General features: G+C 40.7%; 1 protein-coding gene across 3 annotated transcripts; it reads right to left on the bottom strand.

The window, feature by feature from the left end:
- Positions 1 to 9834: 9834 nt before the first annotated feature.
- LOC149769228 (uncharacterized) lies at positions 9835 to 61047 on the bottom strand. Of its 3 annotated transcripts, XR_016419333.1 has the most exons (4): positions 58384 to 61047; positions 57404 to 57701; positions 13622 to 13744; positions 9835 to 10150 (listed from the first exon to the last, which is right to left on the bottom strand). XR_016419333.1 is itself a non-coding variant. In XM_089949945.1 (2 exons), exon 1 carries the CDS (start codon positions 16133 to 16135, stop codon positions 15665 to 15667), a length of 471 nt encoding a protein of 156 aa, XP_089806071.1. In that variant the 5' UTR covers positions 16136 to 16925; the 3' UTR covers positions 9835 to 10150; positions 13622 to 15664. The 3 variants fall into 3 exon arrangements, 1 of the variants encoding a protein (XP_089806071.1); XR_016419332.1 differs by having other exon boundaries at positions 57404 to 61033; XM_089949945.1 differs by lacking the exons at positions 57404 to 57701; positions 58384 to 61047 and having other exon boundaries at positions 13622 to 16925.
- Positions 61048 to 66388: the final 5341 nt, after the last annotated feature.

Genomic DNA, 66388 nt, shown 5'->3' with positions numbered 1-66388 from the left:
GTTTTTCATGGGTGTTTCTGAAATTATCTCGCGCATTACTTCACACTGAATTTTATTTGGCTGCAGTCTGATTAATTTTTTTAATTCCTTCAACGTTACATCAAGTGCTCTATGATCATCAGATACTTCTTCGAAGTGGTCAACGAAATTTTTCAGCCATCCATGTGGAGATGGTCCAGCTACGGGTGGTGGTTGACCGTGATCGCCGCACATTATCACAGCAGTATTTCTTGTTAATAGCCAATCAAGAAATATTTTTAGTGTTTCTAGCGGTACAGTGCATATTTCATCCCATATTATAATCCTTGGAATGTATGTCTCGCCCATCCTTAAAGATGTCCATGTATCACCCTTCCATCGGAAGAAGCTGTGATAAGTACATGATTGTACTCCTCGTTGTTTCATTTCTCAAGCGAGTCTGTGTGTAGGTGTTAGCACGATCATATCTGAATTCTGAAATAGTTCGATAGCTCGAGTGGTTTTACCAGAACTGCCAGGTCCGTTTAGATAAATTGTTTTGTGTCTAGTTATTGCATTGTAAACCCATGGTAACAACGAAGTTGTCGACGATAGTCTTAATGTTTGATATTTTTTACAGTAAATATCTTTAACCGCAACATCAGCGGTTTCGGAATAATCGAGCATATATTCCTTTTTTATTCTCCATGAACCCCACGATGCATAAGTGCCTATGCTTAATTTTTCTAACAGTATTGAATGCTTTTACTTATATAAAACGAATCAGTAGCGACTCTGACAGCGAGTGTAGAAACTTTATTTATCATCGATAATAGGTTTATTGAAACGTACGCGAGCATCGATGATCTTAAATGAGTATACTGAGGTGATTCACCGTCCATGTACCTCACAATTATACCTAGTTTAGTTCCATTTGACAAGAAAGCTATTTCTCGACTTATAAACGTATTTCTGTTCGTTGTATCAGCGATTATAAAATCTAACTCAGCATCATCAATAATCAGTCTTGTACAATGTCGTCTGTGTTCATATGCTCCTCCTTGGGTAAACTTGCCGATTATTTTTCTACCAAAATCTTTTGTAATCTTGTTTTCGTAATCAGTTTCATCAGAATACTCCTTTTGTTGTGGTAACCAAACTTCGGTTTGTTTTCGATATGATATAATTGCTTCACTTACAATCAACCGTGTTAACATCGCACAATCAAGCATATACCGTAATAGTACTATTGGTGTCCACATTTTTTCTGAAAAATGTTTTCCAAACCAAACATAACAAATTGGATGAAGTCCTTCAGACATTTCGAATGACTCGATACGAGCGAGTCCAGTCAGGTCAAAATCCGGTAATGGTCCATTTATCGATACTCGAGTCATTTCTTTGCCTCGGATGACCGAATCTTTTAAAGTACACAGAACAATCTCCGCATCCAAGAAAACTTCCGGCATAATACGCGACCATAACAACTGAAATAACATCTCTGTGATTGTATTTAGTATTCCATAGTCCGCCGTGTCCATATTCGACACAGCTCAGTATTATGTCATCAATAAAATCAAACCTAGTTGGTTTCCACGAATTTTTCTTTCTAGCAAAATGATCCGCAACTGACGGAACAGTAAAACAGTTGCTCAATAGTTCGTCAGTGTCATCCGTATATTGCAGTGCAAGATTTTTCATTTTCTCGTGAAGAAGATCTGTTCGATAAATAACGCCATTTGGTTTCACAAACTGATCAAATTTATTTTTTTCTTCCACACAAGACTGAAATAGCCATACTGACACGGGATCGTTTTTACTTATTTCGTTAATAAAATCAAACATACCTCCATCAGAATTATCTATGGAATAACATTTAACAGTTCAATCTCGTGGAAATATTGTTACTGCATTAGTCCACGCGTGTGCGTTATGATCAATAATTTCGATCGAAGCTCCTTTTGATCTATATTTTGATTCATACAAAATCTACCTGTTATCATCGCAACGGTTATTGGAAATTTTAATCTTTTTCCTAACTCAGCGACATCTTTGATAGACGCACCGGTATCTTTAACCATTTCTCCCCACGTGTTTATTATTTTACATCTTTTATCCGTTAGACCGTTTCCACGAGTCGAAACGGTAAAATGTTCTGTTACTCGTTCAGCCACACAATTTATTTTTGAAAATTTCATCGGCGCCAGTTTATCAACGCTGGGTTTTTCATTTATCACATAGATTCCATAAATAACCGCTGTCACAGGATATGTTCGTTCATAATACGGTTTGTCAATACTTGTCAATAGACCTGGTTTGGAATCTCTACTTAGTACGACAGTTTTTTTATTACCGTGGACAGGATCATATTTGTCACGGATAATCCAATCATCTGTTTCTGTCAACACGACAAATTTTATTCTGAAAAGATATTTGCGATTATCAAGATAGTTGATGATAATTGCTGCTCGTTTGTCATTCATCACAGCGTCGATGATATCTTTGTTGCGTATAATCTTGAACGTTGACCAGACATGAGATGCACCATCTGTGTGAAATTCTTTCTTGGCGTCGTGAATTTTATTAATTAAACCTTTGTTTTTCGGATCAACCAGATCTTGCATCGGTAGGTTAGGAGATATTCTGTCGAGATTAAATTTACCTCCGCTCAAGGGCTTTATTCGGGATAATCTATCGAATTCGTTCATATTATATTTCAAACAAATATTTAAATTAAAATATCATGTATACAATGTCTCAATGCAAATGGCTCATGGTGGGTTCATTGACTCGTTGTGATAAATCCTGTAAAAAGGAATTCTGCGGACAACACATGCAGTGCGTTCACCGTGGAAGCTTAGGACCAATACCATGTCTGCGATGTGGTGCTGGAGTGCGAAGAAAAACACAGTTGTGTGCGTGTTGTGGTGGTAAACGATACAGAGAGCTTGAAAGATATTATGACAAAAAAAATAACGTCAATAACAAAGCTATAAAATCAGTGGAGGATTATCTAACTAAATTTTCAGACAAATTATGATTTAAACAAATAATATTATTGTATAATGGAGCAAAGTAAGTTTATTCCACATCCTACAATAACAAACTACGAATCAAATATTGTTGGTATGATAAGACACTGTCGATTGAAAAAACCAGTTGGTTTTGTCATTAATACTGGCTATCTGATGTTTACTGCAGCAAAGAAACTTTATTTCTGTCATCGTTTCATATACGAGTGTCACAAGGGGTTGATCAAAGACGGTCTTGTGATCGATCACATTAACGGCGTGAAAATTGACAATATTTTATCCAATCTTCGAGCTGTTACACAAAGGGGGAACTCACGGGGATGTACTGGTAAATATGACAGAACAATTGTAAGGAGGGCAGTAAAATCCACAAACATAGAGACTGGTGAAGATATTATATTTCAATCAATGTATTCAGCTGCGAAATACTTTGAAATTAACTCGCGTGTGGCAAAATACGTCGTAAAAAATTTGACCAAAATTACTTTTTCCAGTAAATATAAACAGAAAATCACCTTCCAATATTGTCAATGAGATAAACTATCATCATTACCTCGAATTATATTTAATAACCATTTGTTGCAGCTGAAATACAAATAGTCACAGCTACTGGGGCCATCATTGTTACCGCGGATAATATTATTCCAGCTCCAGCAACAACAGCGGATACCGAATAAACAACATCGTCGATGATAACTAATCGTCGTTGATACTTTTTTATTTTTACTGTATATTGTTCGACTCGATCTATCAACGCTGTCTGCCATTCACGCGCTTGATTGTACCTAAATATTTGAACGTCGATTGAGGTACTCATTATATTTTATGCAGTAACCAATTGAGGTGTTTCAGCTACAAATTCAAAACACCACCAGAAAGATGTTGCGGTTAATTTCTTATCAGCTGCTTCCAGAATAAATACTTCCTCGTTTCCGCTATTTAATATAACAGATACAACCCCGGAAAACTTATCAGTTGAATGACGCCATGGATAAGTTGTAAATATTTCAAATTTTGCAGCACTAAACACAGACAGCCTGTACACGCCAGTGACTGTTGCGGTATATTTGATAGTTTTATTTTGTTGCGACCATGTTGCAAATCCCGATGATACCGTGTATAAGATGTTGGTAATATGCCCGGGAGTTATTCCGGCTGGGATTTAAATCAGACTGGTTTTATTAATGATCTCAGGAATCCCCGCTACGATGTTTTGCTGTGTTTGTTTGATCGTGTCGATGTTCGTCTTGATATCAACGAGTTTTACGTCAACGACCAACGGATTACCAAAAAATTCCTCTGCGGTTTCATTAATCTTTCTAAAGTTTCTGCGAAGATTTGTGAACGCGTTTGTGTGAACCTCATACTCGGCCCGCAACGTGGATAATTTATAATCTACGGTGCTGTAGTTGACGTCAACGTATTTTTTTGTTGCTGTGGCTTCGTCGGATGTTGGATCTCTTAAAACTACTATCTTATTCCCGTTCATGCTGGGTTCACCTGTCATTGTGTCACCGGTATTTTTCACGCGATTAGCAACACTTGTTGTAATTTGATCTCTGATGGTTATAAACGATGTACTTGAATTCCTAATTCTGCCGCTGTCAGTAAACACAGGTATATTATCCGTGACCGCACCGAGTACTCGTCGAATTATATCATTCCATTTGATATTGCTCGTTTTTAGTTTTCCGTATCAATCATGAAAAATAACAACCTCATCTGGGTCAACTCCAGCAAGATTCATAATATTAGCGAGTTCATCCCTAGTCGCGTACTTCGACAGATCAATGTCATCGGACTTTTTCTTAGCGCGTGAAGAAGGTCTTCTTCCGTAAATATCAACCATTATAATCCAAGATCTGTTGAAAACGCTTTACGCGCAACGAAGCGGTTGCTTGTATAATCATTCACGACCTTATGTGGCGGTTTGGATGATTTTGATATAGGGTTAAATACATTAATTACTTCACGGCCGCATATTGGCGGATCTGTCATTGTTTGTGTGGGTAGCGTTGAATACCAAATTTGCGCGTGAAGTGGTGCAACATACTTGATAAACTCACTGGGTGGAGCTAACCCGTATGAATCAAAATAAACGATTACGATTCCACGTGGATCAACCGCGTATGATACCCAATGAGTACCAGGTCCTGAATTGGAGTCAAGATTAATAATACCTGTTTCGAGTTTGTTTGGTTGTTTCGGCAATTGATCTCGCATAAAAACACCTCTGAAGTTTTTTATTTTTAATCGCTTAGCAGCATCAAGTAAATCAAAATTTGATGCTGGAGCGTCTAACGACGTGATCCTGGGAGCCTCAGACCTCTTCCCCAACGAGATCCCGGTAATCTTAGGCCGCGTCCCTTTTTCTTATATCCATTTCCTGTTGCTTTCTTTAGAGCCATTGCAGCAGCTGTTCCAACAGCACCTAACGTGGCTGCTTTTGCTACGGCTGGAGCGGTAGCAGCTATTAACGCTGGAATAGCCGCTAGAAGTGGAAAAATACCGCCTGTTTTAACTATGTCTTTAATCGCACCCGCAGAGAGACTAAATTTGACGCCTGTTTTTGATTGTTTAGCGCCGTTGAAATGTTTAAGCTGGCGTTCTGATAATGATAGTTTATTTTGACCACCCGTGATCTAATCTCGCTTTAGTGATATTTTCATTGCGCAGTTTTTTGCTGAATTTGATTGACTTTCATTCGACCACTACCATCTTCAAGCTACATGGCTTTATCAATGAGTATAACCGCGATTACTCTATAATCAACACCACCTGTATTTAACGTTGCTTTAAGATGTATATCAACGACAGATTGTTTTGATAGATCAAGTTGCTCCAGTGAAAAATAATAAATCGGATACAAAGTTCTGAAATCAGGCTGTGATATTTGCAACCCAGTATCTACATTTTCATCACGTCCCATGAATGACATCAAACGATGATATACACGTCCTATATGATTTTGTTCATAATTTAGTTGTATATTCTCTGTTGGTTCTTGTTGTCCGTTCATCCGCAAAGGAAATATTTGTGATACCTAGTTTATCAAATATCATATGAGGGTGAACTTGTGAGCCTAAACGATCATGGTTTTGAAACGCAATAAAAATATGCCGTGGTGCAGAAACACCTTGTTGTGATGCTATATGCCATGTAAACTGACTGTTAACGTCAGTTTGCATACTATCTGTGCTTGTTGTTAACCATGACAACAAGGATTTACCACCTGTGTCCATGAAAGAAATCAATTTCTGTTCTTCTGCGATCGTTGGAGTCATTACCGGCATCCACAGTGAAAGTTTCGATAATACTACTTTACCAGCATCACCAATAGGTCTCCATAGAGCATCGTTATCATCACCCTTTCTTACAAGAACAACCGTGTGTCTAGCTCCAAAAATAACCTTTTTAATATTCCTACAAAATCCAAAAATATGCGATAGTGGAATTTTACATGAAAATCTTCTATTGGCTCCTATCAACATATTTCTACGTGCTGCAAATCCCAAGTTGAATTCTGGGTTAGCACCATGAACTACTGGCGCCATATCAGCATCAGCGTTATTGGTATTGTTTCTTGGTCGTCTTATATCATACTGATCGCTTTCAGGGCTATTATAATTATCTTTCGCAAACATCATTGTGGGACCTTCTGATCTTGAATAATCATCAGAATATCTTGCCAACCCTATTATTGTTGTAGCAACGTCGACATCATTCTGAATCGATTCAATATTTTTTCCATCAATCATATACGTGGCGCTACTAAATAATGCCATGATCCCGTTGTTGACAAAACCAACTTTTACTGCATCTAAGTAATTAGTATCATCCGTTTTTACAATTTTACCTTCTACCTCAATAAAGGCCTCAGCCGGTAGAAAATATCTACTTGTGTCATGAACTTGTAGTTCAATTCTTCCTCCACGTTGATCTGGTGTTCGTGCGTCATAAGAATAAAACTGATAATCACGTACCGATTCATCTTTAAGGACAGGTGCTTCCATGTTGATTGCTGTGTCGGATACGCGCTTGAACATTTTATTGTAATTATTTTCGTCTAACACGTTGATTACCGCGTTCAGAAAATTCCACCTCGGGTAGTTTCACTTCCTGATATCAAACTTGAGAAATTATTTCCCGATTCACCGAGTCCCCGATCTGCTAACGCTGCTAGTTTTTGATTTGCAGCTTGATTTATTATTTTACTGACATCTGCGGGCATAATTTCAGTACTTGGTAATTTTACTGGTTGTTGTTTTCGTCTTATTAATCGTGCTAGTCTATCTTTGATCGCCGAGAACGCTTTACCAGCAACATTGACAGTTGCACCAGGAGCTTTTTCACGAACAATATCAATAGCTTTCATCTATAATTGTTTTGCAATAGGCGCTGCTTTTGGGGCTAACCTTGTAAATAATCCCTGAATAACATCACCAAGTCCATCTCCGTAAATAACGCTATAGATAGGTAATCGTGAGTTTACCACTCTGACCGATACGGATTTACGATGATTATTGTGTACGATCATCTTATTTTATTTACCATTTATCTAATCGCGGTGACTAATCATCAACGAGCTCATCAATAAGTTCTCGGTAAACGCCAATGATACCACCTTGAAATAATTGCCGACAAATATCAGCTGCTTCATTGGTTATTTCTGGTGAGTTATTTCTGGCACGTTTTTCCCCTATGAGAACTTCTAACCGTGACACGTCATTGAGTATATTATTAGGACAAACAAAATTATTTTCTCCTGATGCAGTCGGAAAACCACTTCCTACAGCGCTCGGAGGATCATCATCATCCTCCCCTTCCAACCGTTCTCTTTCTTCTGTTCTTTTCTTAAATAGTCTTAAGGGTAATTTTTTTTCTTTTGATTTTTTAATTAGCTCCTCAGACCTCTCGAGTTCCGACATCAACCTTTGCTGCGGTAAAGGTTCTTGCAGAGGTGGAAGAAGTTGATATGAAGGTTCCTGCTGGGAGAGTTGTTCTTGTTCTAGTTGTTTTATTCTCTCTATATAAAGTCTTTTTACTTCTTCATGAATACTTTTGTATTCTGGACCTCTAGCTTGTTTTTTGTTGTAATATACGCGATATATCCATCTAATAAGATTATCATCATTTACTTTTTCATGACGGGGTTTTAAAATACCAGATTTATTAAATATACCAAATAATATTATTTCGGGTAATTTTTTTCTTTCAGTATTCCTAATATCTTAGACAACCCTTCGTTAAATCTTGTAATCAATTCTACGTCTTCTTCTACTGGTTTGGGTTCAGATGCAAGTTCTTTTCTCACGTCGGCGACTTCAGTACGAAGTTTTTCAATATTTTCAAGTATTTCTTCATCGACAGGTGAAGGTTGAGCTGCAGCTATGTCAGTTGGAAGGTCTCGTAAAAATCGTTTTTGTTTTCTTGGTTCTCGCTTCTATTTTTTCAGTCTGCGCTGCAGTTTGCTCTAATACTGGAAAAATACCCTTTTTCCTTTTCTCATCTTCCTCCGCAATATCTCCCCATATAGTTTTTTCAACAGCCGCTGCAGCTTTTCTTAGTAGCTGTAGTGACGGGTTTAAATAGTTTTTCAGTGTCTTCTTCGTACTCAACTTGTGATTGATGCTGCGGTTGTAGATTTTTTTATGAATGAATCTCTAACAGGAAGAAATTTTTTGATTGCTTCTAATCGTTCTCGAGCTATCCTTGCAGTATGAGATTCCGGATGTACCATTTTATTATAACATAATGATCTAATTATAGCAGCAGAGGGGGCGATGACCTCAAGTTGGTTCGTTTTTTTTTTTTGTAATAGTAATTTTAATTTCACGAGTTTTCAGTTCAGGAAAGCAATTTACGAAAATAAATCGTCTAGTTAACCGGAGAATCCTCAATTTGTTTAGACAATCATTTATTTCAAGCAAATATTCAGCTCGAAATATTTTTAGCTAGAAGCCTTATTTCGGTTTTTGGTCGCTTCAAAAGTCGATATGTTCGCCTCCACTGCTGCTGAAGTAGTTATTAACTCAGCCCCCAACCCCTAACTTGAAAGTATTGTCAACTTCGGAAGTAATCTAAAGTTAATTGACGTTCTGATTATAAATTATTTAAAAAGCATTGTGAGGAAAAATGCTGAGAACCGTATCTTAAGATCTAGCTCATTCCATTTCACGGTCAAAGAAAAAGGCGATGAACAAAATGTTACGTTTTGAGAGACGCTAATATTCCTGATATCACAGGAATATTATTTTCAAATTTTTTATACCTAAAAAGAAATTTTAATGTTCTATGATTGACAAACATATTTTATTATGTTAACAGGATAGGTTATGGATTCCCAAGACAAACTTATAAGCCAATATATTAGTTAACAATACAAAAAATGGATTTATGTGGGTAGCGAGTGAAAAGTATGCATTACGTTTCCGATTTACAATAGATATGCGTTAAAACCCGTATATTCATTAGTTTGAGGTGGTTTGTTTTGGGGTTTGTTTTGTTTTTTAATCCTGATATTCTAAGATTTCCATCACGACAAAAAATGTATAAAGCACATTCTATCTCGCCAGGCCTCACCATTGACAAGGCTGCCTTGCAGGGATGCATGTTGGTATCGCTGTTGTTATGGATTTCGGCGGTAAAAGTAATGGCTCCTCCATGAACATAACCTAGACCAGGGGTGTCCGAACTTTTTGCAAAGAGGGCCAGATTTGAAGTGATGATGCCCGGGGGCCAATAGTTCCTACTGATGTTTTTTTAACCACAAAAGTTATATGCAAATATGCACTGTTATAGAACAATAAATAAATTTAAAAAAAAACAACAAATAAACAATAAATAAATGAAACAATTTTCATTGTCACAATTATCTTTATTTTTCAAATGGCAATGCAACTAAATATAAGCCACTCAGGCAGACATGAACAACTCCAAAAACACAATTCTGCCTTTCATTCATATCTGGGCCATAAATAATACATTTTATGACCGAAGCTGCGGTCCGTATGAAATCTTACCGCGGGCCGTGGTTGGCTCGCGGGCCGGACTTTGGACACCCCTGACCTAGACGATCCGTGGTGATAGTTGCTCTGATAGGTCCAGAAATGCCGAAAAAAATCTTTCACTGTCTTCTCGTCTTCAGCTACACCTTTAATCTGTAATTCAGATAATGAATAACGCGTTAGTAAAACTATAATGGAAACAATCCCTTTGACTAATCTACATTTATGACTGCTTAAACAACAGGCTTGAAGCACACGGCCCGCCAAGCCGTATCATTTGGCCCGCAAAATGTTTTGCGTCACAATGTGTTATGAAAGATAACGTGGTGGCGAGGCCCTCGGGCCATCGAAAATGCCCTGATGCGGCCCTCAGGGTAGATTGAGTTTGAGACCCCTGGCTTAAACGAAGTTACGGTCCATGGTTAGCCGTAAATGTTCGCAAATAAAAATATGCATTTGTACGAATGTCAGGGTCCAATGGCAAAATAAACAAAAAACAAGAATTGCCGCATCATAATTTATGAACAGTCCTAATATAGTATTTTTAACTGTATCTTGATGATCCATAAACTACAGAGCAGAGTGTATTATGATAGCGGGTTTTCAGTGCTCAAGATAGTCTTTTCTTTTTTGAAGTGTCATATATACACATATTGACCTGTCCCCATCAAAATAGCTATCACGTACATAAATACAATGTAATTTGGACCAGCAACAAGATTAGGAGATGTGCTAGAAATGGGAGAAAAGGTTATGCTTGTCTCCTAAATTACAGGACAAGTAGACGAAAACATGATAGAAATTGCCAAAAATCGGCAAGTCTGTTTAGGAGAAAAATTCTTGAGGCATTGTGGATCCCCGATATGGATAAACTTCCCGCTGGCCTAAAAGAATGTTCCGCGGGAAGTTGCAATATATGCTCTTGCGGAAAATGTAACTGTTGTGTAAATTGTTGTAAAACTTGTCAATGCAGTGGGAAGAAGAAAATATTGTTTTTGATTAAAATATAACATTATCCATATGTTATAAGTTATGGTGTAAAATTATAATAGACGTATGTATGTATGTATGTATGTATGTATGTATGTATGTATAAATGCATGCATGCATGTATGTATGTATGTATGTATGTATATATGCATGTATGTATGTATGTATGTATGTATGTATGTATGTATGTATGTATGTATTCATAAATCCATTGTAAATGTTATTAATAATGTTCATCATAATAATCATGTTCTTATAAGTAATGTAAAGTATTAATATGTCGATATGTATGTATGTCAACTTTCCATTTATACCACTGTAAATGTTATTAAATATGATTGAAAATACTACCACTAGTAATAATAATAAATTATTATTATTATTATTATTATTATTATTGTGTAACATATTTTCACATCTGAATACGGTTTGTAGTCTTTTTACAATTTATTTATCATTCACTCTATCTCACATTCCTGACATGACGTCTCTGTCTCTCTCTCTTTCTCTCTCATAAATTTTTGCCGTAACGGCACAGCTCCCACACAAGCATTAGTCAGTTCCCAGTGATATATTGCCTCGCTAGACGGTTTCCACGCGTTACTCTTGCCATGTGGTGATGCTGCTTTACACGCATGCGTGGGTAATTCAAATCTGAGGTCAACAGGAATACACAGGTGTTCTGTTCTGACAGGGATTTATACTAAAAGAAGTCAGTGTTCTAAAGGATTTAACGCAGTGGATCATTAGAAGAGGGATTAAATTTACCGTCTTGATACAAAGGTTAGTCTAAATAAATTTATTAATTCATAGAGTGCGGTCCGATCATCCGCCGACATACCGGCGGACGCTTCAGCACAATTAGTGCATAACACCGTTGGTCTCCGCCGCCAGTCAAACCCCAACAAAAGGTGGAGAACAACTTGTTGGTCTACAAGTACTTATGCTGATACGGTTCTGAAAGTATCGAATGCACGGGGGAATCAAACCAAATATCTAAAGAAACAGCAAAAGTTCAGTAACGTTGTACAGTTATAGAAGTAAAATTAAGGTTGCCGTAGCAATACGTTTAACTTTCATCACGAACTTCAAACCAAATGTGCGAACGTTGTTAGCAGTTAAAAATTTTCTTAAGTGTTTACACTGACAAACGGGAACTAAAAGAAACAGGCTTGACATGAAATTCTCTCTCTCTCTCTCTCGTAAATAGCGCTAAACGTGTTCTCTGTGACCTGGCAACCTCTGTAGACTAACCAAATCGCTTGGTTCCAATGAGATCGTGCTAATATATATATATATATATATATATATATATATATATATATATATATATATATATATATATATATATATATATATATATTTATATATATATATATATATATATATATATATATATATATATATATATATATATATATAGAGCAATACCTTTCAAAGGGACACAACTTAACCACGGCTTAAATGATGTGCTGAAACTTCTAGTACACCAGAAAGCATCCAATTTGTGCACAAAGCATGCGATTGACATATGACATTTAACACCATTTGAAAGTTGTTATTACTATGCCCCAAATGTTATCATTATTTGTGGACTAAATTGCAACACGTGTATTTCAAAATGCGTTGGTTTACTGTTTGTTGCCAACAGCAATTCACCCAATACATTAATCGAGATGATATCTTTAATCAAAGGCAATGGTATTCGAATTTAAAAACATTTCGTCTACCCGTATTGTTGTCAGAAATATGTCTCTATGCGTTACAGTGTATGCTGTCATTGACCTTTAAACTCGATTATCATTTTAAAAACTTGTATGAATTAAGGGAATTGTTTGTGCTCAATATTGCAGAGCTGTCGCAAGCAGAATCTAACTTGTATGTGCATGAAATTCGTATTTCCCACCGTTCATAAGAAGACAAATTCAGATATGAAGGGCTTGCAAAACCTTAATCGAATGTAATTTTAACAATCAACATACACAGGATTCGTATTTTAAAAAGCAAACGATAACCATAATTTGGAAATAGAAGATTAGTCTGAAATCTCATAATGGTTGGTAAACTTAGCAATACAAAAATAGTAGATGCCCCAGAACCTCGAATATACGTTAAAACATCCAATAATTGACTTAAGTCAAAATCCCTATATAATTAGAATAAACCAGAAAAGTGGAAAAAAAAGAAACAGAAACTGACTGGACAGTGGAATACAGCAATACTTACTTCGTATTAAGTGATTTAGTTGCCATTGGGGTTCAGTGTGCCTAAGAGAGAGAGAGAGAGAGAGAGAGAGAGAGAGTGCTGCATAGTACAACTTGTCCCGTTTGTATACACATTTGACATTTCATGATGTTGTGTCTTATGAAATGAACCTCATTTCCTGAATATGGTACAGTTTCTTCGTCGTAAACATCATCAAGTTTAATCTAGCATCGATATTTGTATGCATTAGTTCATTATCAAATAGTATGTGTACTTTAAACTTTAATACGTGGACTGATACAATTGCAAAATATTCGATAAAGTAGAGTACGCAACAGCTTTGGCCATTTGGCTGTTATTCACCGAGAACAAGAGAAAGAGTAATTATATCATGAGGCATTATGGAAGTGGCATGAATTCAATCCTTACCTTTCTCTAGCAACACCATCTTTGTATCAAATTATGGTTCCTTATCAGAGTATGATGTACTGTCATCTCACATACCTTCCGACCAGGATACAATGGCATGACCGAAAAATCGTAAAGTAATCGCTAGAATTAAAAAGAGAAACTAGAATTTGAAAAGAAATCTTCCAAACTTCTTTCATAATAGGAGAATAAACTGTCGCTACTTTAGCAGATTACCTTTGATCTTCATTCATGGATCAAATGAACAATCACAGCAAACAGGACCGTGCAATCCAGAAAACGTGACAAATCAATAGGTGACTCAGTCTAGAACCGTGTAATTCAGAAAACGTAGCAAATTAATAGGTAACGAAGTCTAGGACGACAAAAGTGAGCACTGTTTACAAATAAGTATTGTCAGTAGTAAATGAGGTCACCCTAGGGACAATGGGACTTAGCATTAAAAACACCCCTGGGTCACTCTAGGGACAATGGAAATTTAACATGGAGAAAAATCGTGGGTCACTCTAGGGACAATGGGAATTTAACATAGAGTTTGGGTCTGTCTAGGGACAAGGGAAATTAACATGGGAATAGAGTTTGGGTTTGTCTAGGGACAAGGGGAATTGAATATGGGATTTTTTTAAAAATTTTTTTTTAAATTTAAATTTAAATTTAAAAAGGGTAGGCAATTGAAAGGCTATCTCTTTTCGAGAAATATGGCTGGCCCTGAAAAGGGCCTTTGGGTTTATGTTAATATTAATATTAACATAGATGGCATCTGTCACATCTTCTTCTTCTTCTTCTTAAACTCCTTCTAACTGCCGGACCATACACAAGTACCCTCTTGAGACATCCTTGTCTTTCTATGTAAACTCTCCTCATCCATTGACTAGTATCTGTCCTATCAACAACAGTCCACTTGGACCTGACATACATGAGCATGTCCGTCCTAAACATCATGGAAGACACAAGCGTAGAAGATTGCACATCGGTCCACATCTTGAAGCGACGAGAACAAGTGAATCAATGCACTGAACTGCGCTTATTTATAGGTAGAGGTAGGATTGAAACGGATTGAGTTCATTCACCAATCCAAACACGCGTTACAAAATTCAGTCAGCCTGCATCCAATCCGAAGAGATTAGTCTGTGACGTCAGTTGGTCTATATAGATTCGCTAGCGCTTGTGTGCAGTCAATCTATGCGACAGTGATTCAATATGACGGAAATTCAGAAAACGATCCATTGGGGTGCACCAGCAGGGGAGACCGCCCAAGGGAACCCGGACTTACTTTCAGAAGAGGTACATTGGGATTTTGTGGATTTTCTTACCTCGCAAGAATTTGTTCCGGAACCTTCGTCTCATTCTTCATTACCGCAAGTGGAGAATTTTAGACAGAGACAGAAAGAAGAATTGGAGAAATTTATGCAACGACAAAAGGAAGCGGAACAAGCTTTTCTCCTACAGCAACAGCAACAGCAACAAGAAGAGGTAAGAAAAAAACAACAGCAACAACAGCAAGAAGTAGCAGCAAAGAAACAAGAGGGTGAAAATCAAACGGCTACGGTACTGTTGGACATTTTAGCGGAGTTAAGAAGTTTGAAACAAATGTATCAGACTTCTTTATCACGACCGAAGAAAATACGACCTTCCCGAGCTAAACACGCCAACCCTGTGACTAAGCCTATCGTACCACCCTTAGTGATTTCAACCCAATCATCAGAAGTAGGCCTTGGCCGTGGCAAAGGCTTAAGGCAGTTAAAGTTGATTGGTTAAACTCACTCCTACACCATAAAGAAAAAAGTCCCTTTTCAGGGCCACCCACATTTATCGAAAAGAAATACAATTTCAATTTACCAATAACTCAAAAAAACCCCACCCATTTTACCCTTATAGTACGTGTCTGTGTATGAGTGCGTGAGTGTAGCTTCTTATTTTAAAATCACAACTCAAAGACACTTACCTTGTATCATTAATGTATTCTTTTATCCATAGTTACAATCCAATTCACAATTCACATCACTTTAATTAAAAGTTCATTGACTTCTTCTGTTTCCTTGTTTAGTCTCTCTGTTTTTTGAATTTTTTCACCGTCACACTCTTTTCCTCTTCTTCCTCCTCGCTTTCTTCCCTTCTTCTTTTTTTCTCCTGTTTCTTTTTCTTCACCTGTCTTCTTTCTTCCACAGAAGAATCCCTCTCTTCCTCTGAAGAATCCCTCTCTTCCTCTGAAGAATCCCTCTCTTCTTCTGATTCCTCTTGTTTCTTTTTTGGGCAATCTGGAGACCAATGTCCTTTTTCTTTACAATAATAACAGGTATCTTTATTTTTGTCTTTTTTAGCCCCTGTTTTCTTTCTTTTTTGACGGTCTGGACACTCTGAAGACCAATGCCCTTTCTTCTGACAGATATAGCAAGTATCTTCACTTTTATCTCGAAAGGAAGGAGAGTAGTCCGTCGGCTGGTCTGAAGAAAATTTTCTAATGACCCCTCGCAAAGCTCTGATGAAACGTTCCATCTGGGTAGTCTCTTCCATTGTTGTGCTCGGCTTGAGAGTGAAATGAATAGTGAAAGGACAAGACACGCACCCTTTTATATACGCTGGTCTGCCATGACTATAAATTAGTTTATGCTGTTTACACTTGAGTCATTTGACGTTTTGCACTCAAGATGAAACGATCCCATTCATTCGAGAAGAAAGAAGAAGAAGAAAGTAAGAGGCAGAAACGTGATCTATCGCCTCGTACCAGAGCTGAAATCTTGGCACAAATTCATGCCAGTGATTTTGAAGAGGACATGAATGAACCAGAATTTGAAACCTCTAAACCAAGTTCGTCACCCTTAGTCAACCCTGAAAAATACTATTCCATTCGAGAGAGCGAAAAGCGCTCCTCTAGAAAATTTAGAACCACGGCTTACACCTACACGGTGAAGTTTAAAGATTTCAAGGCCGACGTACCATTGGAGAAAGCAGAAGGGTTTATCACCGAGATGTGGGATTCTTTGCTCACCGCACTCAAGCGACAATGTCAACCCAAAGAAGACGATCGCTTGACACTATCCATAGATCACGACGGTTTGAAATCCCCTGTTTGGATCGAGTTTAGCAGACCCGCAGAACTGACCCGTTCCAAAATCATGGACAAGATTCAACACGTACAACAATCTAATGACCAGTTTGACATCACCGATGGTAAAGCCACACTGAAAATGGCTCACGTCTCTCTTCCTCAAGGGACAGGACGCAAAAAGGTCTTATTGGTGCACGACCTTCGCAACACCAAAACAAGTCTCGTCCGAATTAACAACCCTCATGACCAGATGTGCTTAACCCGTGCCATCGTGGTGGGACGAACCTATGCCAACAAGAACGATTCGGTAGAATGGAAAAGAACCTGGGAGAACATTCGAAAATCGAACCGAACCAAACAACGAAACGAAGCAGAACTCCTGTTGCAACAAGCTGGCCTGTCCAATGACACACCCTGTGGCATTCCTGAGATGCAAAAGTTGCAAGATGCCCTAGCTCCACGCTACACCTTGAAAGTGCACCCTCAAGAAATGCGCGGGCCTCTGTTGTTTCGAGGCCAAGATTTTAAGGACGGAAAATACATTCATGTCTATCATCACGATGAACATTTCGATACCATTACCAGTATCACCGGATTCCTGGGATATGTTTATTATTGTGAGAAATGTGACTATGGTTATAATAATCGAGAACAACACAAACATTGTGGATGGAAATGCTCAGGATGTTTAGCCTCTCCACCCTGTCTGAGCGAAGAACCAGTGCCTTCTTCAACTTGTCTGCGCACGTTTCTCAGTCCTACCTGTTACCAACAACATTTGAAAACAAAAGGTTCACAGAAGAAATGTGCTTGTCAACTGCTGAGAATGTGCCCTACCTGTGGACAAGGCATACCTACCAATAGTACCAAGGCACACGTATGTCGAGGAAAGAAAAAATGTCACATTTGTCACCACATCGTGGACTTGGAACACGAATGCTACGTGCAAAAATACCAACCCCCACCAGAGAAAGAGGACGGTCACAAGAAGAAAGGCAATTTCATCTTTTTCGATTTCGAATGCATGCAAGAGACCGGCATTCACATTCCTAATTTCTGCGTGGCTCATCGTGCGTGCGAGAAGTGCATTCAAGAACCTATCTTCAGTCATTGCCCTCACTGCAGCAAGATTCCTGGAGGACGTGAAAAAATCTTTCGGGGACCGAACACGTTAGCCGGTTTTGCCCAATGGGTCTTAGACCCCATCGACAAGACGTGGAGCCAAGAGGACATCGAACGTTACGGAGATTGTCATCGTCATGCCACGGTGATGGCTCACAATTTCTCCGGATACGATGGACAGTTTCTTTTGAGATACTACACGGAACATGGCACCGAGCGTCCTAAAGTCACTTTGAACGGAGCCAAAATCATTTTCATGCAAGTGGGACAAGTGCAGTTTAAAGATTCGATGAGCTATTTGGCCATGCCTTTGAGTCGAATGCCTAAAACGTTTGGAATGACAGAAATGGCTAAAGGGTACTTTCCACACTTTTTCAATACGGAAGCCAATCAACACGCCGTTCTACCCCATTTGCCTGAGGCTCACTATTACGACCCCGACAACATGCGTACCGAACAACGAGAAGTTTTCTACGCTTGGTACCAGACTCACGCCTCGGACCCTTTCGACTTTCAGGAAGAAATGCTAAAGTATTGTCGTTCCGACGTGGACATTTTACGGCGTTGCTGTGGAAAATTTCGAGAACTGTTCATGGAACACGGAGGGGTCGATCCTTTGAAAGAAGCTTGCACCATTGCCCAAGCGTGTTCCTTAGTGTATCGACAACGATTCATGCCTCAAAACACCGTGGCTGTCATCAGTCCTCAAACGACCCACTATGTCAAACGTCAATACTCGGTCAAAGCCCTACGTTGGTTACATTACTTGTGCGACAAGGAAGACAAATGGATTCAGCATGCCCGCAACGGAGGAGGCGAAAAGACCATCGGAACGTATTCGGTCGATGGCTGAGACTTAGAAAACCCCAAGATCGTGTACGAGTTTAACGGCTGCTTATTTCACGGATGTCCCGTCTGTTACCCTGATCGTAGCACTAAAAATCAGTTTTTACAACGAACCAAGGAAGACTTGTACCAGGGCACTTGTCAGCGACGCCTAAAGTTAGAACAGCAAGGATACCAAGTGGTGGAAATGTGGGAACACGAGTACAATCACCGTATGAAAACCGATCCCGAGTTTAAACGTGCCGTGGAAAGTTACAAGCTGATGGACCCCCTAAACCCGATGGATAGTTTGTACGGAGGAAGGACCAGTGCCACCTGTTTGCTGTACCAAGCCGACGAAGAGAAAGGAGAAGAAATCAAATACTTGGACGTGTGTTCGTTGTATCCCTACGTGTGCAAATATTGTCCCTTTCCTGCAGGGCACCCACAATTGTTTACGGAACACATCGACCTGAAAAACATTCGACAATACGAAGGCTTGATCAAGTGTAAAGTTTTGCCTCCCACGAACCTATACCATCCTGTCTTACCTCACCATTGTCAAGGCAAACTGATGTTTCCATTGTGTCGTACTTGTGCCGAAACGTGCAACCAAGACCAACCTTGTCAGCACACCCAGGAAGAACGGGCCTTGACGGGAACCTGGGTCAGCGTAGAATTGTTCAACGCTCTGGACATGGGATACCAACTGTTAGAAGTGTACGAAATTTGCCACTTTCCCAAGACACAACAATATCACAAGGGTGACCCCAGTCAGAAAGGAATTTTCGCCGACTACGTGGATGCCTTTTTGAAACTGAAGCAAGAAGCCAGCGGCTATCCTTCCTGGTGTCACACTTCCGAAGACGAAAAGACATTCAAAGAGAAATACTACGAACAAGAAGGCATCTCTTTAGACCACATCGAGAAAAACGAAGGCAGGCGGTCGTTTGCCAAAGTGATGTTAAATTGCTTGTGGGGTAAAATGGCAGAACGACCGTGTTTACCCAAGACGGAATATTTGACAGAACCTTCCCGCTACTTTCAGATGATTCACGACAAAACCAAATACATGAAACACGTGGACGTCGTTCGTGAGGATTTGATCTTGGTCAATTACGAAGAAGATCTGGGCTTTGTACAAGACGACCCTTTTGGAAATGTCATCATTGCGGCTTACGTGACAGCTCATGCTCGCTTAAAATTGTACGAAGCTTTAGAACTGTTAAGGGAACGTGTCCTGTACTTTGACACGGACAGTTGCATTTACATCCATCACCCGAGTCAACAGCACCCTGACATCGAAGGAGACCGTTTAGGAGCCTGGACAGACGAACATCCCGACGACAAGATTCTAAGTTTCGTCAGTGGTGGTCCCAAAAATTACGGCTACGAAAACCAGGACCCACAAGGAGAAGTGCACACGACGTGTAAAGTGAAAGGATTGATTCTGAATTATCGTACCAGTCGTGTGGTGAACTTTTGGGTATTGAAAGAAGCCTTGCAATCGGGAGAGGATGCAAACTTTAAAGTGACCACCTATCAACCGAACAAAATTGTACGTTTACCGACTCACCACATCATCAGTCGACCCTTGGAAAAAGTCTATCAAATCGTGTACCAGAAGCGAGTGCGACTTCCCAATCATTTCACCTTACCGTATGGACACGTCGGTATTGGTCTGTATATAAAAAGGAACCCTAGGCAAGATCGATAGTTCATTGTGACTACCAAGACCGAGCGAACAAGATGAATACATTCAGAGAGACACAAAACAAGTTTAGAAAGGCACAATTCAAGTGTGGGGCTTCTGAAGTGGAATGCGATTGTGAGCCTTGCGACTTTTCAACCTGAGTTAGTGACGGTGCCAGAAGAACCCCTCACCCAGGACGGGACTGTCGTGGACAGGCCTGAAAGACCCTTTCCGAAGGAAACTTGTGTGACCTTACCCCCTACTATAGAACTGGTTAGAACATTACCCAAAACATGTTGTTGTACAGACACTTGTGTTTATTCCACGTTGATGGTTATCATGTGCCTTTTATCCTTATACTTAAGCCTTTGACTTTTATGTATTTTTGTCTTTCGTATTCATGTTTGAAACATTCAATAAACGTGTTCTGAAAAAAGTGTATAAACTCTTGTCTTGTTTGTTTTCGTGTCACAAGTGACATTTCTCACACTATGGCTACCTCTGCTGTCTCTGCTCCCTCTTCCTCCACTGTCAAAGTCATCGACGAACACTTAGATCGTGCCAGTTGGGAGGCTTTGTATCTTCGCCATCCCTTTAACATGCTCATTGCTGTACCTAGCGGTTCAGGCAAAACCGAATTTGTCAAACGTTTGATCGAACATAAACATCATTTGATCGATCGACCACCTCAGCGGATCGTGTGGTGTTACAAAGAGTGGCAATCGGCGTACAGCCTCTTGCGAGAAAGTCAAGGCGATTCCATCGTGTTTGTGGAAGGCATTCCTAAAGAAGACGACGGCATCGTCTCTGATTCCGGTCAAACCCATTTGGTCATTTTTGACGACAAGTTAGGAGAAGACGAAGAAGAAATTAAACTGTGGTTTACGCGCAAAGGGCATCACCGTAATGCCAGTGTCGTTTACATCACCCAAAATTTGTTTCAACAAAGTAAAGCCCATCGCACCATCAGTCTCAATGCGCATTACGTGGTCTTGTTTAAAAGCCCTCGAGATAAATCGCAAGTGCAAGTCTTAGCCAAACAGTTAGGAACGCCTTGGCTGACTCAGGCGTACGACGATGCCACTCAAACTCCACACGCCTATTTACTCGTCGATTTGAAACCTACGACCCCCGATGATTTGCGATTTCGTACCCAATTGTTTCACCACTGGTGCCAAGACGGAGGGCCTGTCCTGTACACGTCTCCGTCCTCGACTTCATTTCACTCCACATAAAAAAATCTATAAAAACCTCAGACTCTTTTTCGTCTGTCTCACTCACAGTGCGAAAATGACGTCCCTTCAGTCGCATCTTCCCGTCAAATTGATTCGTGCCTTGTATGGCATCAGTCGAGAAAAAAATCCACAAATACGAGCTCGTGTCTTAGAAGCTAGTCTCAAAGAAGTCTTACGATGGTTCACGGTGACGGCACGTCAAATACTCCAAGGAATCATTCAGATTCCTCATCAAACCAAACGCTTTTTCGATCGAAACAAAGTCGCTTTGGTCCAACTGGCCGATCCCCGCATCGACACTCAAACCAAAAAACAAATCATTTTGAAACCTGGAGGGAGTGGTACTCTAGGAGAGGTCATCATTCGCTCACTCTTAAGATGGGATCCTAATGCCCCCAAAGTTATCCCCAAGAAAAAAGTCCAACGAAGCCCCAAGAAGAAAAAGAAAAAGACCAGGTCCCCAAGAAGAACTTCTCTAGTGGCGGGACCCTCCTCTTACCAGACACCACCCAGGGAAAAGAAAAGAAGCCCTCAGAAAAAGAAAAGTCCACAGAAGAAAACTAGTCGCAAGAGAGGCACTTCGGCCAGGACGCAACCTTACACCCGCAAACCACGACCTGCCACGGCAGTGACCGCATCTCCGGCAGCCTCACGTTCATCCACTTCTCCGTTGATAACACCAAGAACTGAAGAGTACTTGGAGACGTTGATCACACCAAGAACTTCTCCGTTGATGACCCCGAAAAGAACTTCCCCAGTGGCAGGACCCTCCAATTTAGTGGCAGTGGCTGCTGCTTACAAAGTACCTTCTCCCAAAATCAAAGTCCATGAAAGATCGGGTATGTTACAAAGTTTACTGGATTTGTCCAAGCAATAACTGCCTCGATTTAGTCCGTTGCGGACCCCTCCACGACGTGTCATGCCTGTCCCCAAACTGATACGCCGTAAAGACAATCAGTGGAGACGCGTTCCAGTATAAAAAAGACCTGTGACCAAGTCGGGGGTATCAGAGTTTTTTTGGTGCTCCTGAAGACTCAAAGATGTCACCCTCCAGAAAACCCCAAGGAAAGACAAGAAAAGGACTACCACCACGTTTAGTCAAACATGGGGACATGTTATCTGTCCTGTCCAAAGCTTCTTCACCTCTACGAAAAAAACTCATTCAATCGGCCTCCAAAGAGGTCATCGATACCGTGTGCGAATGTTGTTTGAACGTCTTGAAAGGCACGATCCCTTTGTCCAAACACCAGAGACAATGCTTAAGGAAACATCGTCACGTTCTTCGCCAAATGGTCCGAAAGAAAATTCCCATTCGTCAAAAGAAGAAGATGTTGGTCCAACGTGGAGGCATTTTGCCTCTCTTGTTAGGCCCCATACTGAAAGGAGTCTTGGGAACCATGTTGGGAGGACTGGTGGGAGCAAGATAAAAAGGCCCTCGGAAGTCCCAAGATCTCAGAATTGACCCCTGACAACCCTATGGAAGGACGAAAACTAGATTTAGTGCCTTACAAACGATGGATGGAATACCATCGGTGGCAAGAACAACGCACCCCGCATTTACCTCCCAATCCCCATTTGAGCGAGATGTCCCAGTTACAACACGAATTGCAGTCCTTAATGGATCGCCAAGATTTGTCCGAAACAGAAAAATCGCAAAAGTACGGTCAACTCTTGCAACGACTGCAACTCATTCACCAGAAAGCTTTAGACGCAACAGCTCTACCGACTCTGAAAGATTTTAAGACCTTGATGAAAAGACCAGCACCATCACCAGTACCAGTACCAGTACCACCACTACCAGTGACCAAGACAGAAAAAGGAGAAGAAGAAGAAGAAGAAGAAGAAGGCTTTCAAACTCCACCAGAAAAAGTACGCAAGTTAACAACACCACCTACCTCCAGAATTGGATGGATTAAAAAGATGATGGCCACCCCTTCTTCATCACAAGAGAAAAAGAAAGTGAAGACAGAAGTGAAGACAGAAGTGAAACAAGAACCGATATCCCCCGCTCAGACATCCTCCTCTTCAACACCTATTGCTGGTCGCACACGCAAAGCATTGCAATCCAAGAAAGTACCCCAAGAGAAAAAGAGTAGCATCTGCCAAGAGTGGGTGCCTTATTAACACACCAACCAACACAAAAAATGGAAAAAGTCTTAGCCAGCATTTACTACGATCCCTCGCATCCTGCAGGTTACGCAGGAGTTCAAAAATTGTATCGTGCTACCAAAACGCGACTGAAAAGTCTCTGTTTACCTCAAGTGCAACGATGGTTACAAGAACAAGCTACCTACACTTTACACAAACCCATTCGACGCAAGTTTGCCAGAAGTCGCACCCGAGTGGAAGGCATCGATCATCAATGGCAAGCCGATTTAGCCGATGTCTCTCATTTGGCCAGCTACAATCGTGGCTACAAATATTTGTTTTGTGTCATCGACGTCTTTTCCAAATTTGCCTGGGTCGTGCCCTTGACTTCCAAATCGAGCAGCGAGTTAGTGCGAGCCCTGCAACGGGTGTTGAAACAAAGCGGTCGTCACCCTCTTCGATGGGAAACGGACAAAGGCACCTAATTTCTGAACCAAGCTTTCCAAAAAGAATTAAAGAAACGTGACATTCATTTTTTTACCACCGAGAATCCCGAAACCAAAGCCAGCATCGTGGAACGTTTTCAACGCACTTTGAAAGAACGCATGTGGAAATATTTTACGAATCACCACACTCTGAAGTACATCGACATCTTACCGCACCTGGTGCAAGCGTACAACCAATCTTACCATCGAAGCATCGGACGTGCCCCGCAAGACGTGACTCCCGACATCGAAGTGCTGGTGTTTGAGCGCCTCTTTGGTACGTCCCCGACGAGGGCTGTCCCCAAGAAAAGTGGAGAGTTGACCGTAGGAGATTGGGTGCGCATTGGCAAAACCAAACGCACTTTCGACAAAGGTTACTTACCTAACTGGACGACCGAATTGTTTCGCGTCACTGGACGAGTGCATGGCCGTCATCCTGCCGTCTATAAATTGGAAGACATGAACGGAGAAGTGCTCAAAGGAACGTTTTATTTGCCCGAGTTACAACGTGTCACCAAAAAAGAAGACGACGTGTACGACATCGAAAGCATTCTCGAACGCAGAACCCGTAAAGTGGGCAAACGACGTGTCAAAGAAGTCAAAGTACGTTGGAAAGGATATCCGCACAGTTTTGATTCTTGGATCGACGCTTCGCAAGTCATCGACTATAAAAAGAAGTGACCATCACGCCCTTTCACACAGACGCAGCTACGTCGACCACTCCTCCTTCACCTAGTTCTTCTGTGCAAGATTTACAAAAACAACCCTTGTGGGTGTGGTGTGGAGAACGTGTGCCTAAAACGCAAATCGTCTTTTTCTGCCAAATCTTCGTGGTGTATTGTGTCATCGGGGCAGCCATTGCCAATTTGCGTTTGCAACAAGGAGACAAACAATTGTGGACCATTTTATTGAGCAGTTGCATCGGTTACCTGCTTCCCAATCCCTCCCTGAAATTCTCCTCGAACGGGAACCACGGGAACCTTGTATCCAGTGCCAGTGCCAGTCACCACTCCAACAACAACCACAACCAGAACCCCATTTTGGGCGGAGACACGCCTCTGACATCCACTAACCCCTCGGACAGCCACAGAACTCTGGAATTATGTGTCACGAAAACCAATTTTACTTAACCTCACCCAGTGACAGTTCCATGGAGGTGTTTCCCCACAACACGTTGTCCTGTTACACGGCTAAATTACTTCAAGCCATCCAGTTAGATCACGAAGCCCATTGGGAAGTGGCTTTAGTAGAAATGATTCACCCTACACAAATCCAAAACATCACCTAAAAGCAAAACACTTTTGAGGTCGAAATCATGAACCAACACTTACAAGAAGAAATGAATGACATCGGGTTTTCAGGGGACACAAGACCATCCAACAATTCACCCTTCAATATCTACACCTTGAAAATTCCGGCAGGGTTTTATTTTAGTGGCCAACATTTGGTGGACACCATTACTTCCACGTTCGAGTTCGCCTTTGGCAAAGCCCTGAACAGAGTAAAAAAAAGTGTCACCCTGGAGTACCATAAAGTGGCTCGTCGCTTACTGATGAAATTTCAGGATACCCAAACGTTGTCCATCAGTTTTAATCGTGACTTGTTTGATATTTTAGGTGGAGACACAAAAATGCCTCCAAATTTTAAACCGAAGGTCAACAGCAATACGGAATTGTACAAGTTTTTTCGATTCCCTGTAGAACTGAACCAAGGACTGAATTTGATGTTCGTGTACTCTGAGGTGGTGGAGTATAACGTGGTGGGACACACCTCCGTTCCGTTACTGCGTGTCATTCCTTTCAAAGTGGATAGTACCACGACCAGTGACCAGGAAGGTGGAAACACCTATCACGTCCACCGGGAATTTGTGCATCCTCATTATTTGCCTGTCAGTAAGTCGTATTTGGACACGGTCAACATTGCTATAAAAGGAGATTTGGGACAAAATATTCCATTCACCAAAGGAAAAGTCACGGTGAAACTCCATTTTCGAAAACGGTTCTCTCACGACTCGTAAGTCATGTATCCAGTGTATCGAGGGGTTGCACGACAGCGAGGACACGGTTTAGGAGATATGTTAAAATCGGCCTTTCGTTCGGTGGCCCCGGTGTTGAAACCGATGGTGACACGCGGATTGCACGCCTTGAAAGCTGCGCCACTGACACAAGGCAAAGAATTTCTCCAAAATGTCATCATCGACAAACAAAACCCTAAAGAAGCCTTCATGAGGGCAGGCAAAAATGTCTTGCTGCAAACGGGTAAAGACCTTTTGGGCCGACAAGACACACCTATAAATGCCCTGCACGCTACCGAGTCAAGTATTCAGCAAGGACAAGGCAGAAAGAGACGACGAAGAAAACACCCTTTCACCAGACTTCAAGCTAGAAAGGCCAAGAAAAGAAGAACCGTTCGAGACTTCGACGTTTTCGATTATTGAGACACTGCAACAAAAAAATGATGCACCGAGAGTCTTGCGCCTGTTCCAAGACGGAACTGGATCTATTTGCCATGCCACCCACCATGATGACCATGCAAGAATCCCAATGGGTGGAATTTCATCCCGTCTCCTCATTGACCGATTCCACTCCCATCGAGTTTGAAATCAAGGGACAGCCCGAAGATTACATCGATCTGAATAGCAGTTACTTGTACCTGAAAGTCAAAGTTCTAGATAAGGATGGAAATGCTATAGACACTGAGCCAGTAGCTCCCGTCAACAATTTCATGCATTCCTTGTTCAGCTCAGTGGACTTGTACTTGAACAACAAACTGGTTAGCAGCAGCATGGATACTTACCCTTACCTTGCCTACCTGGAAAATCTCTTGACGTACGGAATAGACGCTAAGAACACTCATCTCAATGCCTGCGTGCTATGGGAACCTGACGAAGCGGGCGAATTTGATAAAACAGGTCTTGAAGCTGACCCCAAATCAAAAATAACCACCAATGAGGAATTTGTAGAACGAAGAAAGAGAATCATAGGACCCAACCAAAGTTTAGAACTGATGGATCGTTTGCATTTGGACATGTGGTTGCAAGAAAAATATTTGCTGAACGGGGTGGATGTCCGTCTGAGACTGAATCGGAGCAGTACCGCTTTCCATTTATTGGCTGATGCTGGCGAGTACAAAACCAAAATCCAAGAAGCCAGACTCTACGTACGTCGTGTGGAAGTGTTACCTAAAGTAGGTAACGACATCAGTCAGACGTTGAGCAGAACGACCGTCAAGTATCCGATCCGACGCGTAGAAGTGAAAACTTTCACCATTCCTAGGGGACAGCGATCCATGATCGAAGATCATCTGTTCCAAGGACAGCTACCCAAACGTTTGATCCTTGGTATGGTCTCGAATGAAGCCTTCAACGGAGCTATCACTAAAAATCCTTTCAACTTTCATCACTTCAACGTGTCCAAGATTGAAGTCAGTCGCGATGGCAAGACCTTGTGTACCCGACCTTTCGAACCTGACTTTGAGAAGAAGAATTACTTGAGATCGTACTTGTCCTTGTACGAAGCCACGGGACAGTTAGGAACCAACACCAGTCACGGCATTACGTACGACGATTATGACGGAGGCTATGCTTTGTGGGCTTTTGATTTCACTCCAGACCAAGGCAGCGACGAGGGACATTTCCACCCTATAAAATCCGGCCAGATTCGTGTGGAAATTCAGTTCGGAAACAGAATCGGTGATGATGATGTAACGTTGAACGTCATCCTGTATGCAGAATTCGATAATACCATAGAAATCAACAGTTTGAGAGAAGTCATTCTAGATTACTAGAAGCCATGGAAGACTGTTATCCCTCTTTACCTTGTGGAGAAGCTTTGAAGATGGAATGTGCGGAGACCGTGGAAGGAGAATCCCAACACAAAGACGAAAAGGACATCGTGATCAAGTCGAGATGGCCAGAACAAGAACAGCAATTGGTCTCCTACTGTGCTACATACCTAGCAGACATAATTACGACATGGATGAAGCATGATTACTATGGATGTCAAAACATCAGTCAAGAAGAAAAATTCAACGAATATCTGGACGAAGCTTGGAGTCTGTTTAAAAAAGACGTGTTACGTTGGTGGTATAAAGACTTGCGTGAACATTTCTGTCCTCCATTAACGACTCGAGACATCCATTACATCAAAACCCTCTTTGACAAATTCAAAGAGAAAGTCGAGATCGAAATTGATCACTTATTATCAGCAAAAGAACATTTAGTGACTTATTTTGATCGTGATTTTTCTAGAAACGATGAGAAAATCGTTGATTTTTTGACTAGTATGCTTATTTTGTTGTCTTAAGCTAGGAAACGTAGTGTCCATCCATGACTCAATGACTTGCAACAATGGAAATCACAATTTCATTAACAACTTTGCCAACCCTGTTTAAAGTAGAGTGTAAATTGAAAAAAATGTTTGATGTTATATTGTTGGATTATTGTTAAAAAATGTTAGAGTTGTTGGTTAGTGTTAAGTGATTTTTAAATAAAAAATGATGTGTTTTAAAAAAAATGCCTTTGTGATTTGTTTGGCTATAAGAATGTTTGATTCATGCTCTTTGACTTCTTACTATCCCTCTCATGACACTCATTGAACATTGCGGCTCGAAAACCGTGGAGGGATGTTTTCCTTCACGTCCGCGCTTTGACTTTAAGAACCGGGGAAGTTTCCAGTCTAACCATCCATTGTCGACTCATCCTCCTACGAAGATGTGCTCCAAACTAGCTAAGCTAAACGAAGCCTACGTGAATTTGCATAGGGTCAGACACAGTCTGATACCGAAGCCAGAAGAGATAGAGAATGTGAGAATGCTAAAAGTCACTGAAGACTTGATAGAAGAACTCTTCAGAGAAGAAGTGAACAGGGAGAAAGAAGAATGGACAGAGAAGTACAGACTTCAGAGACAGCAGCAACAACAACAACAGCAGCAGCAACAGTAGCAGGAACCTGAACCTGAGAGAGGCTTTGTCGATTGTCGTATCGACACCAAAGAGTTATTGTTCTCTTTCCGAAGAAGCAGACCTATCGCCAGAAAGTCTATCCTCAGAGGACATCGCATTCTTAGAAACTAAACGATTGCCATAGCAAACAAAAAAAAAACACAGCCCTTTTCAGGGCTACCCCAATACTCTAGAAAAGAAATAACAATCAATTTGCCAATGTGTGTAGGTAGAGTAGTATGAATATAAACACTAACTCTTTTTTATAGTGTGAGGGTATGTGTTTGTGTGTTTGTGTTTGTAACATCTCACGTACGTTGGTGTGGATAGTAGATTAAGATCATGTTTTTTTTGGCTGTTTGAGGTGTGGGGAGAGTAGATTTGGGGGTTTGATTGAATTGCTTTGCGTATGTGAATAGTATATTGGAGTGATTAATGAAAAAGTTTTTTAGAATAGGAATGGGTAGTATAAAAAAGTGAGAGAGTGTTTCTTTTAGGTCCGCGCGTTGTTTTTTGGTCATGATCTAGGTAAGATCAATTTTATGTTTTTTAGGGGGATGTTTTCCTTCACGTCCGCAGTTTTAGTATAAATTGAAACTCGTTCGGCAGTCCAGCTACCCTTGTTGATTGATCAACACCAGAATGAACACGAGACTGGCGAAACTGTTGGAACTTCATGTTCATCTGGAATATGCCAGGCGCCTGTTGAACGAACTGGCCGCGGAGGCCATTGTGGAAGAAGGAAGGATGAGAGAGGAGGAGGAAAGAAGAAATAAAGAAGAGGAGGAGAGAAGATACAAAGAAGAGGAGGAAAGAAGATACAAAGAAGAGGAGAGAAGATACAAAGAACAGGAGGAGGAAAATGAGAAAAGAAGAAGAAATTTCAGAATCCCAGAAACCGAAAATTGGGATTCTGAAGCCACATATCCTGCCTCTGCTCTCTCCCCCAAAAAAGTAAAAAGCAACTGGGGAACAAGATGTGTATGTGGCGCCTGGCCTGGAAGGTGCCACCATTAACCAGGTGTCCATGAAGTTAAAAAAAAAAAACAGCCCTTTTCAGGGCTACCCAATACTCTAGAAAAGAAATAACCATCAATTTGCCAATGTGTGTGTGTGTGTAGGTAGAGTAGTGTGAATATAAACACTAACTCTTTTTTCATCGTGCGAGGGTATGTTTTTGTGTGCTTGTGTTTGTAACTGCTCACGTAAGTTTGTGTGAATGGTAGATTATGGGTTTCTTTATTGTTTCTTAGCGTATGTGAAGAGTATAGTTTGGGTTTTGTAACCGCTCACGTACGATTGTGTGGATAGTAGATTATGGATTTTGTTTATTGTTTCTTAGCGTATGTGGAGAGTATAGTTTGGGTTTTGTAACCGCTCACGTACGATTGTGTGGATAGCAGATTATGGATTTTGTTTATTGTTTCTTAGCGTATGTGGAGAGTATAGTTTGGGTTTTGTAACCGCTCACGTACGATTGTGTGGATAGTAGATTATGGATTTTGTTTTAATGATTTGCGTGTGTAAATAGTAGATTTGGGGTTTGTTTATTGTTGCTTCACTTATGTGGATAGTATATTATATGAAATGAGAAAAGTAGGGGATGTTTTCTTTCACGTCCGCACGATGTTAGGTCATGATCTAGGTAATATCAATTTTATGTTTTAGGGGGATGTTTTCCTTCACGTCCACGCTTTTCGTATAAGAACCCACAGTATTCGTCGTTCAAACCATTCTACAGAGAAGATGGCTTCGAACCACCTCGATAAATTTCAAACATTGCAAGACGTCCTTGACAATTTGGGCATGATAGAACAAATGTTAGTACGACTCAATGAAGACCACTATTCTTATAGTCCGCATAGAGTAAAAATGGAGATTAACAACTTAAGAAAAGCAAAGGACATGATAAGTGGTGTGATGAAGGAAATAAAGGAGGAGAAGGAGGATGAAGAGGAAAGGATAAGAATACGAAAATGGAATGAAAAAATTGAAAAAGAAGAAGAAAATGAGAAGAGGAAGAAAGAAGAGGAGGAGGAAGAGAAGAAAGAAGAGGAGGAGAAAAAAAAAGAAGAAAAAGAGTGTAGGTGAGAAAATAAGAAGTTGGTGGAGAAAAAGAAGAAATTAGAAGCAGAAGAAGAAGAAGAAGAAGAAGAAGAAACCAAAGGCCCTTTTCAGGGCCAGCCATATTTCTCGAAAAGAGAATGACTTTTCAATTGCCTACCCCTTTATAAAATTTTTTTAAAAAAAAAAAATCCCATGTTCAATTCCCCTTGTCCCTAAAGTAGTTTTTTTTTTCTTCTAACATGTTCAATTCCCCTTTGTCCCTAGATAAACCCACACTTTATTCCCATGTTCAATTCCCCTTGTCCCTAGACAGACCCAAACTCTATTCCCCATGTTCAATTGCCTTTGTCCCTAGAATCGATATTTTTTTTTCCATTGTTCGAATGCCTTTGACGCTAATCTCAATATTTCCTTTTTTTTCCTTTCTCCAGTGTTAAATTCCATTGACGCTAATCTTACCCAGGGTTTTTTGCCCATGTTAAATTTCCATTGACGCTAATCTCGCCCAGGGTGGTTAATGTTAAATTTCCATTGACGCTAATCTCGCCCAGGGGGTGTTTGTAATGCTAATTCCCATTGACGCTAATCTCACCCCTTTCACTACTTATATATATATATATATATATATATATATATATATATATATATATATATATATATATATATATATATATATATATATATATATATAGTAAATGTAATTGTTAATTACCTTATAACCTGGATTCTGCTTCAGCGATACCGATACCTCAATGCAATTAACACGTTCGAGTCATAAACATAGTTCTGCAAAGCTTCATCATGGCTAAATATTATTTAGGAATGTATTAATAAAGCTAGTATCACTGTATCGCTTATAATTAGTGGCACCTCACATTGACTCTGTCCCCTTGACACAGTCGCAGCAGCAACAACATTGCACGAGAAACTGGACCGAGGCTGTTACAAAATAAAACGACTTGGAGTTAAACTTTTTTGTCGTTTTATCTTTGTCACATCTCTGATGTAACTTGGCTTTCCCATTTTGTGACTTTGACATGCAGGAGTTGTTTTTTTTCGGGGGGTGGGTGGTAAAAAGAGAGATAACTATACTATCATGCTATTATGGTCTAATCCAAAATTGGATAATGAATATTCATATTTTGTCGTTCTTTACAGGTATAAAAGCATTAATCCACATGCAACGTGGGGTATTTGAAAATGCACCACTTCTACTAAATTATTATTATTATTATTATTATTATTATTATTAGTCGTCGTAGTAGTAGTAGTAAGAGTAGTAGTAGTAGTTTTTTAATGGCGCATTATACGACTGCCCCGTATTTCACAGGTACGTACAAAAATGCGCATGCTAGTTGAAGCTGTTTATTGGCCAACTGGTCTAACATCAATGTGCAGAAACCATTATTATCTTATAACCAAGAATCTAATTATTCTTTTAAAAAGTTAGTTTACAAAATCCATTCAACAACCCTCAAGAAAAAATGAGTTTTTGCCAGGGCCATCGTGGTGGGACGAACGTATGCTGACAAGAACGACATGGTAGAATGGAAAAGAATCTGGGAGAACATTCGAAAATTGAACCGAGCCAAACAACAAAAAAGATATGCAGAACTCATGTTATAGCAAGCGGGGATGTCCAAAGCCACATCCTGTGGTATTTCTAAAATGCACAAATTGCAAGACGTCCTAGATCCACGCTACACCTTGAAAATGTACCATCAAAGAAGTGCGCTGACCTCTATTGTTTCCAAGTAAAGATTTCAAAGTCGGAAATTAAATTCACATCTATTATCACGATGAACATATGTATGGCATCACCAGTATCACTGCATTCTTGGAATACAGTTATTACTGTGAGAAATGTAACTATGGCTATAACAATCGACAGCAACACAAACATTGTGGATTGAAAAGTGATGGATGTTTCGCCTCTCAACCCTCTCTGGACGAAAGTAAAGAACGAGTGCATTGCCCTGCTTGAAAACGCACTTTTGTCAGTCCAACCTGTTACCAACAACATCTAAAGACACAAAGTTCACAGCAGACAAGTGCTTGTCAACTGCTGTGATGGTGACCTACTTGTAGGCATGGCATAAGTATCAATAGTGCCAAGTTATACGTTTGCCGAGGAAAGAAATGATGTCACATTTGTCGGCAAATCGTGTACTTAGAACATGACTGCTACATTCAGAAATACCATTCCAAACAAGAGGAGGACGATGAACAGAAGAAAGGCAATTTCATCTTTTCCGATTTCAAATGCATGCAGGAGACCGGCATTCACATTCCAGATGTATGCGTGGTTCATCGAGCATGCGAGTAGTGCATCCAAGAAGATATCTTTAGTCATTACCCTCACTGCAGCAAGATTCATGGAGGACGTGAACAAATATTTCGGGTACCGAACACTCTACCCAATTACACCCATTGGATCTTAGACCCCATCGACGAAACGTGGAGCCAAGAGGACATCGAACGTTACGGAGATTGTCATCGCCATGCCACGGTTATGGCTCACAATTTCTCGGGATACGATGGAGAGTTTCTTTAAAGATAATATACGGAACAAGGCATCGAAAGTCCTAAAGTGACGTTAAACGGAGCCAAAATCATTCCCTTGCAAGTGGGTCGAATGCCCACAACGTTTGGAATGACCGAAATGGCCAACAGTTATTTGCCGCACTTTTTCAATATCGAAGCCTATCAACACGCCTTTCAACCAGATTTGCCTGAGGTCCACGAATACGACCCCGACAACATGCGTAACGAACAACGAGAAGCTTTCTACGCTTGGTATCAGGCTCAAGCCTCGGACCCCTTTGACTTTCAGGAAAAAATGTTAACGTATTGTCGTTCCGACGTGGACATTCTACTGCGTTGCTGTGAAAAATTTCGAGAACTGTTCATGGAACACGGAGGGATCGATCATTTTAAAGAAGCCTGCACCATTGCCTAAAGCGTGTTCCTTAGTGTACCGCCAACTATGCATGCCCTAACACACTCTGGCTGTCATCAGCCCTCAAACGACCAACTTTGTCAAACGTCAATTCTCGGTCAAAGCCCTACGCTGGCTACATTACTTGTGCGACAAGGAAGACTAATGAATCCAACATGCACGCAATGGAGGAGGCGAAAGGAGCATCGGAAAGTATTCAGTGGATGGCTGGGATTTAGAAAACCCCAAGATCGTGTACGAGTTTACCGGCTGCTTATTTCACGGATGTCCCCTCTGCTATCCTGAACGTGACACTAAAAATCAGGTGTACAACGGATCATTGGAAGACTTGTACGAGGCCACCTTCAGCTGCGCTTGAAGTTCGAACAGCAAGGTACCAAGTGGTTGAAATGTGGAAACATGAGTACGAGTACGATCACCATGATGTTTTCCTTGTGCAGTAATTGTGCCGAAACGTGTAACCAAAACAAACCTTGTCAGCACACCTAGGAAGAACGCACCTTGACGGGAACATGGATTAGCTTGGAATTATTCAAAGCTTTGAACATGTGATACCAGCTGTTAGAAGTGTATGCAATTTACCACATTCCCAATACAGAACAGTACTACAAGGTCGACGAGACTCGGACAGGAATTTTCGCACCTTTTAAGTTGTTTAGACTACATTATGTTTTTTTAATGGCGATATATAAACATATGTATTAATGTAAGATGTGTATGCTTTTCGGTTATATCATTAAATGTTATTGTTTTAGCCTTTGCCTTTTTATACATACTTGAATTCAAATTGGAAAGATTAAAGTAGTTATTATACCTTATTTTGACTAAAATTACCCTGATATGCGAAACACATGTCGTCATATAATGACAAGTATCACAGATAAAATTTGATTGACTAAGTGAAGTTGAAACAATTAACAATCAAAGACATGATTATTCAATGTACTTCACTGTACTGGTCGCTGGTTAAAACTTCAAGATAAGCATAATACATGATAAACTCCAGCATTATCTAAAAGTAAACACATGTTAATTTATCATAAATACCCAAATAGATTTGCCGGCTACACGATATGACCTTTGGCAGGATACATTACTTCTGTCGGCAAAAGTATGATCTTGCTGTGTCATAAACATCCCGAAAACCAAACTAAACCATATAGTCAAATTTATATTCATTTTGTGTCGCCTGAAAATCAAAACGAACTGAGCCATCCACAATCTATCTTCTGATAGTCATTTCCATGACAAGTTATTTAAGTCTTTTCCACTGCAACATCATATTTGCATGCATATTCCAAAAACAATACTCAGTATCTAATAATAGAGTAATGAAGCCAAAGTGCATACAAGAGCGAGTTATCAATTATCTGTTACAAGCTATCTGCATCCTCGCCAGACAGCGAACACTGTATCCCAATAGTCCACTATCCTAGTCACCTAACAGCCAAACCCAATCCTTTAGCATTCTGATAGTCACCAAACATTATATCCCAGTCATCCACCATTTTCCCCAGTCATTCACCATACCATCTAAGCCATCGAATAACCCACATTCTTATCTCACTTACCCCAGATCCTATACCAGTTGACAGATCACTCAGTTAACCCTCATGTCAGTAAAGTGTATCAGATTACAACTAAGGATGGCCGACTGACTAACGATATTTCCAGCTAGTTGAGAGTATTATTCGGACATCTGCATGAGTGTTACCTTCTAACATACACAAATTCAAATTAAAATAATTGATGTCATGAAATATTCTCTCAAGATCATCCAGCTATCTAGCCAGATCTATCAATAGTATGCAACATCCAATCCAAATTATATAGCATTTTAACCCAGTCTGTCAATGTCACCCTATTTCGAACATCCAACTCTGTATCATATTCGAACAATGTAATTCCGTATTTTACCCCATTCATACGGGACTATATTTCATTATATTCGTCTTATGTATTCTCCTATCAAAATCATTCAGCACCCTTCAAAAAGGCAGAGACGTTAATCGCCCAATGTTGCTGGGGAATTTAATAAACGCACGCAAGGTTCTCAAATTGAACAAGGAAATCGTCAATGGACTCTTCTTTGTTGTTGAATCGCGGCATAATTATGTGTACTATTCGGTGGTCGATAATCGGTTGTAAGCTCCCTCCAGAACTCGTACTGAAGTCGTCCCTATCGATGGTCCTAGCTTCTACCCTTAATTTCTCCATTTCGAGAGCGTGAGCGAGTTCTCTTTCTTTTGCGGTCGCTGCTATCCTGGCCAGCTCTTTATGTGTCTCTCGGTCCGCTGCTATCCTGGCAAGCCCCTTCGGCGTCTCTTTTTCGGCTGCTTTTTCGGCCCTCCATTCTTCAATCCTCCCCTCATTGAATGATGTAAGGTAATCTCCCTCGTACCATAGATCATCTGTGACCATGGCGCGAAACTCATTCAACATTTGTGCTTCTGTAGCCATTTTATGATGATACTAATAATAAGTGATACATTGTCGCGACCTACTAAACAATTGACAGATGGTGCAAGTTCCAAACCCAATACGTACCTGTTGACAATAACTAACTTCGCCCATGTAAAATGTTTTGCTCGATATTTGCTTCACAATTACTACAAGTAACTGAAATCTAACAAGCATGCAAATATCAAAATATAAGATAGACAAGTTGGAAACCATAAAATTCAAAATAAACAGGATGGAAAATATCTCACAACTGTTGACTAATACTTCCTAATAACTAATACTTTAGGTCGTAAAGATCATATTTATGTCTAATTCGGATCCCGGACTATGCCGCCACTGTGATGATCTATATGGTTGAGGTGGGGTGATCCCAATAGTTTATTTAAACTGTTATAGAAGTCAGTAGTGAATGGGGATACCCTAGGGACATTGGGACTTACCACTAAAAACATGAGAGTTGTACCCTGGGGACTATGGAAAATTTAACATTAGAGAAAAAAGTTTGTACCCTAGGGACAATAGGAATTTAACATGGGGAATAGTTCGTGGAACTGTCTAGGGACAAGGGGAAATTTAACATGGGGAATAAATTCTGGGACTGTCTAGGGACAAGGGAAATTAACATGGGAAATTGAAACAGAGAGGGTTTCTATTTTTTTATTTTAAAAAACATTTTTAAAAATGGGCTAGGCAATTGAAAGTCAAGATCTTTTCGAGACCTATGAGTGGCTCTGAAAAGGGCCTTTGGGTTTATGTTAATATGCCCTTAATATAAAGGGCATCTGCGACATTTTCTTCTTCTTAAACTTCGTCTAACTGTAGGTCCATAGACTAAAACTCTTTTGAGGCATCCTTGCCTCTCCACGTAAATCCTACGTATCCATAGGCTCGTGTCGGTCCTATGGACAACTGTCCACTCGGATCGGACATACATCGGTATGTCCGCCCTGAACATCATCGTTGACACAAGCGTAGAAGATTGAACGTCGGTCCACATGTTGAGGCGCCGAGAACAAGTGAAGGAATGCAGTGAACGGCACTTATTTATAGGGAGAGGAAGGATTGAAACGGATTGAGTTCGTTGACCAATCCAAACACGCGTTACATAATTCAGTCAGCCCGCATCCAATCCGAAGAGAGCAGTCTGTGACGTCACGTGGTCTACATAGATTCGCTAGCGCCTGTGCGCAGTCAATCCATGCGACAGTTTTTCAACATGACGGAAACTCAGAAAACGATCAATTGGGGTGCACCAGCAGTGGAGACCACCCAAGGGAACCCGGACTTACTTTCAGAAGAGGTGAATTGGGATTTTGTGGATTTTCTTACCTCGCAAGAATTTGTTCCGGTACCTTCGCCACCTTCTCCTTCATTACCACACGTGGAGAATTTTAGACAGAGACAGAAAGAAGAATTGGAGAAATTTATACAACAGCAAAATGAAGCGGAACATGTTTTTCTCTTACAGCAACAGCAGCAAGAAGAAGAGGTATAAAAAAAACAGCATTAAGAAGAAGCAGCAGCAAAGAAACAAGGGTGTGAAAATCAAACGGTCACGGTACTGTTGGACATTTTAGCGGAGTTAAGAAGTCAGAAACAAATGTATCAGACTTCTTTATTACGACCGAAGTCAATACGACCTTCCCGAGCTAAACACTCCAACCCTGTGACTAAGCCCACCGTACCACCCTTAGTGATTTCAACCAAATCATCATCATCATCAACAGTACGCAGTCCAGAAGTAGGCCTTGGCCGTGGCAAAGGCTTAAGACAGTAAAGTTGATTGTTTAAACTCACCCCTACACCAAAAAAGGCCCTTTTCAGGGCCACCCACGTCTCTCGAAAAGAGATAGACTTTCAATTGCCAACATCCATTAAACTCAAAAAAAAAACATTTTACCCTTATAGTACGTGTGTATGAGTGTGTGAGTGGAGGTTCTTATTTTAAAATCAAAACTCAAAGACACTTACCTTTTTACAGACTTTCTATTCTGGTATAAATTTTACAATTCAATTCACAATTCACAACATAACAACATTAAAAAGTTCATACACTTCTATCTCATTGTTCACTCTCTCTCTCTGTTTTTTTTTTAATTTCTTCACCGTCATAGTCTTTTTCTCCTCTTCCTCCTCACTTTCTTCCCTTCTTCTTTTTTTCTCCTCTTTCTTTTTCTTCACCTGTCTGCTTTCTTCCTCTGAAGAATACCTCGCTTCTTCTGACTCCTCTTCAGAATCCCTCTCTTCTTCTGACTCCGCTTGTTTCCTTTTTGGGCAATCTGGAGACCAATGTCCTTTTTCTTTACAATAATAACAGGTATCTTGACTTTTGTCTTTTCTAGCCCCTTTTTTTTCTTTTTTGACGGTCTGGACACTCTGAAGACCAATGCCCTTTCTTCTGACAGATATAGCAAGTATCTTCACTTTTATCTCGAAAGGAAGGAGAGTAGTCCGTCGGCTGGTCTGAAGAAAATTTTCTAATGACCCCTCGCAAAGCTCTGATGAAACGTTCGATTTGTGTAGTCTCTTCCATCGTTCTGCTCGGTTTGAGAGTGAAATGAATAGTGGAATTACAAGACACACATCCTTTATATACGCTTGTCTGCCAGGACTATAAATTAGTCCAAGGTGTTTAAACTTCAGTCATTTGAATTTTTGCTATTAAGATGAAACGATCCAATTCATTTGAGAAAAAAGAAGAAAAAAGTAAGAGGCAGAAACGTGATCTATCGCCTCGTACCAGAGCTGAAGTCTTGGCACAAATTCATGCCAGTGATTTTGAAGAGGACATGAGTGAACCAGAATCCAAACCCTCTAAACAAAGTTCACCACCCTTAGTCAACCCTGAAAAGTACTATGACATTCGAGAGACGGAAAAGCGTCCCTCTAGAACATTTAGAACCACGGCTTACAAATACACGGTGAAGTTTAAAGATTTCAAGTCCGAAGTACCGTTAGAGAAAGCAGAAGGGTTCATCACCGACATGTGGGATTCTTTCCTCACCACACTCAAGCGACAATGTCAACCCAAAGAAGACGATCGCTTGAGACTTTCCATACAACACGACGGTCTGAAATCCTCTGTTTGGATCGAGTTTAGCAGCCCTGCAGAATTGACCGCTTCCAAAGTCAGGGACAAAATTCAACACGTGCAACAATTCAATGACCAGTTTGACATCACCGATGGAAAAGCCACACTGGACATGACCCACGTCTCTCCTCCTCAAGGGACTGGACGCAAAAAGATGTTATTGGTGGACGAGCTTCGCAGCACCAAAACAAGTCTCGTCCGAATTAACAACCCTCAAAACCAGATGTGTTTAGCCAGGGCTATCGTGGTGGGACGAACCTATGTCGACAAAAACGACACGGTAGAATGGAAAAGAGCCTGGGAGAACATTCGAAAATCGGACCGAGCCAAACAACGAAACGAAGCAGAACACCTGTTGCAACAAGTCGACTTGCCCAAAGACAAACCCTGTGGTATTCCTGAGATGCAAAAATTGCAAGATATCCTAGCTCCAAGCTACACCTTGAAAGTGTACCCTCAAGAAGTGCGCGGGCCTCTGTTGTTTCGAGGCCAAGACCTTAAAGATGGAAAATACATTCGCCTCTATCATCACGATGACCATTTCGATACCATTACCAGTATCACCTCATTCCTGGGATACGGTTATTACTGTGAGAAATGTGACCGTTGTTATAATAATCGAGAGCAACACAAACATTGCGGATCGAAATGCTCAGGATGTTTGGCCTCTCCACCCTGTCTGAGCGAAGGGCAAGAACCAGTGCATTGTCCAGCTTGTCAGCCCTGCTGTTACCAACAACATCTGAAGACACAAGGTTCACAGAAGAAATGTGCTTGTCTACTGCTGAGATTGTGCCCCGCGTGTGGACAGGGCATACGTACCAACAGTACCAAGGCACACGTATATTCAGGAAAGAAAAAAATGTCACATTTGTCACCACATCGTGGACTTTGAACACCAACGCTACGTGCAAAAATATCAATCCCAACCAGAGAAAGAGGATGGTCACAAGAAGAAGAAAGGCAATTTCATCTTTTTCGATTTCGAATGCATGCAAGAGACCGGTATTCACATTCCTAATTTCTGCGTGGCTCATCGAGCGTGCGAGAAGTGCATTCAAGAACCTCTCGTGAGTCATTGCCCTCACTGCAGCAAGATTCCTGGAGGGCGTGAAAAAATCTTTCGGGGACCGAACACGTTAGCCGATTTTGCCCGATGGGTCTTAGACCCCGTCGACAAGACGTGGAGCCAAGAGGACATCGAACATTACGGATATTGTCATCGTCATGCCACGGTGATGGCTCACAATGTCTCCGGATACGATGGACAGTTTCTTTTGAGCTACTATACGGAACATGGCACCGAACGTCCTAAAGTCACTTTGAATGGAGCCAAAATCATTTTCATGCAAGTGGGACAAGTGCAGTTTAAAGATTCGATAAGTTACTTGGCCATGCCTTTGAGTCGAATGCCTAAAACGTTTGGAATGACAGAAATGGCTAAAGGGTACTTTCCACACTTTTTCAATACGGAAGCCAATCAACACGCCGTTCTACCCCATTTACCTGAGGCTCACTATTACGACCCTGACAACATGCGTACCGAACAACGAGAAGCTTTCTACGCTTGGTACCAGGCTCACGCCTCGGACCCTTTCGACTTTCAGGAAGAAATGCTAAATTATTGTCTTTCCGACGTGGACATTTTACGGCGATGCTGTGGAAAATTTCGAGAACTGTTCATGGAACACGGAGGGGTCGATCCTTTGAAAGAAGTTTGCACCATTTGCCAAAGCGTGTTCCTTAGTGTACCGGCAACGATTCATGCCTAAAAACACCGTGGCTGTCATCAGTTCTCAAACGACCAACGATGTCTAACGTCAATACTCGGTCAAAGCCCTACGCTGGTTACAATACTTGTGCTACAAGGAAGACAAATGGATTCAGCATGCCCGCAACGGAGGAGGCGAAAAGACGATCGGAACGCATTCGGTCGATGGCTGGGACTTAGAAAACCCCAAGATCGTGCACGAGTTTAACGGTTGCTTATTTCACGGATATCCCGTCTGTTACCCTGACCGTGGCACTAAAAATCAGTTTTTACAACGAACCAAGGAAGACTTGTACCAGGCCACTTGTCAGCGACGCCTAAAGTTAGAACAGGAAGGATAACAAGTGGTGGCAATGTGGGAACACGGATACGATCACCGTTTGAAAACCAATCCCGAATTTAAACGTGCCGTGGAAAGTTACAAGCTGATGGACCCCCTGAACCCAAGGGATAGTTTGTACGGAGGAAGGACCAATGCCACCTGTTTGCTGTACCAAGCTGACGAAGATAAAGGATAAGAAATCAAACACTTGGACGTGTGTTAGCTGTATCCCTACGTGTGCAAATAGTGTCGCTTTCCTGCAGGGCACCCACAATTGTTCACGGAACACATCGACCCGAAAAACATTCGACAATACCAAGGCTTGATCAAGTGCAACGTTTTGCCTCCCACGAACCTATACCATCCCCTCTTACCTCACCATTGCCAAGGCAAACTGATGTTTCCTTTGTGCCGTACTTGTGCCGAAAAGTGCAACCAAGATCAACCATGCCAGCACACCCAGGAAGATCGGGCCTTGACGGGGACATGGGTCAGCGTAGAATTGTTCAAAGCTCTGGACATGGGATACCAACTGTTAGAAGTGTACGAAATTTGCCACTTTCCCAAGACACAACAATACCACAAGGGTGACCCCACTCAGAAAGGCATTTTCGCCGACTACGTGGACGCCTTTTTGAAACTGAAGCAAGAAGCCAGTGGCTATCCTTCCTGGTGTCACACTCCCGAAGACCAAAAGACATTCAAAGAGAAATACCGGGCACAAGAAGGCATCTCTTTAGATCACATCGAGAAAACGAAGGCAGGCGATCGTTTGCCAAAGTGATGTTAAATTGCTTGTGGGGTAAAATGGCACAACAACCGTGTTTACCCAAGACGGAATATTTCACCGAACATTCCCGCTGTTTCCAGATGATTCACGACAAAACCAAATTCATGAAACACGTGGCGAGAATTTGATCTTAGTCAATTACGAAGAAGATCTGGACTTTGTACAAGACGACCCTTTTGGAAATGTCATCATTGCGGCTTACGTGACAGCTCATGCTCGCTTAAAATTGTACGAAGCTTTAGAAATGTTAGGGGAACGCGTCCTGTACTTTGACACGGACAGTTGCATTTACATCCATCACCCGAGTCAACAGCACCCTGACATCGAGGGAGACCGTTTAGTATCCTGGGCAGACGAGCATCCCGACGACAAGATTCTAAGTTTCGTCAGTGGCGGTCCCAAAAATTACGGCTACGAATACCGGGACAAACAAGGAGAAATGCACACGAAGTGTAAAGTGAAAAGATTGACTCTGAATTATCGTACCAGTCGAGTGGTGAACTTTGGGGTATTGAAAGAAGCTTGCAGTCTAGAGAGGATGAACACTTGAAAGTGACCACTCACCAAACGAAAAAGATTGTACGTTTACCCACTCACCACATCGTCAGTCGACCTTTGGAAAAAGTCTATCAAATCGTGTACCAGAAGCGAGTGCGACTTCCCAATCATTTCACCTTACCGTATGGACACGTCGGTATTGGTCTGTATATAAAATGGAACCCTAGGCAAGATCGATAGTTCATTGTGACTACCAAGACCAAGCGAACAAGATGAATACTTTCAGAGAAACACAAAACAAGTTCAGACAGGCACAATTCAAGTTTGGGGCTTCTGAAGTGGAATGCGATTGTGAGCCTTGCGATGGGAACGATGCTGTACGTTGTGACCTTAGCGATGCCGTAAAGCATCATTGGAACTTTGTTCTCACTACCCCTATCATGGAAAGTGATGCTGTGCATGTCAAACCTGAGGGATGCGAAAGCGATGCCGCTCGTCCTCTTGGACACTTTACTGGGTTTCGTTTTAAAGGTGTATGTCCAACTTCACGTCTACCTCCCTACGGATGTCATCCAGCCCTGAGCAAACTCCTGTCCATGTCACCCAACCCTCATCAAAACGAACCTGTGAAAGACGAATATTCGTTTCCTGTGCGTTTGTCGGAATACTGCGACTTTGAAAATCGTCTTCAATCGTTCAAAGGAAAATGGCCTAAGTATCTGGGAGGACCGACCCCCGAAGAATTAGCCAGAGCCGGATTTTTCTACTTGGGCGAAGGGGAAAAAGTCAAGTGCTTCAGTTGCGGTGTGTCACTTCACCACTGGGAACCACAAGATTCGGCCTACGTAGAACATGCTCGTTGGCTACCGAATTGTCATTACTTACCCTTAGTGGGACCGAGACATTGAAGTAACTTACCATGTCATTGAAGAAGAAACCAAACTGGTTAGGAGTCAAATGTTGGACATCAGTAAGACCAGTATTTAAACTTCATTTCAAAAACGATATTGAATCATTACCTAAAGAACTGCAAGAGAAGATTTACAAGGAAGTTTGGTAGGGGCTTGCCAGAGTGAAATCTCAATGGGTGACTGTAGAACTTTTGTGCCGAGAAATTCACAAGAGGAAAGTGAAAAAAATTAATCAATGTGTTAGATTTCTCTGGGTTAAGGGTGCATTCATCCTATTATATTGCTCTAAACCGTTTACATCAAAAGAGTTCAATGAGATTCTTGGACGTTACCCGGAGTGGCAGTGGTCAGAAATTACTCATTATGTGGATTATTTTTGCTCTAGGAGAAGATTGTGAATTGTACGGACTGACCTATTCATGGATGCTTTGCTAGAGAACATTCGTGCTTTGCCTGTGGAGTTGAGAGAACGCATTTACCGAGAACTGGTCAAAATACAAGTGAAACGTAAAGAACAATTGCATCCGTTACGTCACCGGTGTTTGAACCACTGGTATCTGAATGCTATACAAGGACTGATTCAGTTGAAAGTGTTCCATTGGACAGACATTGATCAACGACCCCCTGGTTTTAAAAAGGATTGGTTTGCTATTGATGATTCTATCTAATACATTGTAAAGTTACTGCATCGAATTCCAGAGGAAGAGTTAACCAATTGCCAATATCTTTTACGCAATGTCAACTTAGTGAAAGAGGAAACTTCTGAACGAATTCTAATGTGTAAATTAGTGATTAAACGATTTAAATTCTACACTGAAGTAAAACCATGTCTGTGCAAACGGTACATTTCTTGTGTCAGAAAGAGGATTTAGTGTGACCTATTCATGGATACTTTACAAGAGAACATTCGTGCTTTGCCTGTGGAGTTGAGAGAACGCGTTTACCCAGCTCTGGTCAAAATACAAGTCAAACGTGAAGAACAGTTGCATCCGTTACGTCACCAGATTTTTAACCACTGGTACCTGAATGGTATAAGAGAACTGATTCGTCAGAAATTGTTTCAATGGTCAGACCTTGTTCAATACTTCCAAGCCATCGATGATCCACGTGTTGATAATTTTGGTTACTTCAAGATTCACCTAGTGCAAGGCATTGAGGAAGACAAGTTAAAGGATTACCAACATATTTTACGTGGAATCTACTTAGTGGAAGAGGAAACTTCTAATCGAAGTTTGAAGTTTAGGTTACAGGTTGGAGCATTTAGATTCCCCACTGGAGAACGAAGATCTCTGGCTAGAAAGTACGTGTATTGTTTCCGACAGAAAGAGAGCATAAAAACAGGCTGCCATGACACTACTTTTATCACATGTGATTGAACAGATTCCGTGGAAGGAACTCAATGACACTATTCAAACCTTCGAGGATTACCATCAATTATTACAAGAACTGTATCCATTCAATTTGGGACGACGCATAGTGTGTGTCTTAGTGACTTGTTTTCTGGGATTTCGTTTACCAGCCGATTCCTTGTGGACTCTTTACGAACAGTACTTACCACCCAAATGGCCTTAAATGGCCACGAAAGACTCCTTTTGCTCAAAGCCTTGCGTTTTCATCTGGATACTTCTCGACCTCTACGGGAAAAAAATATTCGTCAACTTTTAGCCACCCAAGACGTGTATGACGATGTGTATGTAGCTTGTGACTTATACCCCCATTGGACAGATGTCCGTGCCTGGAGAAAATGGGGTTTTGAGGCTTGGACCCAAGAAGTGGCCCAGTATGCACGAGAGTTGTTCAAGGAAAAAAGTCACTTTTCAACCTGTGTTAGTGACCGTGCCAGAAGAAGAACCCGTCACCGAGGACAGGACTGTCGTGGACATCCCTGAAAGACCCTTTCGGGAGGACACTTGTGTGACCTTACCCCCTACAGAACTGGTCAGAACATTACCCAAAACATGTTGTACAGACACTTGTTTCTATTCCACGTTGATGGTTTTCATATGCATTTTATCATTGTACTTAAGCCTCTGGCTTTTATGTATTTTTGTCTTTCGTGTTCATGTTTAAAACATTCAATAAACGTGTCCTGAAAAAAGTATATAAACTCTTGTCTTGTTTGTTTTCGCGTAATAAGTGACATTCCTGACACTATTGCTACCTCTGCTGTCTCTGCTCCCTCCTCCACTGTCAAAGTCATCGACGAACACTTAGATCGTGGCAGTTGGGAGGCTTTGTATCTTCGCCATCCCTTTAACATGCTCATTGCTGGACCTAGCGGTTCAGGCAAAACCAAATTCGTCAAACGTTCGATCGAACATAAACATCATTTGATCCATCGTCCATCGCAACGCATCGTGTAGTGTTACAAAGAGTGGCAATTGGCGTACAGCCTCTTGCGAGAAAGTCAAGGCGATTCCATCGTGTTTGTGGAAGGCATTCCTAAAGAAGACGACGGCATCGTCTCTGACTCCCGTAAAACCCATTTGGTCATTTTCGACGACATGTTAGGAGAAGACGAAGAAGAAATTAAAATATGGTTTACGCGCAAAGGGCATCATCGTAATGCCAGTGTCGTTTACATCACTCCAAATTTTTATTCAACAAAGTAAAGCAAATCGCACGATCAGTCTCAATGCGCATTACGTTTTCTTGATTAAAAGCCCTCGAGATAAATCGCAAGTGCAAGTCTTAGCCAAACAGTTAGGAACGCCTTGGCTGACTCAGGCGTACGACGATGCCACTCAAACTCCACACGCCTATTTACTCGTCGATTTGAAACCTACGACCCCCGATGATTTGCGATTTCGTACCCAATTGTTTCACCACTGGTGCCAAGACGGAGGGCCTGTCCTGTACACGTCTCCGTCCTCGACTTAACTTAACTCAACAAAAAAAATCTATAAAATCCTCAGACACTTTTCGTCTGTCTCACACAGTTTGAACATGACGTCCCTTCAGTCGCATCTTCCCGTCAAATTGATTCGTGCCTTGTATGGCATCAGTCGAGAAAAAAAATCCACAAATACGGGCTCATATCTTAGAAACTAGTCTCAAAGAAGTCTTACGATGGTTCACGGTGACAGCACGTCAATTACTGCAAGGGATCATTCAGATTCCTCATCAAACCAAACGCTTTTTTGACCGAAACAAAGTCGCTTTGACCCAATTGGCCGATACCCGCATCGACACTCAAACCAAAAAACAAATCATTTTGAAACCTGGAGGAAGCGGTACTCTAGGAGGGGTCATCATTCGCTCTCTCGTAAGATGGAATCCTAATGCTCCCAAACTTCTCCCCAAGAAAAAAGTCAAACGAAGCTCCAAGAAGAAAAAGAGTCACTGTGTCAAGACCAAGTCCCCAAGGAGACCCGTGTCTCCAAGAACGTCTCCAGTGGCAGGACCCTCCTCTTACCAGTCACCACCCGGGAAAAAGAAAAGCCCCCAGAAAAAGAAACAGAGAAAAAGTCCCCAGAAAAAGAAAATTTCACAGAAGAAAACTAGTCGCAAGAGAGGCACTTCGGCCAGGACGCAACCTTACACTCGCAAACCACGACCTGCAACGGCGGTGATCGCGTCTCCGGTAGCCTCAGGTTCATTCACTTCTCCGTTGATGACACCAAGAACTAAAAAGTACTTGGGGCCGTTGATCACACCAAGAACTTCTCCGTTGATGACCCCAAGAACTTCCCCAGTGGCAGGACCGTCTAATTTAGTGGCAGTGGCTGCTGCTCACAAAGTACCTACTCCCAAAATCAAAGTCCAAGTGCGATCGGGCATGTTACAAAGTTTACTGGATTTGTCCAAGCAATAACTGGCTCGATTTAGTCCGTTACGTACCCCTGCACGACGTGTCATGCCTGTCCTGAAGTTGATACGACGTAAAGACAATCAGTGGCGACGCGTTCCAGTATAAAAAAGATCTGTGACCAAGTAGGGGTATCAGTGTTTTTGGTGCTCCTGAAGACTCAAAGATGTCACCCTCCAAAAAACATCCCTCTTCTAAAACCCAAGGAAAGAAAAGGAACGGACTGCCTCCTCGTTTAGTCAAACATGGGGACATCTTATCTATCCTGTCCAAAGCTTCTCCACCCCTACGAAAAATCCTCATTCAATCGGCCTCCAAAGAGGTCATCGATACCGTGTGCGAATGTTGTTTGAACGTGATGAAAGGCACGATCCCTTTGTCCAAACACCAGAAACAATGCTTAGGCAAACATCGTCACGTTCCTCGCCAAATGGTTCAAAAAAAATCCCCCTTCGACAAAAGAAGAAGATGTTGGTCCAACGTGGAGGAATTTTACCCCTCTTGTTAGGCCCATTGCTGAAAGGAGTCTTGGGAACCATGTTGGGAGGACTGGTGGGAGCAAGATAAAAAGGCTCTCGGAAGTCCCAAGATCTCAGAATCGACCACTGACATCCCATGGAAGGACGAAAACTAGCTTTAGTGCCTTACACACGATGGATGGAATACCATCGTTGCCAAGAACAACGCACCCCGCATTTACCTCCCAATCCCCATTTGAGCGAGATGTCCCAGTTACAACACGAATTACAGTCCTTGATGGATCGCCAAGATTTGTCCGAATCAGAAAAATCGCAAAAGTACGGTCAACTCTTGCAACGACTGCAACTCTTTCAACAGAAATCTTTAAACGAAACAGCTCTACCCACTCTTAAAGATTTTAAGACCTTGATGAAAAGTCCAGCACCATCATCACTACCACCACCACCACTACTACCATCCCCAGGGGTCACCAGATATGCTACCACACGAAGACCTGAGGAAGAAGAGATACGAGAAGTGTTTCAAACGCCGTCAGCAGCTCCCATTTCAAGTAAGATTTCAGCATCCTTGTTGACCCCGTCCCCCACACCCCAACGAGAAGAAATGAAAGCTTGGGTTAAAAAGATGATGTCCACTCCTCCTTCGACAGAAGTGAAAAAGAAAGAAGGGAAACCAGAAGTGAAAGAAGAAAAGAAGACCAAAGCCATTCCATTGCCACCTCCACCACCACTACCTTCGACTTCTACTCGCGTAGCCCATCGGACATGTAAATCCGTTTCCAAACCACCCTTTCGTCCCACCCAAAGTAGCATCCTCGAAGAGTGGGTGCCTTATTAAGAAACAAAAAAATGGAGAAGGTGTTAGCCAGCATTTACTACGATCCCTCCCATCCTGCAGGTTACGCAACGATGATTACAAGAACAAGCTACCTACACTTTACACAAACCCATTCGACGCAAGTTTGCCAGAAGTCGCACCCGAGTGGAAGGCATCGATCATCAATGGTAAGCCGATTTAGCCGATGTCTCTCATTTGGCCAGCTACAATCGCGGCTACAAATATTTGTTTTGTGTCATCGACGCCTTCTCCAAATTTGCATGGGTCATACCCTTGACTTCCAAATCGAGCAGTGAGTTAGTGCGAGCCCTGTAACGAGTGTTGAAACAAAGCGGTCGTCACCCTCTTCGATGGCAAACGGACAAAGGTACCGAATTTCTGAACCAAGCTTTCCAAAAAGAATTAAAGAAACGTGACATTCATTTTTTTTACCACCGAGAATCCTGAAACCAAAGCCAGCATCGTGGAACGTTTTCAACGCACTTTGAAAGAATGCATGTGGAAATATTTTACGCATCACCACACTCTCAAGTACATCGACATCTTACCGCACCTGGTGCAAGCGTACAACCAATCTTACCATCGAAGCATTGGACGTGCCCCGCAAGAGGTGACTCCCGACAACGAAGTGCTGGTGTTTGAGAGCCTGTTTGGTACGTCCCCGACGAGGGCTGTCCCCAAGAAAAGCGGAGTGTTGGCCGTAGGAGATTGAGTACGCATTGGCAAAACCAAACGCACTTTCGACAAAGGTTACTTACCTAACTGGACGACCGAATTGTTTCGTGTCACTGGACGAGTGCATGGCCGTCATCCTGCCGTCTATAAATTGGAAGACATGAACGGAGAAGTGCTCAAAGGAACGTTTTATTTGCCCGAGTTACAACGTGTCGCCAAAAAAGAAGACGACGTGTACGACATCGAAAGCATTCTCGAACGCAGAACCCGTAAAGTGGGCAAACGACGTGTCAAAGAAGTCAAAGTACGTTGGAAAGGATATCCACCCAGTTTTGATTCTTGGATCGATGCCTCGCAAGTCATCGACTATAAAAAGAAGTGACCATCATGCCCTTTCACACAGACGCAGCTACTACTGCTACCACTCCTTCACCCAGTTCTTCTCTGCAAGATTTGCAAAAACAACCCTTGTGGGTGTGGTGTGGAGAACGTGTGCCTAAAACGCAAATCGTCTTTTTCTGCCAAATCTTCGTGGTGTATTGTGTCATCGGGGCAGCCATTGCCAATCTGAGTTTGCAACAAGGAGACAAACAATTGTGGACCATTTTATTGAGCAGTTGCATCGGTTACCTGCTTCCCAATCCCTCACTGAAATTCTCGGGAACAACGGGAACCTTGTGTCCAGTGCCAGTGTCAATCACCCCTACAATAACAACCACAACAACAACCCAATTTTGAGCGGAGACACGCCTCTGACGTCCAGTAACCCTTCGGGCAGCCACAGAACTCTGGAATTATGAGTCACACTAACCAATTTTACTTAACCTTACCCAGTGACAGTTCCATGGAGGTGTTTTCCAACAACACTTTGTGCTGTTACACGGCCAAATTACCTCAGGCCATCCAATTAGATCACGAAGCCCATTGGGAAGTGGGTTTGGTAGAAATGATTTACCCAACACAAATCAAAAACATCACTGAAACTCAAAACACTTTTGACGTCGAAATTCTGGACCAAACAGTGCAGCAAACCATGATTACCACTAATCAACATTGATCACTTCCGATGACCCCAGTACCCCGTAGCATCAGTGACACTTCTCCTCCTTTTTACATTTATCACTTTAAAATTAACTCAGGCCATTATTTTAGCGGTCAACATCTGGTGGAGGCAATCGCTGACAAATTCCATGCAACATTTGACAAAGTTCTGATCACACTAAAAAAAATGTGTCACCACTGAGTACCATAAACTGTCTCATCGTCTACTAATCAAATTTGAAAGTGAGGAAAAAAGCATACGTATTAAACTTTGCCCTGAATTGTACGACATTTTGGGTGGAGACCTCAATATGCTCACGGATAAGTACACCAAAAAGATTGACATCCCAGACATTGACATCAACGGGCATTTTGCCAGGTATTTTCGTTTCCCGGTAGAACTGAACCAGGGACTGAATTTGATCTTTGTGTACTCCGATGTGGTGGAGTACAACGTGGTGGGACACACCTCCGTTCCGTTACTGCGTGTCATTCCTTTCAAAGTGAATTCTGCCACGAACGCTGACGAGGAAGGTGGAAACGCTTATCACGTACACCGCGAATTTGTACATCCTCATTATTTGCCTGTCAGCAAGTCGTATTTGGACACGGTCAACATTGCTATAAAAGGAGATTTGGGACAAAATATTCCATTCACCAAAGGAAAAGTCACGGTGAAACTCCATTTTCGAAAACGGTTCTCTAGCGACTCGTAAGTCATGTATCCAGTGTACCGAGGGGTTGCACGACAGCGAGGACACGGTTTAGGAGATATGTTGAAATCAGCCTTTCGTTCGGTGGCTTCGGTGTTGAAACCGATGGTGACACGAGGATTGCATGCCTTGAAAGATGCCGCACTGACGCAAGGCAAAGAATTTCTCCAAAATGTCACCATCGACAAACAAAACCCCAAAGAAGCTTTCATGAGGGCAGGTAAAAATGTCTTGTTGCAAACGGGTAAAGACATTTTGGGCCGACAAGAAACACATATAAATGCCCTGCACGCTACCGAGTCAAGCATTCCCGCTTCCCTGAAGCCACAGCAAGGACAAGGCAGAAAGAGACGACGAAGAAAACACCCTTTTACCAGACTTCACACGTCTAAAGTTAGAAAGACTAAGAAAAGAAGAACCGTTCGAGACTTAGACGTTTTTGATTATTAAAATATTGAGAAACAGCAAAAAATGATCCATCGAGAGTCAGGCGCCTGTTCCAAGTCGGAACTGGATCTGTTTGCCATGCCACCCACCATGATGACGATGCAAGAATCCCAATGGGTGGAATTTCACCCTGTCTCCTCATTGACAGATTCCGCTCCCATCGAGTTTGAAATCAAGGGACAGCCCGAAGATTACATCGATCTGAATAACAGTTACTTGTACTTGAAAGTCAAAATTCTAGATAAGGGAGGAGATACTATAGTAGACGAGAAAGTAGCTCCCGTCAACAATTTCATGCATTCCTTGTTCAGCTCAGTGGACTTGTACTTGAATAACAAACTGGTTAGCAGCAGCATGGATACTTACCCTTACCGTGCCTACCTGCAAAATCTCTTGACGTACGGAATAGACGCCAAGAATACTCATCTCAATGCCTTCGTACTATGGGAACCTGACGATGCGGGCGAGTTTGACATAACCGAACCGGATGCAAGCAAAACACCACACAATGAGGGATTTGTAGAACGAAGAAACAAAATATTAAATGGAAAGAGTTTAGAACTGATGGATCGTTTGCATTTGGACATGTGGTTGCAAGAGAAATATTTGCTGAACGGTGTAAATGTCCGCTTGAAACTGAATCGTAGCAGTACCGCTTTCCATTTGTTGGCTGATAGTGCTGCCGTCAATCCCAAAAGCAAAATCGAGGAGGCCAAACTCTACGTACGACGCGTGGAAGTGTTACCTAAAGTGGGAAACGACATCAGTAACACTTGGAGCAGAACGACCGCCAAGTATCCAATACGACGCGTGGAAGTGAAAACCTTCACCATTCCCGCTAACCATCATTCCATGATCGAAGATCATCTGTTTCAAGGACAGTTACCCAAATGTTTAATCCTTGGTATGGTCAAGAATTCAGCCTTCAACGGAGACTTCACTAAAAATTCTTTTAAGTTTAAACACTTTAAGGTGAAGAAAATCGAAGTCAGTCGCGATGGCAAGACCTTGTGCACCCGACCTTTCTAACGTGACTTTAGTGACACGAAGATGAATTACTTGAGATCGTACTTGTCCCTGTACGAAGCCACCGGCCAGTTAGGAACCAACACCAGTCACGGTATTACGTACGAAGATTACGCAGGAGGCTATGCGTTGTGGGCTTTCAATTTCACTCCAGACCAAGGCAGCGAGAGGGACATTTCATCCCTATAAAATCCGGCCAGATTCGTGTGGAACTTCAGTTTGCAGAAGAACTGAAAGTGACGGTGAACGTCATCCTGTATGCAGAATTCGATAATACCATAGAAATCAACAGTTTAAGAGAAGTCATTCTAGATTATTAGAAGTCATGGAAGACTGTTATCCCTCTTTACCTAGTGGAGAAACTTTGGACATGGAATGTGAGGAGACCGTGGAAGAAGAATATCAAGACAAAGACAACGAAGTTATGGTGAAGTCGAGATGGCCAGAACAAGAAGCCCATTTAGTCTCCTGTTTTGCCAAACACTTGGTCGAAAATATTACGGAATTGATCAAGAAAGATTGCTATGGATGTCAAAACGATCATCCCAGTCAAATTCAACACGATAAATGCCAGATCCTGCGTCAAGAAGAAAAATTGGACGAGTATCTGGACGAAGCTTGGACTCTCATCTCGGACGAAGTCGTGTTGCATCTGTGGTATAACGACTTGCGTGAACATTCTTGTCCATCATTAACCACTCAAGAAATTCATCGTATCGATGCTCTCCTGAATCATAGTGGGGAGACGAAGCGAAGAAACGGTTATTTGTCAGACATTTTCAAGCAAAAGGTCAGGATCGAATTGATCACTTATTATTACCTGTGAAGAAGAAGAAGAAAACCACACAAATCAATGGATACCTGGGAACTTTATTACCTTTTAAACCACAGCTCGTACAGTGCTTCTTGGAATCCTGTCGTCTGTGCAAAAGATGAACTCCCTCATCGCAAACCTCAAGACCATCTAGCTTATGTGATCAACACGAACGACAGTCATCTCCCAGGAACCCACTGGGTAACCGTCTACTTTCCTCAAGAAGGATGTATGGAATATTTCGATTCGTATGGATTGCCTCCTTTGGAAGACGATATCATTAACTTTATGAGAAGAAATGCTCAGACCACCCGATTCAATAATGTGAAATTACAAGGCACAGATTCCTTGGTGTGTAGACAATATTGTGTGTATTTTCTGCATCATCGTAGTCGGGGTTATTCCTGAGAACATTTAGTGACTCAATTTGATCCTCGTTCTTCTTCTAGAAACGATGTGAAAGTAGATCGATGGTTTTGTGACCATTATACTGGTCTTTTGTCTCAAGCTAGGAAACGTAGTGTCCATCAATGGCCTAATGACTTCCAACAGTGGAAATCACAATTTCATTCACAACATTGTCAGCCTTGTCCAAAATAATCTGTTAGTTAAAAAGAAAATGTTTGTGATTTGAAAAAAATGTTTGATGTTATATTGTTGGGTTATTGTTAAATATGTTATAGTTGTTTGTTAGTGTTAAGTGATTTTGAATAAAAATGTTGTGTTTGAAAAAAATGCCTTTGTGGTTTGTTTGGCTATTGGAATCTTGATTCATGCTCTTTGATTTCCTACTATCCCTCTCATGACACTCATTGAACGTTTCGGCTCGAAAACCGTGGAGGGATGTTTTCCTTCACGTCCGCGCTTTGACTTTAAAGCCGGGGTAGCCTCCAGTCTAACCATCCATTGTCGACTCATCCTCCTACGAAGATGTGCTCCAAACTAGCTAAGCTAAACGAAGCCTACGTGAATTTGCATAGGGTCAGACACAGTCTGATACCGAAGCCAGAAGAGATAGAGAATGTGAAAATGTTAAAAGTCACTGAAGACCTGATAGAAGAGCTCTTCAGAGAAGAAATGAAAAGGGAGAAAGAAGAATGGACAGAGAAGTACAGACTTCAGAAACAACAGAGAGAGCAGCAACAGCAACAACAACATCAGCAGCAGCAACCTGGACCTGACAGAGGCTTTGTCGATTGTCGTATTGACACCAAAGAGTTCCTCTTCTCTTTCCGAAGAAGCAGACCTATCGTCAGAAAGTCTATCGTCAGAGGACGTCGCAGTCTTAGAATATAAAAGATCGCCCAAGCTTCAACTTCGCACACAAAACACAGCCCTTTTCAGGGCTACCCCAATCTCTAGAAAAGAAATAACAATCGATTGCCTATAATAGGTTAAAAAATAGAAGTGCGTTTGTAAGCACATGAATTATTTATCTTCCTTAGAAAGTGTGTGTGTGTGTGTGTGTGTGTGTGTGTGTGCCATTGTAAACGCTCACGTACGTTTGTGTGGATAGTAGGTTATGAAAATGTTTTTTGCTGTTTGAAGTGTGGGAATAGTAAATTTGGGTTTGATTTAACTGATTTATGTATGTGGATAGTATATTATTTTTTTAAAATGAAAATTTTTTAATTAGTAATGGGTAGTACAAAGTGAGTGAGTGTTTCTTTATGGTCCGCGCGTTGTTTGGTCATGATCTAGGTAATATAAGTTTTGTTTTAGGGGATGTTTTCCTTCACGTCCGCGCTTCTCGTATAAATTGAAAATCGCTAGGCGGTCTAGCTACCCTTGTTGATTGATCAACACCAAAATGAACACCAGACTAGCCTAACTTCTAGAACTCCAGATGCACCTGGAATATGCCAGGCGCATACTAAATGAACTGGCCGCGGAGGCCATCGTCGAAGAGGGAAGGATGAAAGAGGAGGAAAGAAGAAAAAAGAAGAGGAGGAAAAGGAGAGAGGAAATTTCAGAATCCCAGAGATAGAAAATTGGGATTCTGAAGCCACTCATCCCGCCTCTGCACTCCCAACAAAAAAAGTAAAAAGAGACTGGAATAGAAGATGTGTGTGTGGTGCCATGCCTGTAAGGTGCCATCATTAACCAGGTGCCCTGGAGTTCAAAACAAACAGCCCTTTTCAGGGCTACCCAAACCTTTAGAAAAGAGATAGTAATCCATTTGCCAATGTGTGTTTGTAGAGTAGTGTGAATATAAACACTGACTCTTTTTCCTAGTGTGAGTGTATGAGTTTATGTATATGATTGTGTGTTTATAAGCGCTAGCATAGGTTAGTGTGGATAGTAGATTATTGGGATTTGATTTTAATGCTTTGCGTGTGTGGATGGTATATTTTGGGTTAGTTTATTGCTGGTTCGCGTATGTGGATAGTAGATAATATGAAATGAGAAGAGTAGGAATGTTTTCCTTCACGTCCGCGCGTTTTAAGTGATGATCTAGGTAATATAAGTTTTGGGTCTTAGGGGGATGTTTTCCTTCACGTCCGCGCTTTTCGTATAAGAGCCCACAGTGTTCGTCGTTCACACCATTCTACGGAATAACTGAAACAAAATGACTCAAGTATCAGTTTTATTTAATCTATTGAGAGACATCTAATTTTGGATAATGGATGTAGAATATGTGGTGGAAAGAATAGAAAAGGAATGGAGGCATGGAGATATGAAAGACTTGGTAACCAGTCAAGTTCAAGGTATAAAGGCAGCCAGAGATATCACAACAGAGATGATAGAAGAAGAAGTCAATAAGTCAAGAGGCTTCATTGACCCACCTTATGTCAGAGTGGGAAGTTTGAAGGAAGCACTGGATCATGTCATCCAAGTCCGATGCTTCCTAGAAAAGATACTGTACTGGACAGAGTGGAGGAATGTAAAATGGGGGTTGGAAAAGATGAAGAAACGGGAAGATCTGATGAGAAAAGTAATGGAGAAAGAAGTAGAGAAGATTAAAGAGACATGGAGTAAAGAAAGAAAAGATCAGGAAAACAAAAAGAAACAGATAGAGTTTGAGAGGCTAAATCAGAATTGGATGAAGATACAGACCAAGTTCAGAGAGCTGGGCCATCCTGACTGGTTACCAGAGTCAGAAATAAAGAAGAAGAAGAAAGGAGTATTAGGAAAGATAAGGGGATGGATGAAGAAGTGGAGGAAATAGAAGAAGGGCCACTCCAATCTCTCGAAAGACTTTCATTGCCTACCCCATTTGTTTAATATTTTTTATTTTTTTTTAAAAAAATCCCATGTTAAATTCCCCTTGTCCCTAGACAGTCCCACAATTTATTCCCCATGTTAAATTTCCCCTTGTCCCTAGACAGTCCCACGAACTATTCCCCATGTTAAATTCCTATTGTCCCTAGGGTACAAACTTTTATCTCTAATGTTAAATTTTCCATAGTCCCCAGGGTACAACTCTCATGTTTTTAATGGTAAGTCCCATTGTCCTTAGGGTATTCCCATTCACTACTGAAGTCCCACCCTGGCTCGATTTTATTGGAAGTTACATTTAGTGAAAGATAGATGTAACGCTCTGAGCCCCCGGTTAGCAATGGCGCCAAAAGAATCAAATTTCAAATTACAATCCTTCCAGTCGACCCTTAAATAAGCCTATTGCATCACCTGATTAGCGGTTTGACACTGTTTTCCACATGTCCATGTATTTCTACTGATCTGTTGAATCATTTCTCTCTCTTATTTCTCCTAGTTCCTTCTCTTCCTCCCCGACCTTTCTCCAAACTCCTTCTCATCCTCCTCCTCCTCCACTTTTTCTAGACTCCATCTCCTCCTCCACTTCCTCTCCCAGGACTACACTTCTCTCGACTTCGACTGTCTCAGCTACAGTCTCAATTCCTGTCTTCAACTCTTGAAGACTTAGGCCCCAAATGAACCGGAAGTTCTCTGTCGCCTAAAAAGCTTCCTGTGAAAACACAAGGACGGTACAATCGTTTTCTTTAGCCCTCTTATCTCATACTACACACACCCTATCATCAGATAACATATTAAATTTATTCGATCGTGCGTTAGTTCACATCGAGATACCTATACGTTCTTGTACGTTAAATCAACGTCATAATACAGCACGGTATCAATTACTTCTTATACATATGTCACAAAATTTCGTCACATAAGTACATGTTCCTAATCCCGTTATACTAAACAATATCACAATAATCAGACACATTTCTCTGCCTTACAACTCATACAAGGTACGCAAACATTCAAATAGCTATGCTCTGATATATGCATACGTCCATAGTAACTAATCTTACATACTTCAACCATGTTTCCAAATTCACAATTCAAGCATGTGTATATTCTAATATAACGCATTAATAAACGCACTGGTTTACTACGAAGTAACCTAATAGCGAATTACTAAATTAATTCTGACCACAAGCTAACAATCTACATAATTCTGCCTCGCATCTAATACTTCTCTACGTAAGGCTCAAGCCCATTTCTCAAATACGCATGTAAATGAAACACTAAAATGTAGTTATACACGCTAAACGATCCTAGTAACTAAGTATACATACTACAAATAATTACATTTACGATGCAGTAATATTCTGCAAAAATCGAAAACATAACTTACTGACCTTTTCGAAGATTTGTCTTTCCTTAGAATGTGCACCTCTAGGTTCTGCCGACAGATTGCGAGTGACTTCTTTTTCTTAGTAAATCATACTCATCTGTAATCCTTCCAGGAGTATAGTAAATTACCCTTTAAGACTTCAGAAGGTATCATTCTGGTCTGAATAGTAATCACGCCCTCTATCTCAATTTGAATTGGATATCGCTGTGGACCGATCCAATCACCTTAGCGAACAATGTTTCCCTCTCTGTCTTTCAACGTGGGGACGGAAGAGACCACACCCCGTTCACCCTGTGGCCATCATTTTGATCCTTGAACTAACCTTTAACATGTAGCCTTTGCCAACTCAAGTTTATGGTCTCTGGCTGGTCATGGTGACCTTGTGTAACCTTGAGTTCAACACTAAGCCCGCGGATATCTTCAGTGATCAAACACAAAGCCACGGTAATATTCCCGAGACAGGTAGGTTATAGCTTATACATTACTTTATAGCTTTGGCTTAAAAAACTGGAATTGTGAAACTTTTTGTCAGTATAATGGAATTGTGAAACATTTTGACAGTTATGACAGCTAAAATAATTATTTTATCTTTTCTTTAACCAATTCAAAATTATGTATAGTCAAATGTGTCAAAAAAGATGCCATGAGAATTCCATAACTTAATTCACAATACATGTTGTATGTTTCAAACCTTGCATGCATCAAAACATAATTTATGTTATCATTCTCCAAGATGTAACTAATGACAGGCTGTTTACCGTTTTACATTCAACGAAATATGAACAGAAGAAATTGCTGTGCAAACTGTATGATTCTTGAAGCTCGGATTGTAACAATGATCGGCCATGTTGATCGACATTCGGGTTAGTGTGTTGAAGTCATAATCTTGTCCGTGCGTATCGGATTGTTCGCATCAAATCGCGAGGCTGTTTCCATATAGATTGCATTGATATTCAAATGACCATGTGTATTAATCCAGTAAACGAATGTACGTCTTGTCTTCCCTGATCAGGTGAAATGTCTAACAAAAATAGTTGACCGAAAGTAGTATATCGCATTCAGGTATACCTTTGAAAGGGTCTATTCAACGTGTGCATTACGGGAGAGGAAGAAAGCCAGAAGTTTTAAAATTCAGAAATATAATAAAATCTTACTGGCTATAATAGATCTCTCAACGCGAGTATCTTTCATGGATTTTACTTACGGTAACAGCTTGCAGAAGCTACAAAGCATTTCGTCAAGTACAACATAAGCACACAGATATTACGAAGTCAAGCTTTGCATTTGTGTTAAGTACAACATAAGCACACATATATTACCAAGTCAAGCGTTGCATTTGTGTCAGGTACAACATAAGCACAGCTATTACCAAGTCAAGTCTTGAATTTGTGTCAAGTACAACATAAGCACACAGATATTGCCAAGTCAAGCGTTGCATTTGTGTCAAGGACGACATAAGCATATAGATAATACTGAGTCAAGTGTTGCACTTGTGTCAAGTACAACATAAGCACACATATATTACTAAGTCAAGTGTTTCATTTGTGTCAAGTACAACATAAGCACATATATATTACCAAGTCAAGTGTTGCATTTGTGTCAAGTAGAACATAAGCACGCAGATAGTAACAAGTCAAGTGCTGCATTTGTGTCAAGTACCACATAAGCATATAGATAATACTGAGTCAAGTGTTGCACTTGTGTCAAGTACAACATAAGCACACATATATTACTAAGTCAAGTGTTTCATTTGTGTCAAGTACAACATAAGCACATATATATTACCAAGTCAAGTGTTGCATTTGTGTCAAGTAGAACATAAGCACGCAGATAGTAACAAGTCAAGTGCTGCATTTGTGTCAAGTACCACATAAGCATATAGATAATACTGAGTCAAGTGTTGCACTTGTGTCAAGTACAACATAAGCACACATATATTACTAAGTCAAGTGTTTCATTTGTGTCAAGTACAACATAAGCACATATATATTACCAAGTCAAGTGTTGCATTTGTGTCAAGTAGAACATAAGCACGCAGATATTACTAAGTCAAGTGTTGCAAACTTTAATACAGCTATAAATGGGTGGAGTGATCTGACAAGTGCACATAGTAAAACACGGCATGTTAGTGGGTTTATCTTAGAAAATAACAGACGGCAACGTGATATCCACCTCATATAAATAGAAAAGAATAATGATACCAACAATATGTATTAATTATTCGCTGTGCCTGATGCTTAGATGAGTATTCGAAACATTTACCTACAATAAATGATGTTTAGGATATGTTTACTTAGCCATCGTGTTTCATACTAAATAAAGCGTGTAGCTTTACTAATGAATATAAATGTTTCAAAGAACCTCATAACATTCAAGTTACTAAATTTGAAAGGCTATATTTACAAAAAATACATTAGTCAATGAAAAAAGAGCTCCTTCGCCTTTGGTTAGGGTTAGGGTTAGGGTCTTAATCTTTGCCTGCGATCTCCTTAGATTTTGTATCTTTTTGTATTACTTCTCTATATGCTAAGATGTTGGTTCTACTCAACGTAATGCATATATGTGTGTGTGTGTGTGTGTGTATATATATATATATATATATATATATATATATATATATATATATATATATATATATATATATATATATATATATATATATATATATATATATATATATATATATATATAAGAAGAAGTCTTTCCTAGTGGTTACCGCAAATAGATGTTAGTCTGGCTTCTGAATCCGTTTTCATTATCTCTCTGTCGCTTTACACACATGTCACAGGGTGAGCCCACGGGGCTGTATTTACGTAGCGAACACGTCTAATGGTACTTTTCTCCACGACATAACATGTTTATCGCTTAAAGTTCCTCTTCATGGATAGATTGTTAATAGGATGTATGTGAGATTCTCCGGTGTTGCCAGTAATTACAGGTTACTGCATTTGTATGGGAAAATATGAATGAGTTTTTCGAATCAAAATAGTGCACGACCTTGGGAGTGAAGTATATCCATCCGACCAAATGAGTTCATATTTTCCCATGCAAATGCAGTAACCATTTTATTATCGGCTCATGTTTTTGTTCCACCTAATGCTTAATTATATTAACAAAATACTCTACAAAAAACAAAGTAACTGAATGTATGCAAATTCATCATTACACAACAACTGCGCACATAACTCCGCCCAGATAAATTTGAACTTAGTTGCGTGCTCGACATAACTTTCGAAACAAAATGGCGTGTCTGGTTAAAATTGAAATTTTGGGGTCATATTGTGAATGAATGCGCATTGCAACAACTTTTCCATTTGATCTGGAGTGGATAGATTTTGGTATTTTTTTCGATTCTACGAAATTTCGTGATTATGGACTGGATTTATATTTGACAATTCCACATGAAATACATCGGACTGAAGAAGCCAGGAAGAAGCGTGTTGACATCTGCAAATGTGTTTCTGTTTCTGTCATTGAATGTTTGAAATCAAAATGTGGGGAAAATATGAAGTCTTTTAATTCCAATTATTAAAAAAACGCTATGGAATTTAATGCGTATTTCATTTTGAGTGCAGTAAGGAGTATGTAATTGCACTTATTTTCGAAATTACAGTACAATTTCGAAATGTATAATCAATATTGAGAACCTGTGACGTGACTCATATTATCAGGATTTTCAGAACTAAGAAAATATATTTTGAGGAAATTCAGGATGTAAAAATGTAAGTACATTTGTTTGCTATTCTTATCACCTGCTAAAGAAGACAGTATATGCCTTGTCACTTTTATGTTATTTGTAAGGACCTTTTCTGGCGTCTATTGTATAGCTAGCCTAAATCCGAAACATTGTATCAAAAAGATTGACGCGGAATGTGCCAAATCAGCTGGTATGTGGCAGCCAACAAAACATGTGCTTTACTTCATTCAGAAACAAATTTAAACAACCACAACGTAAAGCGCCTACTACGCCAGTGTACATGATTTGCTTACACATCAAAGTGCTGGCGTCTACGTCCATTGTTTTTTACAATAGAAAATAGTTCCTTTATGTACATGAATGCAATATGTGCATTTGCACGCGAGTTCAGTATCGCGTAATATTGCACGATTCTGACAATGTAAACTAAAAGGAGAAAAAATGTGCATATAATAAAGTTTAGCATGAAACCTATAGTGACTCACACTGATGGACAATGATGTGAAACCTATATAGATTCACACTGATAGGCAATGATGTGAAACCTATAGTGATTCACACTGACGGACAGTGATGTGAAACCTATAGTGATTCACACTGATCGACAATGATGTGACACCTATAGTGATTCACACTGATGGACAATGACGTGAAACCTATAGTGATTCACACTGATTGACAATGATGTAAAACCTATAGTTATTCACACCGATTGACAATGATGTGAAAAATATAGCGAATCACACTGATGGAAAATGATGCAAGAAGAAAAATAGTAGAAACTACATTTTTGTCTTCTAACATTTAACATCATAGAATCAAAGTGGAGCTATCTTCACGGTGATTTTAGCAGACTTAATTGTTTTACTTTCAGAAGCAATATATATATATATATATATATATATATATATATATATATATATATATATATATATATATATATATATATATTGTCTCCAACCATTCTCTCTCTCTCTCACACACACACACACACACACACACACACACACACACAAACACATACATCGTACTGGGCAAATCTCTGACTTGTTAATTTGGATCCATTCAAATCAGAGTTGGAATACATGCCATATATTTCCGTGTATAAAGATTCGTTTCGTTACAACACATCAGCATCTGGGAATTATTTTATCACTCAATGGCTCTTGGAGGAACCATAGTGAGTATTTAATTGGTCATGTCTCTACGTGTATAGACGACCGTGGAGGTTTAAATATGAATTATCAAAACATAACCTGAATAAAAAATCCATTTAAACTAGATGCACACAGTTATAGAATATACACCCAAATTTCAGTCCGCCTGTAGTAACTGAGATTCCAAACACCTTGAAAAATTACAGCCTGTGGCAGTGAGAATAGTTTCTGGACTACCAAACTTTGCTAGAAGAGAAGAACTTTACACTGAAATAGGATGGCGTACACATTTAAATAGGATGGTGTACACATTTAAATAGGATGGTGTACACATTTAATAAGGATGGCAGCAGCAGAGGGGGCGAACAGACCGACTTTGGAAGCGTCCAAAAACCGAAATAAGCCTTCCTAAAAAAAAGAATTAATAACTTTAAAAATCAAAATAACTAACTGCAGAGGCTCTCTCAAAGAGTTTTTCTCCAAGAGTCCCTCTTGGGGTTAGTCCACGTTATTTCTCCAACTAAAAACTTGTCGATGGCGAGTATATTACAAAAAACGAACCAACCTGAGGTCCCGCCCCCTCTGCTGTTATTAATTTATCCAAATATTTTATCAAGTCCAATACGATATCTTGTTCTAGGATCGTGCAAATTTATTGTTATAAATCCATGCGGAGTAGCTTGCGCTTGTGAAAAGAAGCTTTTAAATTTAATTATATCCATGTCACCGCTGCACCAAGTTTGATGAATATTTCACAACGTATGTGTATCAACTCCATTAAACACAACTAAAATATTACAGTTATCTCTGATCACTTTTGGTATTTGTGTGTATCGTTGAGTAACATAAATGACATCGGTGTTTTTACGTCTACCTCGAGAAAAAATCCTAGGTGGATTTGATTGTTTGTCCAGCATCACATCATCGTATACAACTAAATTATTAATAAATCCGTCTATGGAATCTACTGATGGTGCTTCATCAATATCGGTTACAAACTCGATAACATCGTTATCTTTATCTATTCGCACGTTTTCATTAAAATCCTTGAGCACATCATAACATCGTTGATCATCAACTGACGGGGCTACCAAATACAATTTATCCCACTTTAACCATCTCATTATAAGATTAAGTAATAACTGTGTCTTCCCACTTCCAGATGGTCCTATTATTATCATTCTGATGGAATTTGGTAATGCAGGATGGTGCTTGACAGGTTCTCGTTTTCTTGTCGCTGAAAAATCATTTATATCCATGCTGTATAAAATATCCATGGATTTATACTGTGTGAAGTGCAGGACGCGTATCCCGACGGATACACTAACAACTATTACCACAAAAAATAACAGATCAGCGGTTACGGGTAAGTGTACGCGGTGTGGTACAAAGAAATTTAAATTTATTCCCGGTGATAAGTCAGGGACAAAGTCAGCGTTAAAAAAAAAAAACAAACAAAAAAAAAAAAAAAAAAAAAAACGAGGAGGTGATATTGCAGCAAAATTAACAAAATTACCCGGGATTCCGTGGGCTAAATACCCAGGAGAAAAACACCTACCAGGATATAATTATTGCGGTCCTGGTACTCGACTCGATATCAGGCTTGATAAATAGGATCAAACAAAACCAGGCGAGGAACCAATGAACGCTATTGATAAAGCATGTAATGCTCATGATGTTGCGTAAAAAGCAATGATCTACAACATAGGCATATTACAGATGTGAAATTAATTCATGCTCAAAATTCTATAAAAAATAAAAGTATCAAAGAATCACTAGCTAATTGGTTAGTAAGATCCGCGATGAAACGTAAATTAGCGCTAGGGGCTGGTAATGTATAAACGGAATCGATTTATTATTCACCAATTGCATACTGGAAAGGTAACACAGCGATTAGTAAACTCGCCGAGGCAACAAAAGTTACACGTGTTACTGCTAAAGCGTGTTTATCCAAACAGGCAATATGGCAAATTCACCTATCACCACAGAAACAAATTCAGTACGCGTGTTTCGATGTCAGTGTCCCTAATGAAGTTCATCAAGCTGATATTCTGTTTTTACCGCATGATACTGTACGTAGAAAAACGTACAAATACGCGCTAACCGTTGTTGATGTTGCAAGTAGATATAAAGAAGCAGAGCCGTTGTCAACAAAGACAGCTGCTGAAGTTGCTTCTGCGTTTAAATGAATTTATCAACGAGGATCCGGACCAGAACGTGGTCTACGATGGCCACAGCTGCTACAGGTTGACCCTGGCAAAGAATTTCTTGGTCCAGTATCATCGTTAATGAAGCAACATAATGCCAAAATACGACGAGGACATACTGCGATTCATCGTGATCAAGCAATTGTTGAACGATTTAACCGAACACACGCTGAGCGGTTATCTGGATATCAATACGCGAAGGAATTCATTCAAGATCAAAGATCTCGTGAATGGGTGGCAAGATTACCAAATATGATAACTGCATTGAATAATGAGATTACTCGAACAACCATCATGAAACCTATTCATGCGATTACAAAAGCGCATATACCAATACAACGACGTGATTTTTCAACACAGCCAGTATTAGGTAATATCACTGTAGATATTTATATGAGCCCGGCGAACTTGAAGGTGGTAAAAAAAGAGCCACTGATCCTATTTGGAGTATTACGATGCACAAGATATCCACCGTGACAAGATCCACTGGTAGACCAAGATTGTTAGTTTTCTATCTATGGTAAATTGTCTTGGATCATTTTTTTTCAGATACCGCCATAACATTATACAATTACAACTTGCACAATTATTATTCTGTTGTTGTTTCAGCGCATTAATAAAATCAACATCAAGATCAAAATCGCGTTTGTTTTTTTTTATCACTTTGTTTATAACCAGATAATTTTTTTCTTATTATATCATTTTGACATTCGTCAATATCATCATTGATCACTGACGAGTCCATGACGATTCTCTGCAGTTGAGATATTTTTCTAACTCGAGACACTGCAAGATAAACTAAGTTCGACCATTAGATACGATCATCAACGATCCAAACAACTGTATCAGTAATAGTTAATCCCTGAGATGAATGAATCGTCATCGCGTATCCGAGCGTCCACGGGGATTTATCAGTACGTAGAGCATCTTCAACAACATCAACATCAA

The sequence above is a fragment of the Sinohyriopsis cumingii genome, unplaced genomic scaffold, assembly GCF_028554795.1.
Source record: "Sinohyriopsis cumingii isolate HCF-2022 unplaced genomic scaffold, ASM2855479v2 utg004279l, whole genome shotgun sequence".
NCBI lineage: Eukaryota > Metazoa > Mollusca > Bivalvia > Unionida > Unionidae > Sinohyriopsis > Sinohyriopsis cumingii.
Note: the sequence above shows the minus strand (reverse complement) of the source record. Positions and strands in the feature narration are given on the sequence as shown.

What these genes read in the sequence shown, in the direction of transcription:
- LOC149769228 (XM_089949945.1), bottom strand. Translation starts at nt 16,135, where the DNA reads ATGGAAGAGACTACCCAGATGGAACGTTTCATCAGAGCTTTGCGAGGG.